Source organism: Thamnophis sirtalis, unplaced genomic scaffold (genome assembly GCF_051295495.1).
Source record: "Thamnophis sirtalis isolate CommonGarterSnake01/CBP01778 unplaced genomic scaffold, rThaSir2_p1.2 scaffold_6, whole genome shotgun sequence".
NCBI classification, from domain to species: Eukaryota; Metazoa; Chordata; class Lepidosauria; order Squamata; family Natricidae; genus Thamnophis; species Thamnophis sirtalis.
The window spans coordinates 86,467,967-86,540,055 of NW_028261386.1; the positions used below are offsets into that span (position 1 = coordinate 86,467,967).

General features: G+C 39.1%; 1 protein-coding gene across 2 annotated transcripts; it reads left to right on the plus strand.

Annotated features, from left to right (window-relative positions):
• Positions 1 to 5,781: 5,781 nt before the first annotated feature.
• Positions 5,782 to 60,651, plus strand: HIVEP2 (HIVEP zinc finger 2). 2 transcript variants are annotated; one of them, XM_014068616.2, is made up of 9 exons: positions 5,782 to 5,878; positions 26,388 to 26,637; positions 32,007 to 32,052; positions 33,736 to 39,248; positions 40,871 to 41,025; positions 47,211 to 47,386; positions 53,675 to 53,776; positions 54,513 to 55,411; positions 58,132 to 60,651. In XM_014068616.2, the coding sequence occupies exons 4-9, from the start codon at positions 34,119 to 34,121 to the stop codon at positions 58,921 to 58,923; spliced, it is 7,254 nt and encodes a 2,417-aa protein (XP_013924091.2). In that variant the 5' UTR covers positions 5,782 to 5,878; positions 26,388 to 26,637; positions 32,007 to 32,052; positions 33,736 to 34,118; the 3' UTR covers positions 58,924 to 60,651. The 2 variants fall into 2 exon arrangements, with proteins under 2 accessions (XP_013924091.2, XP_013924092.2); XM_014068617.2 differs by lacking the exon at positions 26,388 to 26,637.
• Positions 60,652 to 72,089: the final 11,438 nt, after the last annotated feature.

Sequence of the window (72,089 nt, forward strand, 5' to 3'; positions counted from 1 at the left end):
CCTCAGAATAATTTTCTCAAAATAGATATTCAAAGAATGCTAACACTGATTATTAGCACTGATCCAACATCTCATTTGGAGATGGCATGAAAGCCAGCTGAGTGACCTTGGGCCAGTCACTCTCTCTCAGCCCAACTCATTCCACAGAGGTAGTGTTGTGCGGAAAATAGGAAGAGGGAGGCCTATTGGATATGTTCGCCACCTTGAATTATTTGTAAAAATAATAAAGACGGGATACAAACAAGCAATTAAATAAATATCCATAGCAGCTGAGAATGTGACCCTAACATTTCCAAACTAGTTACATTATTTTCAATAGTATACTTTATTTTTTTTATTCCCAAAGCACTGTAGTTATAGATATATTGGAAACTCCAACTTTCTTAGAACACATTATATTACACTGGCTTGGAATCACTATCAGTATTTCTGCATGCTTCACACCATATTTCTAATTCACAACCATTCTTCTAGAAATGTCAGAACAGAACAACAAGTTGTTGGTTTTGGGGTCATTTTAGTTTCCTTTTAAATCATGAATCTGTCTATGTAAATAAATTGAATGGAATTCAAAGTGAAAGCATTCAGCTAGTCAAGTGATCTTTTTAGCTTCCTGAGAGAATAACCTTTCTCTGATTTTGATCTTTCATCTATTTAAATAAAAACAAATCTGTGAAAAAGAAAAACCGATCAGGATTTCAGAAGACAAATGAGCTTAGTCACTTTCCTTCATCTACAGTAAAACTGGTATTGGCAAAATCAGGATCAGACATATTATTCACTCTCTTCAAATAAAAAAACCCCTTTCTTCATTCTGACAGAAACTGATGGCAACCATCAATAGCACTACTAGCTGACATATTGGCGGAACATCTTAAAACAAAATTCTAGAGCCCCTAGTTTATTCAAATAATCCTATACTTTAACTTATTAAATAAAAATTAGAATATGAAATGGATACCAAGAAATACTGAGTTTAATTATCATTATTCTTTTTGTCAGTTAATTGGCATTGCCGACTGCTTGTTCTATTGTAAAATTCCTGGATTGGAAGGAGTCATGTTCGAACATTTGGAGTTTATCCCATAGTCCAGTGTTGTTTGTTGAATCAATTGCTAATGACAGATCAACAAAACAGAAAATATGTACTTGTCTATAAACTAATTCCTGCAGTAGATGCTGCAGAATAAAGCCTTGATTTCTCACACTTCAGCTCTTTCACAAAGCAGCACTTTGTTTTAGTTCAGATTTAATGGCACTTTGAAAAAAATTAATTGGTATAAAGTAATCAAGCTGCACATATCATGTCAGAGATTAATTCATTGTATTCTTGATCTCTTCAAAGAAAAAATATTGGGTCTGAAGCACTGTTACATATTAAAACTTTATAAATTATATTTTTTTACAGTTGTAAAATATTAACATACTATTTACCTTATTTAAACTCCTGTACTTATTTATTTTTCCTAATCCTGCCTTTCTCCCACCAAACCGGCAGTTAGGCTTCTCCCCCCTCCCCCAACATTCCTAATCCTGCCTTTCTTCCACAAAGCAGACAATTAGGCTTCTTTCTTAGGGGGTGCCTGGAACCCCCACAGAGCGCATCCTGGGTGGCGGAATGGGGGGCCCTACCCAGTATAGCTTTTATGCTATAATGGTGGGTTGGAGGGAATCAAATACCTCTTGTGGACCAGCAGTCCTGGTGAATGGCAACTGGCTCATCAATATTGACTGAAGGCAGAGACCTTATTGGTCATAATGGCTTCAGAAGAACAGTACATGATGTGGTAGCAGCCACTTGAACAGCGTGTGCACAGCAGCGTAGAAAGAAAAGGAAAGACTACTACACTATATATTTTCCAGGAAAATCATGTTAATGGTGGCAAAACCTAACAATGGCCCTGTGTACCGGTGGCCCCTTAAATGGGGCCAGGGGTGTTAAGAATCTCCCTGTCCACTAGAAGCATGATTAACCCAAAACTATGAATTAGAACTGGAACCTGGAACCTGAGAAACTATATGAATTTGGGAAAACACACAACACTATCCAAGAAATGTTCAAATATAATATCTCTATACTGGGAGTGATGTAGTGCGCTGGCCTGAAAGTGGAGTCTGTAGAATAGGAGATTATACTATACACCACTCTGGTGAAAATAATCGAAATGGAGTAGCAATAATAGTAAACAATCTTGTAAATAAATGCATCAAGTCCTTTATTCCTGTATCCAATAGAGTGATGATCATCCAAATAAATAGTACTCCAGTAAATATGAACGTTATAAAAGTTTACTCTCCCACAGCTGACAGTGAGGAGGAGGATTTAGAGAAGTTCTATGAAGATATAAGCAGTGTACTGAAAACCCTAAAAAGTAATATCACAATACTCATGGGCGACTCCAATGCAAAAGTGGGAGGAGGAAGTAATGCTCCTGTAGTTGGAAATTTTGGCTTAGGAACCAGAAATGGTAGAGGTGACAGATTTGTAGACTTCTGCAAGGAGCATAGTCAATATGTGATGAATACTTTTTTCAAGTTACCAAAAGACACCTCTACACTTGGTGATCACCGGCAGATACACGAAATAATATAGTAAGGAACCAAATTGACTATTTTACAATAAACAAAAGATTTAGAAACTCAATAAAATCAGCAAAGACATACCCAGGCGCAGATGTACCAGCTGATCATAATCTACTACTTGCCGAAGTCCAGATGAACCTAAAAAAGATGAAAACCCAAATCCCCCTAAACCAAGAATTGACAGTGACTTCAGCATTAAACATGGAGGTAAGATAAAAGAAGAAATTCATTTAAGAGAAACCAACAACCTAAATAATAAAGACGTAGAAGTGAATTGGAACAAATTTAAAAATGCAATAGTAGAGGTACAAACTCAAAACAAAGAGAGAGGTATCACCAGAAACAATAGTGGATAATGGATGAAATTCTTCATCTCATGGATGAAAGACGCTCTTATAAAAATAAAGAAAAATACAATGAATTGCAGAAAATGATTAGAAGTAAAATTCAATTGGCATAAGTGGTTTGCAAAGAGATGCAAAGAAATAGAAGAGACAAAATGTATTCATGATAATTTCAACCTACACAAAAAAGTAAAAGAAGTCGCAGGTGTCTATAAAAAGAAAACCAACAATTTAGTTGACAAGGAGGGGCAAATCATCTTGGATGAGAATAAAAAACTAAAAAGATGGAAGGATTATATGGGGACACTAGGGGTGATATTGAGGACACTAGGGATGATATTGATATGGGAACTATAACAAATGGACCAAACATCATTATGCAAAAACAAGAAAAGCTACAGGACCTGATGATATCCCAGTAGAAATTTTAAAATTGCTGGAAGACAATGGGAAGAAATTTTTACTGCAGCTCTTCAATAGAATATATGAAACAGGAAATATACCAACTGATTGGCTAAAGTCAACATTTGTGACAATCCCCCAAAAATAAATGCAAAGAAATGTACCAAATACAGAACAATAAGCTTAATGAATCATGCCCTGAAAATATTCCTGAGAATAATTCACACAAGATTATACAACAAAATTGAGGAGTGTCTTAAGTAACACACAGTTTGGTTTCAGACACAATCTTGGTACACAAGATGCCCTATTCAGCATTCAGGTTCTTGTACAGCGCTGTAGAGATGTCAATCACAGTGTTTACATCAGTGGTGGGTTTCAAAAATTTTTGGAACCTCTTCTGTAGGTGTGGCCTGCTTTCTGGGTCCACTGGTGGAACCTCTTCTAACCGGTTCGGTAGATTTGACAAACCGGTTCTACCGAATAGGTGCGAACTGGTAGGAACCCACCTCTGGTTTACATGTGCTTCATAGATTTTGAAAAAGCATTTGATAAAGTAAGCCACAGCAAACTTACAAATCCTGAAACAAGTGGGACTAGATGACATTCAAATCATAAACAATCTATATTGGCATCTGGTAACAAATGTGGGACTAGGCCAAAAATACTCAGATGGTGCAGAAATACAAACGGGTCAGACAGTGCTGTATTTTGTCTCTTCTGTTGTTTAATATTTACTCTGAGTCTAAGCACTGGAAAACATTGATGCTGGCCTCAAAGTAAACGGTGTTCAGATCAACAATTTAAGATATGCTGATGATACAGTTTTGCTTGCCAGTAAGAATGAAGACCTTCAGCTCCTAATCAACAGAGTCTCAGAAATATCTGAAAAATAAGGCTTGAAGCCTAACACCTAAAAAAACCAAGATCATGATAGTCAGCAAACAACCCATTAACTGATAAATTCAGAAGGAATACCATTAGAAAAAGTTGAAAGGATCACGTACCTTGATTTTAATTTACATGAAAGCTGGGACATGATCAGTGAAGTAAAGACAAGGATAGAGAAAGCTTGAACAGCATTTTTTTAAGTGAAAAAGGTCTTCTGCAGTCACAACATAAGCCTAAGACTGAAAATCAGGCTTGTCAGATGTTACATCTTTTCTATCCTGCTCTACGGAGTAGAGAGTGGTCTCTGTCAAAAAACTATTTGAAGAAACCAGAAGCATTTGAAATGTGGATTTACAGACGGCTATTGCATATAAGCTGGGTTGACAAAATCACAAATGAGGAGGTGATAAGCCGCCTGGGAAAGCAAAGGGAAATCATCAAAGCCATTAAAAAGCGAAAGAATATTTTGGACATTTGATGCGACACCCCGAAAAAAACAGCATCCTTCACTTAATCCTTCAGGGAAAGATCAAAGGCAAAAATGGTCAAGGCAGAAGAAGAACATCATGGCTTCAAAACCTAAGGGACTGGTTTGGACAAAACTCAGCAGCACTTTTTTATGCAGCTGTTGACAAAAATAGAATTGCCAGCATGATTGCCAACGTCCATTGATGGATATGGTACAAGTATTAATTACTTGTGCATTTTTCTTCAGTAAAGGTACATGCATTCCTCCTAATAATTTTCTGGATATATCTTCCCTAATGTACACAATTTTATACATGTTTTAATTCTAAAAATAGAACTACAAATCTGGACAAATATAAATATCTAAATATGAAGTGTAAAGCAATAGCAGTTAGACTTATATACCGCTTCATAGGGCTTTCAGCCCTCTCTAAGCGGTTTACAGAGTCAGCATATCACCCCCACAGTCTGGGTCCTCATTTCACCCACCTCGGAAGGATGGAAGGCTGAGTCAACCTTGAGCCGGTGAGATTAGAACCGCTGAACTGCAGATAACAGTCAGCTGAAGTGGCCTGCAGTACTGCACCCTAACCACTGCGCCACCTCGGCTCAGTATGCAAAACTTTTTTTTCATATTTGACCAGGAATTGTTAATTAGTGATACAGTAGAACTGACTCAATCCTTCCTACACATTCTTGTCATGAAAGATTTTTTTTTAATCACCATATAATTGTAAATTTGCAATGTGGCAGCATATCTTTTGGGAATTCAATATATAGTCAAAAATATGTATGTACTTTAAGAGCAAGTGAGTATAGATTTTTGCCAGTTAGCAATCATGCAAGCTTAGGAAAAAGATTGATATTGTACCATAATGTAATACTTTGTAGATATGCACAATAAATTATTAGGTTTATATATTGTAAAGCTATTGGTAATTTACATCATAAATGAAATCTGCCGAGGGAATTATACTTTATAAATAAATTTTCCTTTTAAAATCAACATAGGGATTCAACAATAAAGCCTGTGACACCTTTCTTGTTACTGTATTTACTGATAACTTTTCAAATATTTTGTTCCCTAAATTAGGTGCAGAAGATTATAAAGAGCCATTTTGAACTGGATTTATGAACCAAATAGTTTTACTTAGGACCATTATTCACTTGCATCTCAGATACCAACAGAGGTAAGAAAGTTACACTGTCCATTTATTACTTTTTCTTATTAATCTACATAGTGAGCAAAGTTTTCCTTTAAATAGGCTTTCTGATTATGAATTTCTTTCATGCTTTTTACTCATGTTAAAAATAAAACTGCTTATATCTGTATGTACAGTACAGTAATTATTACTGTTAATGAATCTATTCAGGAAACACACTTTCTCTGATCTTTTTCAGTTGCAGCAGAAACCTATTACAAAACTAGCTTGCTACATTAAAATTTGGACATTCTTATTTTTTTCTTTTGGTGTTCAATGCTTATGTGTATATAAACTTGTACAATTTTTAGAATTTTGAAGGAACAGAAAAAGCCTCCCTTGCCCTCTACTCCCCAGGCTTTTAACTCATGAGGTGGAGATGAAAAACTTGAACTGTGAAGTAAGAACTGGGAAAAACGTGGTTTCTTTAGTGGCTGGTTAAGTCACATAGAGTATGCCAGAATCACGAGTTGATGATTCAGATTGTATCTTTCTGAAAATAATGAAACCTAAACAAATTTGTAATTTCCACAGAGCATTATGAAAATTGAGGTCAGCTTAAGGTTAGAATTAAGTGTTCTTTATAACCTTTTCCAGTATAGAAATAAAGTTTGCGAGAGTTTATGGCTCATCAAACATTAATAGGTTGGGACACCAGGGTTTTCTGTAATGTCTGAAACAGGCTAAAGCATCTTTACTGCTGCCATTCTGCTTAAATGATTAATTTCTCTCTATTTAAAGTCATCTTTATTTTGGTTTGGTTATAAGAAGTAAAGTAGCATGTGATACCCAGAATGTATGCCAACCTTGAAGAGAGAAGTGTTACCTCATTTAAGATCAAAAGTGTGCGGCTCAAACATCTTTGTAGGGTTGAATTGGAGATGGTTCCAATTCAACCAGCATAGCCTGCAGGCACGGGATTTAGCCCTGAATTTGGCAGAACATAATGTTATAGTTTTGCAGATTTATCTTATCACAGATTAAATACCAAAAGTGGGAGTGCGCTGTTTTAAAAATGTAGTGGTATACTTTGCATTATCAGGAAATATTTTTTATCTAAAAAAATGAAGATGTTCTTAATGAGAACATCTTCAGAACTATTTGTAATTTTATTTAGCACAGCTAAATAAAACCTATGAGATCTTATTTTTCTCTTTCTATATTGCTCGTTGCCTCCAGATTTCACAAGAAAACACTGTAGTCAACATCTGTTAGACTGACAGAAACATGCCACTATGATTTGAAAAGTCTGGGCTTGCATTCACACATGTATGCATCCCCCTCCCCATTAAACACAGAAAGGATTCAAATACATTTTCTTTTTTTCTCTGAATTGCTTCCTCGTAGATGAGAATGTATTAAAAAAAGTAATGATTTGTTTTCAAATTTGGAATCGTAATTTTAATGTCTGGCATTAGATTTTAGCCTGAAGTAGGTAGCACAAACAAGTGGCCCATAGTTTTCTGTAAAGCCTAAAATTTGTGTGATTGCTTACTCCTGCCTGGCCTCAGATGTCTAATAAACTTGATGTTTCAGGTTCACTCACCCACAACAGTGTGAGTATATGCTGAAGGGAAAGAATGGAAAACACATTAACATCCTATCTAGGAATTACATCCTGCCCTGGGTTGCTGTAGTGATTGTCTGAAAAAGATAACAGAGCTGATGTTACCCCTCCCAGTTCTTCTGAGAGTGCACATTGTTCTTAGGGAATGGATATTTAAATTCATGCAGTAACAGCGAGTGAGTACTATTTGAAAAAAAATGTAAACAAACAAACACACAAGGCTATTATTTTGAGGAATGTTATCCAGCCCCTGTCATGTTTAAACTTCCTGAAATGGCACAGGCTGAAAAATCAGTGGAGTTAATGATAATGTGCAAGACTAGGGACAAATGCGAGGCTGACTGGGCTGGGCTGGCAGAGCCATTATTGTGGAGCAATATATGAAAGGGGTTTGAACAACATATTTCTGCTTTCATTAGTGTTTGAGTTGTGGTCTTTCTGTGAATTGAGCCTCATAGAGATGGAACTATTATATCTTTAGAAAACTCTGAATGATAATGAGTGGTCCACTAATGGCATGTATTATAACCCATCCAAGAGGCAAGCATATGCATGCATTTTATAGGGCTAATTTAGATTCTCGAGGTAGCGCTGATATAATGGATACTACTGTGCTTTGGAAAACATGGTTTAATTTCCATGAGGCAGTTATGGTTATATAATCTTTTCCAGTAAGAAAAAATTAGTATGTTCAAAAAGGTTAGTCTTGGTGCCTGATACAGGCACTGCTGATAAAGAGAACGCATCTTCTTGTGTGATTTATTTATTAATATCTAGTGAGTAAAATATATGAAAGAACATAAGAAATGACCTTTTCCTAAGTCAGACTTTTGCCTAGCTTGATAGACACCTCAGTTTTACAGAGAAGTTTCTGCCACCTTATGTGAAAACTCAAGGAGTTAAACTGAAATTTTTGGCATGCAGCAGAGATGCTTTGCTGATGAATTTCAGTTATTTATTCACTTTATTTACATTTTTTCAGTTCGTATTGAGAAAAAATCACTTATTGAAAATGAATAAGTGCTTTTTTTCTCTATACGAACTGAGAAAATGTAAATAAATGTAAATATAAAGTAAAAAGCATCTTGCATTTAAAATGGGATTATCATGTGCATTCCAGTGACTGCTAGGCCACTTGGTGGGAGTTAAGAAATGGAATCCTTCACAACCACTCTTAGTCTCTCAAGACTTTTAGCATTGCGTATCCTGATAGGTTACAGAACTCTGATTCAAAATGATCTGGGTATATATCGATTCTCTTGAGTATTTTGCTTTGCTTTTTTTTGGTAGAAAGTCAGGTTAAAAATATTTTAAGTAAATAAATTTAAATAAATATGTTTCTGACTGAGTTGATTAGTTCTGTCTGATCTGTCAATGTGCTTTTGTTAACTGCATAAAGCATGGGCAACGAAAACATTCTTCTATTCTGATGATATTTGATGGAATTATGTTATCACATATGGAATATGTGTAGGTAAATGTTTAGAATCTAGTCAATACATTATTAATCTTTTATTCAAACTGGTTTGTACTTATTTTGAGAGTTTTTATGATAGTATTTTCTTCAATTTATCTATGCATACCAAATAAGAGTTTGTAAAACATTTTTGTGTTATTAGAACTGCCTGTAATAATTTCTGTGGAACTATTCTTAAAGTATGAAGTAGTCTTGAAAGTATGAAGAATTGCATCATGTGCATTTTTTATCCAAGTCTTAAAATCTGCCTAAACAAATTTTATGAACAATAATTGGCTATGGTTGAATATATTTTAATCTTCAGTGGAAAATGTAAAGTACATGCAAGTAGTATTCCTCTGAAGACAATTATATTGTGCTCTTTGATCTCCAGCTAAAACACAGATTGTCAAGGACAGATTGAAGAAGAGTTATATATTATATTATATTATATTATATTATATTATATTATATTATATTATATTATATTATATTATATTATATTATACTATACTATACTATACTATACTATACTATACTATACTATACTATACTATACTATACTATACTATACTATACTATACTATACTATACTATACTAATATATATTTATGCTGATAAATAAATTCTGTCTGGATGGTCTCTTGTGACGAGCCGAAGACAGAGAGTGGAAGTGTGACCTTCCTCCCATATTTGGGCATACCAGGGGTTGTGACTTTAAATATATACCTCTCACCCTGGCTGGCTGATAAGGAGTCGAGCTCTGTAGCTCAATGGTTAACACATCTGCCTAAGAGGCAATAGAGCACAGGTTCGATTCCCAACAAAGGGTGTGGCTAGCTGATGAGAGCTAAATAGCTTGAAATAGATCTATACTAGTCTCCCTTTATTTATTTATCAGCATAAATATAACATATATATATATATATATATATATGTGTGTGTGTGTGTGTGTGTGTGTGTGTGTGTGTGTGTGTGTGTTTTATTTGTGCTGATAAATAATATATATATAGTTCATACTTCATTTCATGGTTTCATTATACAAAATAAAGCATTAAAATGCATTACTCTGTGATTTCCAATAGTGTATAAATATATAGTGGTGACTAGATATGGGAAATTAAAGAAGAAAAATTTCTTGAAGTTAGAACCATATTTACCTGAAAGATAAATAAATTGATATTAGTGGAATCTAATTCCATGTTTTAATATTTCAGTTTCATACTTGTTCCTGAAAGTAATTCTGTAATTGGAATTCTGTAATTTGAGTGGTATTATATGAACTAAAAATCAAACCTTAACAGGACCATTCAGTTCATTAATGATTAGTAGAATTTTGAATTATAACAACAGTGCTATACATTGGCATATATTGGAAAAAGAATGTGTTAGCTTTTAATGTGATGAAAATGAAATAATTAAAAATTGTAGGAAAGACATTCAGTAAGGAGGTGTAAACCTCTCCATTTTTCAGTGTCATGTATGCATGGATAAAAATGAATTGCTAGCAAAATTATTTAATGCAGAGGTGATCTCTGAAACATCATGTCTAAATGACACATCAGTTTAGGGAAATAATGAATTTGAATTTTTCCATTCATTTATATCAGTTTTTCATTATGTAACTACATCTAAGAAAAAAGTATGTCTTTCACATCTCTTACATATGTATGTATTTATGTGCATATGTATGTATGATGGTTTAGTGGTTAAGATGCTGGATTTGTCAACTGGAAAGCCAGCAGCTCAGGCTTAGGTTTGATGCGTCATGAAATGGGGTGAGCCCCAGCTCCTTGCCCCAGCTCTGCCAAGCTAACAGTTCGAAAGCATACAAATGCAAGTAGTAACAGTGCTCCACGTGTCATGCTGACCACATGTAGTGCAGAAATGTCTTCTGGAAGTACTGGCTCAATGGCTTTGAGTGCCATCTCCTATAGTCGGCAATGATTAGTGCAGTAAAATCTGCAAGGTAAAATCTTTACCTTACTTTTTACTTTTGTCTGTCTGTCTGTCTGTCTGTCTATCTATCTATCTATCTATCTATCTATCTATCTATCTATCTATCTATTTATCTATCTATCTATCTATCTATCTATATCAGTCTGTCTGTCTATCATCTGTCTGTCTGTCTATCTATCTATCTATCTATCTATCTATCTATCTATCTATCTATCTATCTATCTATCTATCTATCTATCTAATCAGTCTGTCTGTCTATCATCTATCTGTCTGTACATACATACATACATACATACATACATACCAGGGGTGGGTTTCTCGCCCCGTTCCAACCGGTTCAGTTGGAACGGGGCCGGCGGCGTCCTCGTGAATGCGCGCAGTGCACACATGCGTACTAGCGTCTGTGCGATGCTCCAGCTGCTCCTGGAGGATCGCGCAAGCGCTGTATGTGTCCTGCACATGCGTGGAAGCGCAGAACTCGTCAAAACTGGGTAAGGAGGGCGAGCGGGTGGGCCCTTCGCCGTTCCCGGAAGTTACTTACTTCCGGGTTCGCTGACCAACCGGTTCGCGGGGACCGCCGCGAACCGCTTGAAACCCACCCCTGATACATACATACATACATACATACATACATACATACATACATACATACATATATATATATATATATATATCAGTCTGCCTCTGTCTATCTATCGTCTGTCTCTCTGTCTATCTATCTATCTATCTATCTCTATCTATCTATAAGTCAGTCTGTCTGTCTATCATCTGTCTGTCTGTCTATCTATCTATCTAACTATCTATCTTTCTATCTAATCAGTCTGTCTGTCTATCTATCATCCGTCTGTCTGTCTATCCATCCATCCATCCATCCATCTATCTATATCAGTCTGTTTGTCTGTCTGTCTATCATCCGTCCGTCCGTCCATCTGTCTGTCTGTCTATCTTAATCAGTCTGTCTGTCCGCTTGCGTCACGTCTATCAGTTTGCTGGCTTCTCTCTCTCTCTCTCTCTCCCCCTCCCTCTCTCTCTCTTTTAGTGACTTTCTTCTTTAAAGAGGATTATGGATTATTTCTCTGAAAACATTCTTACTGAAAGTAATAATCCTTTGTGTATAATCAAATATCATGCAAACATATTTTTTCAAACAATGAGAGAAAGGTAAGTACAGTAGGCAAAATGATGGTACTTCTTTTTCCACTATAAATTTCCCCTTTCAATTCCTGAAAAGCATTTTCCAAAAGGGGAAGTAGAGGAAAACCAATAAACAGCCTCTCAATATGTATGCAGGTGATTGCATGTGAAAGAGAAAGTTGAAATGATAATATCTTGTCAATTTCAGTCCTATTTGCTTCTCCGAATGATTGAGAGGGAGATGCAAATGGCTTGTTCTTAATTCCACTTAGAGGATCTATGAAAGATCAGAAGTCAGAAAAGGATGAAGCAAATATTGAGGAACAAATCAGAGTCTGCTGAGTGAGATCCAGAAAAATGGAGCTAGCCCAGCATTGGCACGGAAATTTTATATGAAAATACCTTGACAATTCCTTTCATAAAAAACAAAAACACAGGAATCTTGTATATTGTGATTCCTTCCAAATATGATGCTGGCTACACCTTTATTTCTGAATCAAATTTGGTAATCTTTTTAATTTCCTTTACTACCATTCTTAGTTGTCTCTGCCTACTAAAGGATTTAGGTCTTTTCAGAAGATAACGTTCAGTGCAGTGCTGTCTGCACTCAAATGTTTTATAAGTAGAATAACCAAAATTTAGATTTTTTTCTTCTCTGAGGTTTGAACATTTATAGGAGATACTTAATCATTCCCATTTTTAATCCCTTTGCTTTGATGCCGATTGCCTTGATAGCAATGTCTTCTACTACAGCTAATGCAATAATTGTTCCCAGCCTCCTCCATACAAACTTTGGAGAAAGAATGGAGGACTTCCTGAAGTGCATATGGGTATAACCATGGAGCAGCAGCCTTGCCAGATAGAATTAGTAGCATAGATAGGAGCTAAGAAGTGGAGTCATCATGGTCAGAACAGATTTCCTTTCTGTTGGGCAGCACTGGTGCTCTTTAAATGATATATCCACTGATATTTTTGAATGCCTTCTGTTGTGTTACTTTCATACCCTGCAATTACAATAGGAAGCTGGCTGTGTTATGCCTATCCCTAGTAACTTCAGTCCATTGCAATTCGGAAGCTGAATATGTTCCAAGATGGCAAGGAATCTTTGGTCCATGTTAGTAGATTTCATCAGATGGATATATGCTATTTTGAATTGAATACTAGTGAAACAAGTATACATGGACTACTTGCTTTTGCCAGAATGCACACACACATATTGCATTCTGTGGCTATTTGGCCACATGGTTTAGATAAAGAAAAGTGAGACAGAGTTATTTGGAAGATAAATAAGATGGCAGCTTTCTTTTTTCTGCCCTATGTGCATTCACCCTTTACTGGTAAAACAGAAAATGCAATTTAATGGCAAATCATGAACTTCACCGAATTTGATCCAGAAAAAGACACAGCTAAGCAATGAAGAGGAAGCAGAATTTTCCTAGAAATGTGCAATTATATACTGTATAAGGTCCTGGACGTTTTGTAAACATGCAGTATGTTTGCTGTCAATCCGGACTCTTGGGTCCTTTCAAAAAAAGATTCTGAATTAAGCAGTCTTGGATTTCTGAATTAAAAATGCACTCATTGTGCCAGAAAGCACAATGGGCACTCACTTGCAGCTGTTACTAAATTTTTTGCAAAGTATGGACAAATTTGAGAATGTTGGTTCAGTAATGTTCCATGCTTGACTAGTGGAAAATATGACGGTTTCACTGAGCAGTTAAGAACAAGGGAGCTCTTTTATTTCTGCAGGGAGGTGGCATAGACAGGAAATTGTCAACGGCAACCTGTGAGCAGCTGTATGATGACTGTATGTAGGAGGAAAGAGTTCAAAGCTTTCCTGTCCTCATATTTTTGACAGCTATAACTTCTTTATTCTTAAGATTGGCTGTAACATGGCATTATATAGAAATAGTGAACTACAACATGTTGCAAGTCTAAAGTAGTAGTCGTTGTGCTGAAACAGAATGCTAGAATACATGACATTCTTGATATTATATTCTTTGACAATCAGTATTTAAGCTAAACTGGAACCAGAGTCTCCCCAGATTGAAGTCCACCCTCTTCTATAGAATTTCATCAGATGAGTTTTGGGCTAAGTTATTGTCAACCTGGTTTGCCTCACAGAGATACTGTTGTGGCCCAGAAGTTGGAGAGAGTGCTCATCTTGAGCACCTGAAGGAAAGGTGAGGTATAAATTTAGCAATAATACTTAGATTAAAATTGCAAGGTTTGTCAGCAACCACCATCAATTGATTACAGGTTTTCTTTTTGCAATATATCGTTCTCTGTTAATTTAATTTATGGTTGACAAATTTTGACAGTACACTCCACCATCACTTTAATACACTGAAAAAGGACAATGTGTTAACTATTTTATGCAACCTTTCATATGGTTGCTTCTCATGCCATTCTCTTACCATGTCAGACAGAATGAATCTACCACTGTTCTGCAAAATTGGAAATGTTCTTTTTTCAGCACATTTTAAATTTGATTCCTGTTTCTATTCTCATAATGACACTTTAGTTGCATAGATGTCTTTACTAGCTCGTAGAATTCTGCACCAGATCCTACAGTTTGAGAAAATTTGCTAGCCAAATCAATGCATTACTGGCTCTGCTGCCATATATTTGAAAGCTAATAAATGTGGAGATTTTATTTTTACTTTTCTAAATCCTTTTCTAAATACATATTAAATGGGGAGAGGGCATTTGCCTTTCTCCACCTCCCAGCTTCTCCCCTGATTTACACAGATCTCCCTTTCCTCATCTCCCCATAGTGCTGCAGCATGGAATTTATTTGGGGGAACAGTTGCTTGGCAAGATGCTTGGTAACCACATCATCCCTTAACAACCAATATATTGTCAATTTCACTCTTCCTTATTTCATTTAGGCAACTTGGGCCTATGAAACAGTGCAGGGGTTGTCCCAAAACTTAAAATATGTATCATTTGTGTAGCCTCAACACCCAAAAATTGTGGTTCAAACTATTGTGCAAAGCACTTGCTTGTAAAAATGCAACATACTGTACTTTCAGGTTCATATTTACACTGGCTTTTAAACAGAATCAGAAGGGTTGCAGTTGGGCATGCTTGCTTTGTAGCGGAATTGATCATTTTTTAAAGCAATAATGTAACTTATTGTACACTGAAAAGGTGAAAGATTTCACTATAGACCAAATGACTTCAGGAGGTCAGAATCCCTATTTGTGTCCTTCCAGCCCTCAACACTGGGCAAGAAGGTCACCTCATCTACAGAGAGTTGGTGGATCAGGGCATGTATCACCAAAGCCTATGAACTTCAGGCCCTTCCTTTGCCTCGGCAGGTGACAGCCCATTCCACCAGGTGCACAGCCATGACAGCGGTGTGGGCAACACATGCCTCTATAGAAGAGGTCTGTCAAACAGCTACGTGGTCCTCTCCCTCCCCCTTTTAGACATTATAAACTGGATGCCTTAGGTTTGGCCGAAGCGATGTTTGGCAGGCAAGTCCTCCAGAGGATTCATACAGAAGCAGGGACCAAGGACTAGTCTACAGCCCACCCATAGGATAAGCCAGCTTTGGTATGTTCCATTCCTAGATTCTTTCTCCACCACAATGGAGAAGGAGTGTTGGTCTTACCTGATATACTCCTTCTCATTTCCCTATAGACCAAATGTGTTGTAGCACTGAATAGCAATTCCAGGACCCAGAAGTGGACAGTTTGAGTTATCAAAGTCTCATACTTCCCCCCCAAAAAAGCCTCTTGGATGTAGTCCCCAGATCTTCTACAAAAGCTATTTGTAAGCATGCCAGAGTCGCCTCTAGGTGAAATGGGTGGCAAAGAAGTCGAATGAATGAATGAAAGAAAGAAAGCTTTCAGGGTTTAAGTATTTGATATGATCAATAGGTAAATCATCCAATAAATGGAAAATGATATTATGAACTGCATATAAGTCCAATGAAAATTAGTGTTGGTCTGCTCCCACAACTTTTCACAGAAAGCAATGGTCTCTCTAAAGAGGCGAGAAAATGTCAAGAGGAAGGAGTTAGATTACAGAATTTTGCAAACTTTAGCCCTTGTTTGTTAGTGTGTTCTTTCTCTTCTCTTCTCTTCTCTTCTCTTCTCTTCTCTTCTCTTCTCTTCTCTTCTCTTCTCTTCTCTTCTCTTCTCTTCTCACAGACCGAGACCTAGCTTAAGAGATAATGTTGCAATGTCTATCTGGTCCTCATCTGCCAGGTTTTTTTTTCAGATTTCAAGAATCTCTTTACAAATGGCCTGCCTATTCCCTTAGACTGCCATAAATACTGCTTTAGTGTACTTATGTTGTGTATCCTCCTCATATTCATAGATCCCTAATGAGCAATCCACTTTTGTGTAGGCTTCTGCAAGTGAATCAGGGTTTCCCCCCTCCAAATGGGGTGTTTCTACTGCTGGACTGAAACCTGAAAAATCAGTTGAGCTGAGGGTTTTGAAGCGTGGTTTCCCAACAGTCCATGAAACTTATATATTCAATAGGGAAAGATAAATAAAAAGATCAGATAAATGGAAAATGGGCAAATGTATAGGAAGACATTTATATGGAAAGGTGTAATGTGTAACTGTAAGTCAGTTTTTCATAAAGCAAAGGAAGAGCTTAAGTACTGAAATGTTTTTATTTAATGGAAATGTTTACTCATTGTCATCATGGCATGGAATGCATGGCATTCTGAACAGGAGTAGAAAAATCTTTTTTCCAGAAGAGGGGGAGGGAATGGTCACACGTGGGTTGTTGTCAAAGCCTGATTGGTCCAAGACTGAGAGAAAACGCTTAAATACTGGTGCCTTCCATTCCTATCCCAGTTTCCTCTCAGTCTTTTCTGGTCCAAGAACTGTTGAGAATTACTGGTAGGATTACTTTATTCAATTTGGTCTTATTTGGTTTAATTGGGCTTTAAAAGATTTCTAAATTACTAAATTCAGCAGCTGCGGCCCCAAGGGACAGTTTACTGCCCCGGGCGGTGGGGGAGGGCCCAGTGGGGCATGCTGCCTCCCCCCCGCAGGCCCAGAGTCTCAGCCCGTCCCCGGGTGCGGGGGTGCCAGATCTCCTTTCAGCTGCTGGAGAGGCTGCCTTCTCCTTTAAATAGCCAGGAGAGGCAAGAGAATCGGCTCGGACTGCTACGAGCATTCCTGGGGGAGGGGGAGCGTGCCTGGGAGCCGCGTGGCCTCCCCCGTCCTTGCCTGCCTCAGCACGGCCTTTCAATGGGCCATCGGAGCCGCAGATCGAAAATGAAAGTTCCGGCGGCCATGTTGGCTCGGTCGCCACGTGTGCGAGGACCGGGCCTCGACCCAGGTCCATTGGCTGGTGCGGTCTCTTCCTTGGCATGGCAGGCAGCAGAGAAAGCAGGCCCAGGTCCCGGTGGGGCCTACAGTGGCTTGGAATCCTCCATTCCTTCCGGCTGGACGCGTAAGTGGGGAAATGGAGGGGGGGCTTGGAGTTTCCCCAGGGCCAGGTGGCAGACCTGGCGGCAGGTGAGAAAGCCCTTGCAGGGGGAGGGGGAGGGTGTTCCCCCCCCCCATGTCTTCCTCTGCCCTGAAGTCCTTCTCGTGGGAGGAGGTCAGGGGCTGCATTGTGCAGGAACAGTATTGTGGCTCGGAGGTTTCACATTGCACTTAACAGTAAGGTCTAAATAGCTTGAAATGGACCTATACTAGTCTCCCTTTATTTAAGGCTAGCTGATGAGAGCTAAATGGATTGTATTAGACTATACGAGTCTCCCTTATTTGTTTATCAGCTCAAATACAAATATATATATATACATATATGTACAAACGCACTTCACAACTGTGCTTAATTCGATGCCAGTAAGGGATGACTAGCAGATGAGAACTTAAGGGCTTGCAATATTAGTCTTCCTTTGCTACTGGTGCCCGGGGATTCTACCCGGGCCTACTCTGGGTTGGCTCTGCCTTCCTCCTTCAGAGGTTAGCCATTTGGGAACTGTTGTTCTTTGGGGCCCAACAGAGGGCCGTGCACATTTCTGGGGACTTGCATCAGATCTACATGTATGAGCCTTTGACCTTATCCCAGGGTCTGGGGTTGGTCCCGCCTCAGGCCTTTTTCCCCCCAAATCACTCCTAGGGGTTGGTTTTCCTGCCCTGGGGTTCCCAGGCAGGTTTCCCCTTCCTTCCAGGTAGAGTGGGGTCCCTCTCTCCCTCCCCCACTCAGGGGGTCCAGGGGGTGGTGGTGAGTCGAGGGTCTTAACCCGTGTGCAGGTAGGCTCTCCCGGGGCCTGGTTTTGCCTATGGTGGTACGGAGGATTAGATGGTTCTCCGCTCCTTCTAGACATGGAGGTCTGGGCCGCGCCCATCGTTGGGCTATGTTCCCCCCTACTTGATCCGCGGTCAATGATGAAATTGGAAATTTGCTAGGAAAATAAAGTGGACTAAAAGTTAATGAATAAATAAATAAATAAGTAAATAATAATAATGATAATTTTTTTTTAAAAAAAAACCATTTCTATTGAGGCCAGGGGTTCTTCCTGGCCTGCTTAGATCTGTAGCATTCCCTTTTGGAGATTGAGTTCCAAGATGCCAGGTGGTGAGTTTCTGTTGCAGGCTAATCCGATCTTTGTTATGTAGAGTAGACCGGCTCAGGCGTTTTAATCGCAGCTGTGGCCCTGGATGGGCCCATCTCTGGGCGTCTTGGCTCAGACTGTTTGCTGTGCCTGGGGCAGGCTCGGTGCATGGCCAACTGGTGGGGGGGACCTTGATGCCTCCACCCACTGATCCTGGCAGGACCACGTTCTGCCACGGCCATGGTCTGGAAAGAGATCTCGACTCCTCCCTTGGCACGGAGGCGCTGACCATTCAGTGGACGCATTCCTCCGACTTGTCTGGGGGCCTGGGCCATTGGCTCTAGAGTAACTGGGCCCTTGCCTGGGCGATTCAGTTGCAGTCCGTCACCTTCTAGTGGCTGCCCTGGTTTCATCGGGCGCGCTGAGCTTCTAAGATGTCCTCCCGTTGCCGCTGCGGGGGTCGCCCTCTGCGGTCTCAACTCCCGGTAGTTTCGTCAGGCCTCGGTCAGTGACTGGGGCAGCGCCGGGAGCGCTTTCACGTCCCAGGGAGCCTCGCCGCCTGGGTCTCTTCTGACTCAGGGCAGCCCGCCCTTCCTCCCTGGGGCGACTGGGGCTCGCTCAAGTTTGCGTCCAGGATGCTGACCACTTCGGTCACGTCGTCCGGGCTTCATTGCCGGCGTCACTGACTGAGGACCGGCTCAGCCCGCTGTCTCTGGATGACCATGCCTTCGAGAGGCCTGACCCCTTGGGGGGGGGCTCTTCCCGGTCCGAGGATGGAGACACGGGACAGTTCGCCCACTTGTGACGGCTGAGCCGGATCTAAATCTTCTTTGTCATGTGCCAGCATGGCAGCCCTGGAGGGGGTGGGGATTCTCCCTCTCTCAGGTCCCCCTGATCGAGCTTCTCGGTAGGGGGCGGCTTCTGGGTTTCCCTCGGTCCGCGGGTTCCCCGTGTGTTCTTCCCCCTTGTGATCAGGGGGGGCTTCTTCGAATCTCTTCGGTATGCTCGTTGGCTGGCTCCCTTGTGGCGGTTGTCTCCGCCCGGGTACGTGGAGTTGGGCACCCTGCTCTGAGGTCGTTCCCGTCGCCTCTAAGGGGCGGGGCGAGGCTTCGCCTTGCTCGTGCCTTCTTCCCGTAGGTGGCCACTTCCTTCGCTAAGCTCTGGCATTGGTTGGGTGCGCACCGCGCCCTGCGGCTCCATCGCCAGCGGACCGAGGGGTCCGTAGGTCGAGCCCTTGTGGACTGATCCTCCAGCCGGGGGTCGCTGGGGTCGAGCGTGTCTTCAGCCACCGTTGGCGTTGGCTGCGCTGGGCCATTGCGGAAGCCCTCGGGGTTTCGAGTCGACGGGCCAGTCCCGTCAGAGTTCACGGCCCAGCCTATTAGGAGCGACACGAGCGTGGCCTCGGGGGCCGCAGGGGGCCAGTTGAGGCCGTCTGTCGCGCGGCCTCTGGATTCCCCGGCTTCTTCCTCCGGCGCTATGGTCTGGGAGCTTTGCAGATGCGTGTGTGTCCTTGGTGGCAGGACCCTCTGGGGGTGGCGGTTGAGGCTCCCCTTGGGTCCTGGTGATTCTCGTTCTCCCTCCCTGGGACGGTAGCTTGGGTATGTCCCACGTGTGACCATTCCCTCCCCCTCTTCTGGAAAAAGGACGTTGGTCTTACCTGAACGTCTGTTTTCAGAAGGGGGAGGGAATGGTCACAACCCGCCCTGAGACCTTTCCGTCGGGGCCAAGGGGAGGGCCCGGGTGGTTCCCGGGGGTTTTGTTGTGTGTTGTTTTTTGTCTTTTCAGTTCTACCGTTCGCCTTCGAGGAAACTGGGATAGGAATGGAAGGCACCAGTATTTAAGTGTTTTCTCTCAGTCTTGGACCAATCAGGCTTTGACAACAACCCACGTGTGACCATTCCCTCCCCCTTCTGAAAACAGACGTTCAGGTAAGACCAACGTCCTTTCTCCAAGGAGTTTACAATCTGAAATTTGGTTGTACAGATAGAACAGGTATGAATAATAAATAATTTAAATAATTTCAACAACAACAACAATTTTAAACAAATTACAATAAAGTACTTGTATTTTAGAAGGACATGATAGTCAATCAGAAAGGTCGGCAGTTCGGTGGTTCGAATCCCTAGCACCGCGTAATGGAGTGAGCTCCCGTCATTTGTACCAGCTTCTGTCAACCTAGCAGTTCGAAAACATGCAAAAATGCAAGTAGAAAAATAGAAACCACCTTTGATGGGAAGGTAACAGTGCTCCGTGAGCCTTTGGTGTTTAGTCATGCTGGCCACATGACCCCAGGGATGTCTTCAGTCAGCGCTGGCTCTTTGGCTTTAAAACAGAGATGAGCACCGCCCCGTAGAGTCGGGAACCACTAGCATATATGTGTGAGGGGAACCTTTACCTTACTTGTACTTTATTCCTAGCAGGGGTGCTGATATTTTAATAATCTCTGTATGATTATTTGAATTCATTTGCTACAAAACTGTATGTTAAGGGTGTCTTTTTAAAGACTTTCTAATATTTACTGTAGTTTTACTGTGTGGTATTATACTTAGCAGTTACTAGGTATAACAGGCACTAACAGGCATTGCACTGCAATGTTGAAGCACAGAGATGGCATCCTTAATTCAGGTTTGAGCATTAGGTTAACTTGTGGAAACATGAGTGCTATTAATGATGAAACTGGAGCTTTGTTAATAATGCATTGTAATCATTGCTTCAGTCAAGCAATATCTCATATTCTTCCTATTTTAACTTCAGAATTCTAATTAAGCTGATTTTGTTCAATATAACAATATTCAATATAATTCTTGGTTTTCTAATATATGTAGAAGTAGAAACTGGGTGTCCTTGTTTTCAAGGGTAACATGCCTTCACAATGTAAGTACACTTGAGCAGCTTTATGTATTGCATAGGCAGGGAATAGCCTACGCAATGAATACATGAAGGAACAGAATTGTAATTATACAAGACACCTGATTAGCCCTGCCCTTTCCTCAAACAATGAAGATGTACGTCATCCTTCAGGACAAGCAGTGCTTTTGGCACTGTATTTGCCCACGTTAAAAAAACCAAACAAACATTTCTGTGTAAAAGGGAAAGGAAACATCTAATTGTACCAGCAATAAAGCTTGTAGATCTCAAATGATTGTCAATATGTACTATTCATATATTTGTTAAAAGATAGATTGTCTTTTCTCTTTTAGAAATTGATTACAATATATAGCGGACCCTAGTTATTAAAGTTCCTGGATTCAGTTTCGGTCACTTGCATTTAAAAGGTGGTAGGAAAACTTTTCTGAGATGTCGGAAACACTTAGTAGTTGGAAAACACTGGATCAGGTGGACAAATCAATTTTTAAAATGTGTTGTCACTGGTAGATTTTGATTTAACATTGGTTGAAATCTGATGAATTTGATGGTTAAGATTTCATAGAAGTTTGGAAAGTACATAGAAAACTTGTTTTTGGTAAGATGACACAACTCATAGGGAGGAAAAGATGACAATTTATTTTTGTGCGAACTTGTTAAGAATTAACCAGTTTTTCTTCTGATCTTACAACCGAAGCGAAAGGTATGTGCACATTTATTTATTTAGTGTATGGCAAATACATGGACTTATAGTGGTTCAAATGTTAATGTTCAGTCCACCCAGCCATTCAAAGACAAGGTGGTCTATGTTGAAAACATCAGACATTGGGCCGGTGTAAGCTCTTGATGGACATTTGGACACAATATGATGGATATTTTGTCAAGGAGCACCACAATCACACTGAGGGGTAGAGATAAGACACCCCCACTTAAACAATGAGTCCTGGCAGACACCTTGTTGGGGTATGGATCCTATTCAAAGTTGACCAATGCTAAGTGTGTGCACAAATAATACATCTATAAATGAAAAGAGGTATAACCAGAACAAAGTAGTAAATGGTGGCCCAGATAGCTTACCCTAAGATCATTTTCACAAAAGTGATATTTGAAGCCAAATGTGCACAGAAATGACAATATGGGTAGTTTAAATGTCTACAGCAGGCTGAGCTGAACTTGATCCAGTAAAACCAAAAGGATACCAGATTTGCTACTTTCTTTTCCCAGTCCTGCCAGGGGAGGAAGGAAAAAAGGATGAAAAAAGGGCCATCCTTTCCTCAGACAATTAATTACCCTGTTTCCCTGAAAATAAGACCTCTCCAGATAATAAGCCCAATCGGGCTTTTGAGCACATGCACTAAAATAAGCCCTCTCCCCACAATAAGTCCTTCCCGAAAATATTGCAACACAGCAGCAGCCATGATGTGCCCATGCTTGCCGCCTCCTGCACCTCAAAAATAATAAGACCTCCTGTCAGCACTCCTTCATTCAAAAATTAGGAAAGAAGACCACAGGACTCCATTGATAGAAATCAAGTGTACTTTTACTCATTATAAATGATCAGAAGCGAAGCAAAGCGAAGTCTGATTATTTAGGCGCGAAAGCGAATAATATATTGTATAATTCATTCCCCTCCCCTTGGCATCCCATGTACAGTCCAATCATAATTCTCCCAAGTGTCAGGTGTGAGATAACTTCGAAAGGCATCACTAGGATGGAATGCTGGTGCCGTTGGCCTTGGCGGGAAACACTCCTCCTCCACATGCGCAGTAAGGTGGACAGTTCAAATTCCAGAATCTTCCTCCAGCACAAGAATCAGTCCCCTCCCAAATACCATGCCCCCCTCCCCGTTTCAATGGCAGCCGAAGCAGCAGCAAAGCAGAGGCTGACACCTCCCTGAAAATAAGGCCAAGCGCTTTTTTGGGGGGGGGAATAAGACCCTGTCTTATTTTGGAGGAAAGATGATATTAAGATTCAGATGTTCTTTCTTTGTTTTCATTGATATTGTAAATTACTGTGGTGCATAAAATGGAAGAATTGCAGATACTCACATTGTACAGGCTGACAGCAAAATGCGGGTGGGTGTGCTGAATAGAGTCAAAGAGAAAGCTAAAAATATTCTTGAATGATCCAGTCTCCTTCAAAATTGCTGAATAGACATCAGTAAAATGAGTAAAAGACCATTCTATAATCATTTAATGTATTTTATGTATTATAAAATAGCTAACGCAGAATAGGTAATGTATATGTCTGGGTTCTAGGATGCAACCATGTCAAGCAAGAAAGCAAAATTTGATAACATTATTTGTTTACATTACTTCCTTGCATTATATTACATTTTGTGCATTATGTCAGCTAATTAACAATTTGCAGAACTTCAGCCCCCTCCCTATAATTCATAATTTCTGCAAGAAAAGTTTAGTTTCTTATAGATGATTAATAGCTCTGCCATGCTTGCCTGCCTACAGTAACATATAGGCAAACATTTAATGAAGAGAATTATTTCAGCAGATGTATGTTCATCATCTTCTCTTGGGCTTTATAAACTCAGAGAAATAGTAAAATAGCAACAGAAATAAGAACTGGTGTTGAGGGATAAGAATCAACTCTGAGGTAAGCCATGATCACCCTCTGTAAAAATTAGCTGACTTCTCTGCAAGATCATATTTGTAGATTGTGATAAAGTGGCAAAAGTCTGTAATACTTGAAATGAAGATGTGAAGAGATAGGCAATGTCTTTGCCTATAAAGTAAAACAGGAAGAATGCTAATATTTCTGAAGACTTTTCTCTCAGAAAGAAACTGGTTGTGAGCTCAACCTGTTTCAGAGGGGAAAAAACTTGACAAATAGCAAGAGAAGATGCTATCTGCTGTTGGTAGGAAGAGACATAGGATCACTTTTTTGGGGAACATAAATATTTCTGTGTGACATTTTTCAGTAGGAAACAAAATCCACTTCTGTTAGGTGACAGATGTTTAAATTTAGAATGAAATTATTTTGGATTTACATGGAGATGTACGAAACATAGTATGACAAATCAGTGTCTTCTGTAATTTTTTCCATTAGTGTTGTTTTGTAAATGTTGAACAAGTTGCCATCTAAGTCGTCACCCATAGATAGAGGTGAATGCCATTTCCTATATTGAGTGGAAATTTATTCATTTATTCTTTTTCCTCCTTCCATAGTATGCAGTACACTTTGGCTCACCTTATTACATTTTTTATATTATATCTTACTTGGAAATCTAGAAAGCTGTGTGGTAAAATGGTATTCACAGAAAAGATCTTTTCCTTCTTCCGAATAGGCCCAGACTAAACTAGTTTCCAGAATGGAAATCAGTCAAAATCATTCTGACCACACAAATGGAATAAACATTACTCAACACTTCTGTCTCCTGATAGCAGATTTAATCTTGATAATACTTTACAGTATTTATTTCCTGGGTATGAAAGTTCCTTTGTCAGTTCAGGCAATTGGATTACTCAGGGCAGAAATGAGTATTTGAGTTTGTTCAAGATTTTTTTCTATTCCTTTTTCTATATATTGGCTTCTTTGGCTTATTTCATATCACGTTTTTACCTGAAGTGTTAAAACTAATAGCAGTTTATGAATTGTTCAATGGCATTCAAGAACAAAATTCCTAGTTATACTTCTATAAACTTTTTAGATTTTAATTTAAAAGAATGAGCAGTGAACAGTAACAAGTGTAGGTTATTTTGCTGGCTTTGAACAATTACAAGTTATACAGAGTGCTTTCTACAGTGATAAAAAAAATCACTGTTGAAATATTGTTGTGTATCAAATGGAGCATAGCCAATAATATATTTAAAAGCAGAAAGCTGGTGTGTCTTTTGGAAAATTTAAAACAAGAAAGAAAATTTAAAAGAATCGTGTTAGACCTGCTAAATATATGCAAACAATCCTATGTTGTAGGTAGTCCTGCTATATTTAGATTTATGCTTGCCTTTGTCTTTCCTGATTCCTCCACTGTACCTTTAATTCCCAGTGAACCGCTGCTTCCTGGGTCAGAAGGAAACATGTGATTAAAAGAGGATTGAATCTTGTCAGATGTAATTTATCAGTGTGTTGATAATGGCTGATTTCTGAGCAGGAGGAAAAGAGCTTAATATAACAGCCCTGTGTGATTAAAAAAGACAACTACTCTTCTTAACAGTTTGCTCTTTGAAACCATTCAACCTTATCTGATCATTCATGCTCATCTGGATGCTGACGCCACAAAGAGTTCATTTGCATGATCTATTTTTATAACTATTGTCTGTCTATTGGGAAAACAAGCAAGAGGGTTGGCTTGTAGTGATTTTATTTTCAGACTGAAAAGAGTATCCTAAAATGTGGAAAGGAAAATTAATATATCTGTATTAATCTATCTCAAATATTTGACTTGAGAAGCAGTCCAGTGATAGCCAAGTGCCAGAGTTGTTGCATAGATTATACTGTATGTGAATGAGTAATGTAACAGGTGTAATCAAGCCTGTAGGGAGCTTGCAAGCTGTTTGCTTTGGAAGAATAGTATGCAGAAGGGATTGCTCATATCTGAGAACCTGGGTAAGTGGGATTGTGTATGTAAGTATGTGCAATATGAATCACAGCTGACTAACAAATCAATAGTGGGCTTTAAAGCTTGATTGGGAAATGGAAGCTGGATGTATATGGGAATGGATGCTGGTGTCATATAACTGTAATGTTAGGCCAAGGGGGATAAGATGAGGAGCACCATGTGGGATGTTACGAGGAAGAGAAATTATCAACCTTGTAGCACTCTTGATTTCTAACCTGGTTGCTCTATTCTGGGTGACAGATGTTAGGCCTCTTGGCCTTGTGATGCTGATGATTGGTGCTAGATGTGCCTGCAATAAGGCTACAGTTTATCTACCACTCGTGGAGTCATGTTGCTTATCTGTCAAACTCATGGCGTCATGTTGCTGTCACGTGACATTTTGTGTTGTTTTTTCCCTTCACGGAGCTGGGGTAGGTGTGGACGGCTTGTGACACATCTGGCCTGCAGGCCACCAGTATGACACCCCTGATGTACAATATAATAGTAGATGAAGCAGCAGATCTGACATGTATTACCAAAACCTGAGTGGGTGAGAACAGCGGTCATTTGCTGGAAAATTGTCCAACAGTTTTCATTGTTAAGATTGGAGACCCGGGGATGGATCAGTTATTAGACACATCTTCAATCAAAGACTCTGCTCCTGAGATACCAGAATGTGAGTACATAACATGTATGTTGTTAGGATATAGAGATAAGTGTGGGATCCAGCCATCTAGCAGCCAGCAAGATCCCTTCCTCATCTGCTTTCAAGGTTAATGATAGAGAATCACAGAGTCTTATAGTGTTGGCAATCTTAGCTCCTATATCTGAGGTCTAGCTCTGATAAGACCCAGGAACCTAAGGGATCTAGGTGGTTCCAGACGTTATTTGGGGAATTTTCCAGTTCTTTGGGCCAATTGCTTTAGGGCTTGATGAATTATTGGCAATGGGAGGCATGATTGTCCCTGAAAAGTCTCTTTGAAGGGGCCAATCCTGGTTGGCTTCTTGATTTAATCTCTAAGAGATGAAGTGCCAAAAAACAATTCCTGGAATACTGGTAGAGAAAGACAAAAATATAATTCAAACTGGCACAGGTAGGTGTCAATTGTTCAGGCCTAGATAATAGCAATAAGGAGGGGAAAGCATCTTCATTTCTCTCCTAGTGTGTCACCAGGCTGTTTTCCAGAAACTAGTTTAGAGTGACTAATTTCCTTTCAAGGAGGAGTTAACATTATGATCTCCCTTCTGACCACAGTGAGTAATTTGCACAGCTGATAATTCACTCAGATTCACTGCAGCATTAACTCCTTATGGACCACAGCTATGTTGCCATGTTATCTGCAACTCCTGAACTGAGAATTCTGGGGATTGAGTCTCTCTAGGTCTGCCACCTGTGGCTTGGACCTCTGCTTGTCCTGACTCTTGTGAAGAATGTGTATGTGATTATGTGGACTTTGGAGATGCTTGATAATTTTTACAGGAGTGGTGTTGCCCACAGACTGAAGAGCCTGTCACTGGATCTGGTGATCACTTGTCTTCAGCCTCCCTTTTTGAGGAAAGGTTATTGAGAAGTGGTGGAGGATCAGCTACAGTAGTGAATCAGGGAAGAGTTTGCCTGAGTCTCTTTTGAATACTACAATACAATACAATAGCAGAGTTGGAAGGGACCTTGGAGGTCTTTTAGTCCAACCCCCTGCCTAGGCAGGAAACCCTATACCGTTTCAGACAAATGGCTATCCAACATCTTCTTAAAGACTTCCAGTGTTGGGGCATTCACAACTTCTAGAGGCAAGCTGTTCCACTGATTGATTGTTCTAACTGTCAGGAAATTTCTCCTCAGTTCTAAGTGGCTTCTCTCCTTGATTAGTTTCCACCCATTGCTTCTTGTTCTACCCTCAGGTGCCTTGGAGAATAGTTTGACTCCCTACCTCCACTCAGGAAATCTTCACATATGTGTCCACTGCTACAAATTTCTCTTTTCCTCAACAGCTATCTCTCCTTTCATAGGTACATGTTGTCAGAACATTTTAAAGTACAGTGGTACCTTGATACTAAACTGCTTTAAAACTCATATAATATAGTACTCAACGCATTATCAAACAAAAATTTTGTCCTGGTATTTAACAAAGAAGCTAGAACTTCTCAGTGTTGGTCTGATTCGCTACATTATTCCTTATGGGAAAAATCTGTTTGGTACTCATCGTTCCTCCTGAAACCAATTAACGGCGAATACCATGGTACCATTGTACATATATGAACAAATATAGAAAGGACACCCATTTCATTTTTGAACAGAAATAAATAACAGAAGCTGTATAGATGTAGTCCTCAATTTATAATTATAATTGACTATAATCTATAATCAAAATTACAGTTTTAAGTCATGCCAGTTGTTAAGCAGGTCGTCATATGACCAGTCAGATTTTACAATTTTTGCAGCAGTTAAGGTTGTTAAGTAAACCCTATGATCATTAAGCAAACCAATTGTCTACGATGGACAGGTGTCTGCCAGAAACCAGAAGTAAACACAGGTTTGGGGGAGGGGGATATGTAGTAAATTGCAGTCTTGTGATGCTGAAAATAGCCATAAATGCAGGCTGGTTTCCAAGCATCACAAATGTGATCACATGACTTCAAGCTTGGGGTGGGCAATCAAATTTTTGAAACTATGTTATTTAAAGGTGCATGTCCAAGCGTTATCAAAATTACTTTTGTGCTATTGCTGTACTTTTGTGGTGGCCATTTTTGCTAAGAAGCCATTTCTATAGGTGGCATGCCAATGTATCTGAATGTTTGGACAATACAGCCAAAATCACTCAATAATTGACACTACGTATTCATAATAGCACCCTTCTTTTTTCATTAAGGAATAATTATAACCAAAGGGGTCATGTTTTTTGACTCACATAATTGTTTTATTGGATTTATTATAAATTACTTTGGGAGTTTATACTCCTAAGTAAGATGCACCTGTAGCTAGTTTTCCACTTTAATATTATCATATTCTACGGGTTCATTCTAAAGCTTCTCTTTCATTGCCATGAAGAGGGGAAAAGTAAAACTCTAAAAGTAAACTTATTTCTTGAAAAGTTATTCGGGCCATGGCATTCTGCAAAATAATATTAAATGGTTGTTTGGTTGTTTATTTTTAAAAAAAGAAGATTAAAAATAATATAAATTAATATAAAGTGGAGGGAGAAAAAGTCAGAAAGCTAAAAATGCAAGAAAGAAAGAAAAAAGATACAAAGAAATAGATTCCAATCTTTTTTACAACAGTTATAGGCAGGACTATAAATTTACTTCTCTCTATAAAGTTACAGCATGACTCTCTTTTTTCTATAATCTATCCTGTCTAGTCATCAAAACCATAAATTTTAAGTTCATCTTTTTCTGTTTTATGCAAAAATTCCATAGGGGGTTTCCAGGCAGCAATAAATGTATTTTCCTTTTTGAATCAAAATCAATTTGGCCATCTCAGCAAGTTCCATCTCCTTCACTAACCATTCCTCCACTGTAGGTATTGCTAACTCTTTCCATTTTTATGCATACAAGTATCTTATTGCCATTATCATATAGAAAAATAACATTCCATGATGCTTTTTCCAACTGTTCTCCATCAGTTCCAAGGGAAAGATTTCCGGTCTCAGTTGCATATTAATTTTTAATATCCTCTGAATCAGTGTATATATTTGAATCCAAAATTTTCTTTCACCAAGCGTGGGTACCTCCCCATGGTAGCTGACATGGACGTTTGGTAAATGGGAAATATGTTATTTTAAATATTTATGTAATAGCATACTTATTTTACTTGTGACCATCTGGCTTTCTTTTGAATCAGTTTTTCTAGCTTACAAGCAATTGTATTTTTTTTAATGGATGCTTAGCTGATCATTTAATTAGCTTATTAACTAATTAACTAGCAGCACTTAGCCAAACTGGTCTGATCTGAAATAGTTTTAAAAGGTTTAGGACAGGTTGATATTAGCATAGGAGATAATCAGGAAATCCTGGGGATGTGGGCTAGACTGAGAAGTGGAAAAAACACCCCAGGCAAACTGTTTGCATATTACTACAAAGGATATGACAAGGATATGCCCATGATATCACCAGCAGTTGTGCCGTTATTGTGCTTCATCCCATTATTATATATTGGCATAATCACATTAGTTGTTTGCTTTTGTCTATGTTTTAATAAACAATTGTATTCGGAGATATTGTGCAATAATTTCAAAATTTAAAAAGAATTCAGTAATGTAAAATAATTTTTAAATACTTGGATATGTGATTTTTTTTAAATGTAGGATATTTTTTAATGTGGGATATTTTTTAATGTAACATAATTGAGCAACTTCAGGGAGTGTATCCCTTGTGGACATTGGGTATTTTATCATAGCCGTATATAACATTGAGCTCAGAATACGATCAGTTTTGTTCTCCAATTTTGCACCTGCATTATCACTTCAGAACAAACCTCAGCATACTGTATACAACAAAGACCCTAGTAGTGAGGTCATCTTCACACTTGGCATTGCATGGGTACCAATTTTCATACCTGATTGGGAGCAGGTTCAAGTTTACGAGGTGTTGATGTTTTCCATGGATGCCAATTTGTTTGCTCATAAGTGTTGAAAGCCATTCTAAATGCAGATGTGTGTGTGTAGGCCTGCTTTAATAAGATACTGCAGCCATTATGTCATGAGACTTATCTCTGCTGATCTTATGACAAAGACACTGCTTATTTGAAAGATATATACACATGCATACATACATCATATCATATCAGCTTCGCATCAGTGGCTGAGGTCACCTTAAAATGTGATGTTAATATGTTGAATCCTGGACAGTTTTGAAACTTGCTTGTCTGAAATGTTGTGTATATTGACACTGATCTATCCAAGATTTAAAGATTGATCTCAAAAGCTCTGTTTTCAGACCCAATATAAATCTGATTTGATTGTGGGTTTCAGGATAACCTTATCAGCAGTGGCCCTGCCCATGTGGATTTCTTCTGCTGAGAACTGTATTTGTCGTGACTTTCTATTTTAGAGTATTACAATATTTAGAGCTTGGAATACTATTATGCTTTACCAATACATGTTTGATTTACAATTGTTTTTATACACCTGCCTTGCACGTGCCTTAAACCTTAATGCTTGGCAGTTATATCAAGCAAGCAAGTTCAGATTTTCTGTTTTTTTTAACGTTATTAACAATGTGACATTAGTAGCTGATAATGAAGACAGAGAGGTTATGCTTTGGTAGCTTAATCAAAAGCCACTCCTGTATGTAGGTAGCCTGAAACCTGATTGTTTGACCCAAATAGTCATTTGCATCATTGAATTGTAGCAATACTAAGGAAGGAGCTGTGAAACCTTCAATCTTTTCGGTGGCACACCTAGCATCTTTCACATCCAGAGTAGATCAGATAGCTGAGCAGCAGCCATAGGATCCAGGCAGGCCTAACACCACCGCTATGAGCCTGCCCTGTAGTATTGCAGTTGCGCAATGCATTGCAGTCAATTGCTAAACTGTTGATTGGCACATAGGAGCACTTTGTATAGCCTCCTCAGACACTGCACCCCTTTATTGCCTTGATAGGTTACTGGATCCTTTCCTGTTAATCCTCAAAATGATCTTCAGATGCCAGAAATCAAGGCTCAAGCCTTCATCGGGCTCTACCAAACTTTTGAACAGATTACAGTGGTTTCAGCATAGTCATTTTGCTGTCCTTCATCGGTCTCGGTTTTGGTTCAGAAGGATGGACTTACTGGCAACATTAGGTTCTGTTTTATCTGGAATTGCTAGTGAGGGCAGCCTCTGAAATGTCAGTGATGCTAACTTGAAAGTTGAATTGGCTTCTACAAAGATTTGAAAATGCTTATTCTTGAAAACCTATTTTATCCACTCCCCTAAATTCTTTGAAGTAGACTTTATCATTTCTTGTACATGAATAATAATTGCAGCATTTCAAAATATCTATTTTATGGAATCCCTGTAGATTTCAAACTTTTCCCTAATTGCTTCTTTATTTCTCTTCGTCTCTAGGAACCTTCAAGATTTATCATGTATAATAGATGCCAACAAGATGAAGGTATTTAAAAAAAAATCAAAAGATAAGCAAACAGTAACTCCTTAAACCCATAACCTTTGCTCTGGACTAATTCTTGCTCGTTCATACCATAGCCCTGATGTTTTATTTCTTAAAAAAAATATAACAAGAACTATCAATACATTTACTGCATGCCCTATTTTCTAACTCAGTGCCAATGCTGATATTCAGTCATTACCTTAGACATATGATAAGACTTTTGCTTCTGAAGGGGAGCTGTTCACTGCTCACAAATCAGAAAATAGACTTTATTAACTGAAGAAGAAATTAGAGATCAACACAATTTATTCTTCATGTACGAATTGATTCAGGACAATGTATGTTTCCAAAGCATAGCTACCTTAAATACATAAGTATAGTGCCTGTGATCTTTGTACTTTGACTTCTAAACTAATGATGTAGAATTTACTTTTTACTTAAACCATAGCAGCTATAAAGCACTTTCTAAAAGTGTATAAAGCCTTTATACACTTTTATATAAAGTAATATACACCTACTTTTATATAAAGCTGGACTAGAAAACCTCCAAGGTATCCCTTCCAGCTCTATTCTGATTCTAAATTCTAAGAGATTTATCAAGGAAACAAGCTTCTAATTTGGCGCCCTCTGCTGCTGCTTTTCAGCAAAACACTTAAAATGCCAATAGATCCCATCTACAGGTAGTCCTCAACTTGCAACCATTCGTTTAGTGACTGTTCGAAGTTACAGTGGTATTCGAAAATGTGATTTATGACTATGTTTCACACTTATGACCATTGCAGCACCCTCATGGTCATGTGACCATAATTCAGATGCTTGGCAACTGTCATGTATTTATGTTGTAGTGTTCTGGGTCATTTTTCGCAACCTTCTGATAAGCAAAGTCAGTGGGGAAGCCAGATTCACTTAACAACCCTGTTACTAACTTAACAACTGCAGTGATTCATTTACGAATTGCAAGAAAAAAATGTAAAATGGGCCAAAATTCACTTAACAACTATCTTGCTTAACAGCAGAAATTTGGGGATCAATTGTAGTCGTAAGTTGAGGACTACCTGTATATAGTAGATGTTAAGAGTTCTAGTCGAGAGCATTAAGTATAATTCAGATTTGAATATGAGTTCACGTGCAGAAAATTCAGGAACATACCCACATAGACTGTGAATGGCCCTGCATGTGTTTTCCAGGAAGCTGTTTATAAGAAAACTGAAGGGTGACCATTGAATTTTGATTTCAAAGGAACCTGTTTATAAACATTTATTCAGTTAATGAAACTGAAAAGTGACTTCTCAGACTAAAGTTACCTATAAAGTAGTTAAAATTAGAAACCCTACAACACTACACTCCTATCTTTTGCCCAAAGAATTTATAAAAAATCAATGAATAGCAAAAAAATATCAAGGATCCATAAAAGCACCTAACGAAACAAACCCTGTTATGGCGTGAGATAATTATGTTGTCATTTTCTCCGCTCTTGCTACTGGCAGCCATGAAAAGGAAGCAAGCTTGAGAAAATGTTATAGCATAGTAATATCAGATTCCACTTTTGTTATTGTTACAAAACACACTAGGGGGGTTTCCTTTAACATCTGTCTCCAGAATTATACAAACTTGCAAACAAGTCTTCACATACCCTGACATCCGTCCTTGTCTTTTGAACTCTTTTTTTTTTTTTTTTTTTTGCAGGCAGCTGGATCTTCTGGAAGAGGTTGTGTGGAACTCTGCTTTAGTAGATGAGCAAATAGACCTCTGTGGTTCATTCTTCATCTGAACCTTTGTTAACCATGAATAACCTTCCCCACCATGCCTTGACAGATGTAAATTAAACTGTTCAGAGACATTTCCTGCCATGAACAGAACTGCTTGACAATTACCTTTTAGCATAGAACTACAAGAGATCTGCTGCCTGCAGTACGACTATGTGGAAAGTTTTCACAGAGGAAAAGACGTCTGTGAAGTTAGAACAGCTGTGGAAAAATGGGAGCACCTGAACTTTAAAAAGCACAGCACTGGATACACTTCATGTACAGCTTTCAAGTGAACTAGTACCTAAGATCTTTGGTGACAAAATGGACTCTGGAGATATAGCTATAGGGCAAAACGCTACCTCAAGAACTGGAGAAGCAGCAAAAGTATCAAGCAGATGGAGGCAGGAGCATTCGGCTAATGTGAAGATGGGCAGCCTGGAAGGTCAGGCACAAATTGATCCAGAACACATGGGAAGCCCTGTGTCGTCTCAGCTCTTTAGTTCTGCGAAAGGGGTATCACCGAGCAATGCAACCCAACAAATCACAGACAAGCAATACCCTCAGCAGCTTCCAAGTCCATACTCCTGTCCACACTCGCTTTCATTTCCACAGCCATCGTTGCCACAAGGTTTCTTGCACAATCTGAAGCCGCGACAGAGCCTAGAAGGCCACAAATGGCAATTTTCTGGCCCCCTTCAGCCAGTTGCCTCCGAGGACCTGTTTCCTTTTCATGTGCATGGCCATAGTGGAAGTTTCTCCAGAAAGAAAGTGTCCAATCTTAACCCTGCTTATAGTCAGTACTCTCAGAAATGTATAGAGCAATCCTCAGAAGACGGTTATAAGAAAGAACATAAATCCAAAAAGCCTGGCAAATACATTTGCCCTTACTGTAGCAGGGCTTGTGCCAAACCTAGTGTACTTAAAAAACATATAAGGTCCCATACGGGGGAACGACCCTACCCTTGTGTCCCTTGCGGTTTTTCATTTAAGACAAAAAGCAATTTATACAAGCACAGGAAATCCCATGCCCATGCAATTAAAGCAGGACTAGTACCTTTCACAGAATCTGCTGTATCTAAGTTGGACCTAGACAGCAGTTTCATTGATGTGGAAGCAGAGATACATTCGGATGGGGAGCAGAGTACAGATACAGATGAAGAGGCGTCGCTACTTGTTGAAAGTTCTGAAAAACTGAGCCCAGTTCCGCAGATTCCATTGGACATTGCAAGCAGAAGCGGCTTTCATGCATCCCTAGAAGAATCCTTGGGAAGTCCAATGAAAGTCCCTATTTTAATTATTCCCAGAAGCGGGGTGCCCTTGCCATGTGAAAGCTCCCTGCATGTTGGGACCGATAATCTGCAGAATCCATTAAATACGAAGTCTGATGACTCTCACACAGTTAAGCAACGCCTTGCCTTGAGGCTGTCTGAGAAGAAAGGACAAGATTCTGACCAGTCATTAAATCTACTGAGCCCGCATAGCAAAGGAAGCACTGACTCTGGTTATTTTTCACGCTCGGAAAGTGCAGAGCAACAGATAAGTCCACCAAATACCAATGTGAAATCTTACGAAGAAATCATCTTTGGGAAATTCTATAGGATCAATCAAAGGACTGCACAACCATTAGCAACAGCCAATCAAGATTGTAATTCAGTGGGTAGAAAAGGCAAGATGGAGCCACTACCTCTTGTAAACCCTAGATTAGACATTAACTTGTCTGAAGAACGAATGTCTCCAAATAATGAAGCACTAATGGACTCTGGCAACAGGAACATTATGAAAAATAGCCAGGTCTTTGATGACTGCAGTTCAGAATCCAAACAGTTGCAAATCGTTACATCATCCATCAAAAATGAATCAAACCTTTATCCAGGAAGTCATTTGGGTGATGCGTCTCTGCTCCTGGAACCTTCAGCAGATTCAAATCCATTGATTAGAAGCAACTCCATGCCCATATCATCTGCAACTAACTTGAATGTCCCATCATCTTTAAGAGGAAGCCATTCATTTGATGAGAGAATGACGGGTTCAGATGATGTGTTTTATCCTGAAACTATAGGAATACCCCATCAGCGAATGTTAATAAGACAAGCAGCCTTTGAACTTCCTTCATTGCAGGAAGGACACTCGGATTCGGAGTATCATGGGCGAATGGGGAAGAACATTATGGTTGCTTCCATTAGATCACCCATTGGAGAAAAGGGGCCAGGCATGAGAGAAAAGAAATTGCCAGCAGGGGAGAGACATATTTATGAGGGTGACTCTTCTGGAAAGCACTATAGAAAGTGGGAAGACTATGGGATTCTGAAGCAAAGCTTCAGTGGGTCAAAACAAAGTAGAGAATTCTATACCGAATCGCCTACACAGTTACAGGCAATGTCTTCCACATACGGCATTGTATTTGAAAATCGAAAGCGTAGGATCCAAAAGAGTGTTGGAGATGAGGAAGACATGCCATCATTATGCAGTGGGGTTAGTAGCAATTCCATGACTGGTGATTTTGACCCAAAATCGCAAACCCAGGATGGACCAAGGAGTGGATATGGCATACAAAGCCACGAGAGCGCTGCTCATTGTCATTCAGAGCGGTTTGAGATGTGTAGACCCCACTTACAATCATGCAGTCCAACCACTAGTTTAGAAGAATGCTCTTCGGCTGCTGATCAAGAAAAAGCTGCAGAATCTCTTAGCAGAAAAGGAAATGTAATTTCTGTGATTCAGCATACAAATTCCTTGAGTCGGCCAAATTCATTTGAAAGATCTGAATCTACAGAGCTTGCGACTTGCCAGCAAGAGAAAAGCTATTTGACATCTGAAAGTTTTGAAAGTGAGGTTGCGGAATTCCCAATGAGCCCAGAGAGAGTCCAGCAGATAGAAAATGCCGAGGTTGCTAGCAAACAGCCTTCCTCGCTGCAGCCTTTTCAGACCTACATGCAGCCAAGGCTGGTTCGTCAGCATAATATACAGGTCCCCGAAATCCGTGTCACTGAGGAGCCAGATAAACCCGAAAAAGAGAGAGAGGTCCCCGTGAAAGAGCAAGAAAAGCCTGCAGAAGAATTCCAGTGGCCGCAAAGAAGTGAAACCTTGTCCCAGCTCCCAGCTGAAAAGCTACCGCCCAAGAAGAAACGCTTGCGTCTTGCTGACATGGAACATTCCTCTGGAGAGTCCAGCTTTGAATCCACGGGAACTAGCCTTTCTCGCAGCCCTAGCCAAGAGAGTAACCTGTCTCACAGTTCGAGTTTTTCAATGTCTTTTGAACGAGAGGACAGTATCAGGTTCATGACATCAAGCAGACAGGATGAATTGGCCAAGCAGCCTGAATTTTTGACTGTCCCAGCTGGTGCTTATTCTCTTTCTGTCCCTGGACATCACCAACAGAAAGAAATGAGGCGCTGCTCGTCAGAACAGATGCCTTGTCCTTATCCTGCTGAAATCCCTGAGATACGGAGCAAATCTTTCGATTATGGGAATCTGTCTCATGCTTCTGCAGCAGGAGCACCTCCAGTGGCTTTGTCTCCAGTGAGAGAAAGGAAGAAATGCTTTTTAGTTCGCCAGGCTTCTTTCAGCGGCTCCCCGGAGATTTCCCAGGCCGATTCAAGCATGGAACAAAATATAAAGCAAGAGCAAACAGAACATGGGCATGCTGGTCTTCGGTCTTCCCAAACTCCTTGGTCTCATTCCTCCTTTTCTCTTCCTTCAGATGACTCTAGGAAGCAAGCTACTGGTTCTTGTCCTTCACGAAGCAGTAGTTTATCACCACTTTCCCACCTCTCGGTCCCCCAAGCACCTTATATTCTAAGCAAATATCCAGCCGAACAACAGCACCTATTTGCACTGCAAGAAAAAGTTCCCTTTTTTCCTATCCACAGCACTATATTGCAGTTCCCCTACCCATCTGTCTGCATGGTTCACTTGCCATCTCAGCCCTTGTGGCCTTCAGAAATTTCACAGACCCCCTTTCCACATCACTTTGTACAGCAGCTTCAAAAATCTTATTCTAAGCAACCTTTCCCAATGGAAAGCCACCCAGGCTGCCACTTGGAATATGCTCAAGAGCATATTCGAAAGAAAGCTGATTATATATGTACTAAAGAGCAACCTTACCAGCGTTACTCAGGAACATCTGGGCAGTATTCTAAAAATGCACTTGCAATTTACCAGCCAGATTGTAGCATTAAATCAACTGATACCTCTTCTGAACAGCAGCTACAGGTGAATTTTGAAACCCAGAATATTGAACCTGTTCAGTCATTACCGGGCACCGTTGTTCCGGTTAGACTCCAGACCCATGTGCCGTCCTATGGTAGTGTCATGTACACAAGCATTTCCCAGATTCTTGCTCAAAGCAGTAGCCCTGCTATCGTCATCTGCAAAGTAGATGAGACTCTTTCTCAAAGGACATTAGCAACAAGCTCATGCATGCACGGAATAGAGTTTAACATAGCACAGATGTTAAACCAACATGGAGGGCTGGAAAAATATCCCTTGTGGAAAGTACCACAGACTCTCTCACTCAACTTAGACTCTTCTATCCCATTATGTTTGACCCCCAGTTCAGACACTGCCTCTTCTCTAGGTGGAAACAAACGTATGCTTTCACCAGCAAGTAGCTTGGAGCTCTTTATGGAGACCAAACAACAAAAGAGAGTCAAAGATGAAAAAATGTATGGACAGATCGTTGAGGAGCTAAGTGCTGTAGAACTCACTAATTCGGATATAAAGAAAAGTTTTCCCAGACCACAAAAGCCCCAGCTGGTTAGGCAGAGTTGTACCACTGAGTCAAAAGAAAGGGGGCATTCTCCTTTGCTCTGTTCCCCATTATCGTCATCATCTCAAGACTTGCCAGTTAGCAAACCATCTCCCGCTGAGTCTTCTCCATTAAACAAGGAGAAGCTTCCCAGTTTTGATTCTGCTTCACTTGGGCAAAAGTCTAGTGGCACCTCTGAAGGCAGGGAATCCCCAGAAGAACTGGATGTGGACGAAACATCCTCAGATATGTGCCTAAGCCCACAGAGATCTTTGGTTTCTTCGGGAGAAAGTCAGATGGAAGACCAATCCAAGCCACAAAAATTGCCATTTGGTATGCTGGTACAAATGGCATCTCAGCCAAGTGGGAAAGCAGTGACCTCAACAATTCTCCTGACAGATCTTGCTGACATCCAGCACATTTTGAAATTCCCTAGTTTGAGGACTACCACAACTGTGAGCTGGTGTTTCCTAAACTACACAAAACCCAGTTTTATTCAACAAGCAACCCTAAAATCATCTGTTTATGCTTCATGGTGCATTAGTTCTTGTAATCCAAACCCATCGGGACTGAGTACAAAGATTACCCTTGCACTCCTACGTTCCAAGCAGAAAAGCAGCACAGAAATCTATACACTGTCTCCAATGCATAGGCCTGGAATGGGAAAGCTGACATCGTCAAGTACATGGAAAGAGTTTGCTCAGGTAATCTGCCAATTCTTAAAGATCTATGGGTGTTAGTTAGCTTTTCTATTATATAGACAAGCACAGTGCATGAGAGGCATTTCAGCGTAATGTTTCTGGAATAGTTTTCCAACATATTAATGAGTTTGTTGGTTCATTCTAAGAAGGTTTTTTTCAAATCTATGAGTAAGAGTTAGTTGGAAAGTGGCATCATGATTATGGATTCTTTCTGAAAAACCTTCTGGGGATTTAACATTTTCCAATTAGATTTTTCAAAGGAAGTGATTCCAAAGGTTCTATTTCAGAAGAAGAAATTGGCTATAAAACATAAATATAAAATGTTAATTTCAAGAGTTTCATAATGTGTCGGTTGTTGCATTAACTGATTTTCTGCATCTTTCGACACATATAAATTTTCAGAATGCAAAATGTATTGAATTATCATAAGGATAACACATTCTGAAGTCGTAAGCAGTAAGGGGTGGCCTTACTACTTTATTTTTAAGTGGGGTTTTTTTTTTGCACCTGAATACCATTAGATAAAATCAATAATTAAACTACACTGTTGGAATTATGCATTGTTGCATAACTGTGCTTTTATTTTCATTTTCTTATTGGGCCCATTGGCTAATGAAAATGGAATTAATATTGGCATGGAGATCCAGGTTCAGGGATTAAAAATTTCATTGAGTGACTTTGGATCAATCAGTCAACCTCTGCCTAATCTATCTAATGAGATAATTGTGAAATTTAAATAAGGGAAACCACAACATAAACTGTCAGGAAGAAAGGCTAGAAAGTCAATACTGTGGCTAAAGAATAAATAAAACAACCTTAAAATAAAACGACATAGAAGTTTGTCTCCAAACTTAATATGGGAAGGTGAATCTGCATAACCATGGTGTGGCAATCTAACAACGTACAGAAAGATAAGATCTTGGGAGGGGGGGTACTAGGGCATCAAGTTTTATTTCTCTTTGGTTTAAACCTGGTGGCAGTGCTGTGTGGATACTCATTCCTGCCTCCACAAAAAATGTGTGGATCCCAACATCACCTGAAGTTTTCCAACTCTCATAAAGTCTACTCTACTTTAATTGAAGTACTTGTTTCTGTCCCAGGAGATTGTGGATTTATTTATTTATTTAGCAATGAATAAATTCCTAATACATTGGGTTGGGGAGATCAAAGGTAGTTGGTCATAGTTTGTTGCCACATCACTACCTTTTGAACTATAGGCAGAGAAACTAGTGTGTCTTAACCACACCACCCCTGATGGGCTGGATGGCTTTGAGGAGATCATTATGACTTGAAATGCCAGTGGTCATCCATTGACTGATTTTGATCGTCTAGTAAGTCTTATTTATCTTTACTTTGTATGTATAACTGGCAACATAATATGTTTACAATATACTGAGGTATTTTTAAAAATTTCTTCTGCCAACCTCTTTTATTCCTTGGAAAATCAAAAGACCCAGTTAATTGGCTTCCTGGGTTTTCAGTAAGATGTAAGACCTAATTGTGACTTAAAACATTTACCTTAATGTGGCACAACACAGTTATTCTGTTTATGTATGTAAAGTGTATTCTACACTTCAAACATTTTCAACAATTAGTGACATTTTCCCCTGCCTTTCTTTTTACAGATGAAACAGGAGCCATTTTTTGTATTTGGCAGCAAGTTTGAAAAGAAAGTCGCAGGGAATGTTATCAAAGAACGAATTAAAGGAGACAGCCATGTTGATAAAGATATTGTAGTCAAACAAACTGAGCCAATGAGAATTAAAATTTTTGAAGGCGGGTAAGAACAGAAAAGTGGAATTGTTGTTTCTTCTGTGTTACTTTTAAAGACAAGAGCTAAAGTATTGCTCTGGGTGCTCAGGTTTTTGTGATGAAATCTCAGAGTATAATCAATTATGCAAATTGATACCAAAATTGATTAGAAGTTAAACAGAGCCCCAATTTGAACGTCATGAAAACTCTATACAGACTATTTTGAAATCATGAACAAAAAAAGAACAAGGAATATATAATCCACGGAACTTCTGCCATGTCCCATTTTTTGAAGGAAAAAATGTTTACTTAATATCATATGACCTTAAACACTTCATAAAACCTCATAGTACATTGGAAACTTGTGAAGTATCTTCAGGGTTTGTCTTTGGTATTTATAAGATGGGTATTCTGAAAGAATGACGCGAAAGTCCCCTTGGGATCATGCAACTAATGATGGAGCTCTTTGCAATATAAGGGTTTTTTACAGCTGTTTTTATTCAGCTATTTTTATTCCGTTTTTACAGCTATTACTATTCATTTAGTTGGGACATGGTAGCTCAGTGGCTAAGACGCTGAGCTTGTCAATCAGAAAAGTCATTTGAAAGTTCGAAACACATAAAAATGCAAGTAGAAAAATAGCGTGACCCGACAAAAGGGCGAACGACAAAACCGCGCCCGACTAAACCACGTCGCTGATGTCATCAACGCAGCCACAACAGCCAGCGCGGAGAAAGAAGGGCGCTTTAAATAGCGCGTTGAAAGAAAGCCAATTTAACTTAAGGTAAGGGTTAGGTTTAGCGTTAGCTTTAGGGTTAGGTTTAGGGTTAGGTTAAGGGTTAGGGTTAGCTTTAGGGTTAGGTTAAGGGCTAGGTTTAAGGTTAGGTTTAGGGTTAGGTTAAGGGTTAGGTTTAGGGTTAGGTTAAGGGTTAGGGTTAGGGTTAGGTTTAGGATTAGGTTTAGGGTTAGATTTAGGGTTAGGGGTTAAGTTTAGGTTTAGGGTTTACAGCATGCTTCTGTCTCCGCGCTGTTGTCACCCTGTTGATGACGTCAGCGACACGGTTTAGTCGGGCACGGTTTTGTCGTTCACCCTTTTGTCGGTGAACCGAAAAAATAGGAACCACCTTTGGTGGGAAGGTAACAGCATTCCATGCACCTTCGGTGTTTAGTCATGCTGGCCACATGACCAGGGAGATGTCTTTGCACAGCACTGACTCTTTGGCTTTGAAATGGATATGAGCACCGTTCCCTAGAGTTGGGAACGACTAGCACATATGTGCGAGGAGAACCTTTACCTTTACCTTTACCTTATACATTCAGTGGTGCTTTCTACTGAATTTGTCCAAGATGGTCATTGACATATCTCTGAAGAAAGAACAAAGTCCTCTGAACACCACTGATAGGTAGTAATGTCATAATTTAACTTCTTGTGCCAGATGAATAGAAAGGACAATGTAAAAGGACATGGGTAACTGACTGAACTTGTCCAAAGAAGTCCTGGGCAGGGGAAGGGATAGACTTGAATTAAATCTTTCTTCCTTGGGCCAGTCACTGTCTTTCATCTTAGAAAGAAGACAGTGGCAAAAAAAATCACTTCTGAAAAATGTGGTCAGGAAAACAGGATGGATTTATCCATGCAATCACCAGGGCTCAACATTGATTTGAAGGCCCATATGAATTAATCTAAATATTAAGAAAGAAGGCAACAAATCAGAATTAGCTAATGTGCATGTTCTCCTTTGCATTTGAGAAAAGATATTGGCAAAGAAAGAGTCTGTTGAGAGAGATTTTCCAAATAATCTTGAGCCGTATAATTTGGGCTGAAATATGGATTTTTGAGTAGGTTGTAGTCTATGACCAGTGCTTCAGTACTCACAGAGTTCTTTGGAAGCCAATTTAGTTCAGATATTGCATATATTAAACCAGAGGATTTAAAGTCTGAATTTATTGCAATCATCTATAGGATCAGAGAACTTTTGAAATAATTTAAGCCAATATTTTAATCAAATGACTCGCATGCAACAGGTCTGTTGAAATCAAGGCAGATGTAGGAAACTCATCAGTTTAATAAGATTAGTAGATTATCTTCTGGATCCTGCATTATCAGGAGCAGCTCAGTGGTAGAAATAGAATAAAATAACAGAATATAGCATGTGTAAAACCAGAGGCTGAAGGATTGTAAGAGAGATGGACAATAATTGTAACAATACAAACACAGAAGGCGCAAACACCTGCCTGTTCAAAGAACTATATAGCATCAGGGTGATAGCAATATTTAATTTAGATCTTGGTCTTCCAAAAGGAAGATTGTTCACTGCCTAATTATATAACATTATATGTATGTATGTATGTATATGTGTGTGTGTGTGTATGTATGTATGTATGTGTGTGTGTATATGTATATGTATATATATATACATATATATATGTATGTATGTATATGTATATGTATATATATATATACATATATGTATGTATGTATGTATGTATGTATGTATGTATGTATGTATGTATATATATCAAACTAAACTAAGCCATAATAATTTGCAACATGACAACAGAAGAAAGATCACATTTTAGCAGTGATAAGATTAAAAAAAAGGTAACACCCCACTACAGGGACATATGATAGGGGAAAGCTTGCCTTGTAAAGAATTGTCTACTTGAAGTGTTTCAAGAGGATGTTGAATTAGACTAAATGGAGCCAACAGAGCTCTTAGCTGAAAGGCCTCTTTGGATCATGGCCAGACATGACCTGTATGTCATTTTCATCACTCTTTGTTAGTAAAATTATAATGTCTTAAGCTAAAATAGAAACATTAGCTTTGTAGAAGAATAGAAGTTCTCTGCTTTGCCAGTCCTGTTCAGTATGTGTCCGTTCTAAAATTTAGCAAATTCTACAATGTTTTCAATAATGCAGTCTTTTTTCTCTGGTTAAAGATTGTCAGGAGAATCATTCTGCTTTAAGAGAAATGGGGATGTACAAAACTGTAGTGAATGTCGTTCACATGGTTTTCCTTAATGAGATAACTGTTGGCAATGTAGACATCCTTTTAGACGTTGGATGGCTTCAGAAATGGGAGAGGCAGTGCAGGTTTTCTAGGCAGGTATAATGGACACATATACTTTTATTACCTACCAACTATCATGATTTTCCTGGGATCTCCCAAGTTTTCAGAATGTGGTCCTTTTTCAAAGGTTTGCCCTGGAAACATCACAGATCCTAAACAGGATCAGCAATAAATTTACTTGTAGCGTCTATTTTGTTTTTCTTTCCTCCTAGGGATTCTTGGCACTAACTTTATCAGTGGGTGATTTAGCATCCTCTTGATAAAAGTGTCGTCCCCCCCCCCCCAGTTGATTAAGAGCAAAGAAACTTGATGATAGCGAAAAGATGAAATCACCACCAGCAGCCATTTACGACCGGGTGTTCATTTTGGATCTGGCTTTTACTTAGATTGCTGGAAGAAAAGTGGAGGGATTTGTGGGCAAGCCTTAACTATTTTGAGGAAATAAAGGCATTCTGGTCTCCCCACCCTTCCCCAGAAGCTGCTGCTGCTGCTGCTGCAAAAAAAAATGCTATCTGGTTGTCTCTTCTCTTGTTTGATTCTGTTCCTGAAGGGTATATTCTGACCTAGGATTCACAAATCACGAAGCAGACTCCTTGTCCCGAAAAAAACTCTTTTTATTAAGCTGATGTGAATTTCTCTCATTCACATCTAGTAAAGGCCCCAGCAAACAGTCTTTTAAGGGTGAATTTACAACCACAGACCTTATCAGGCCAGAACTGCCAGGCCGATATCTTCGCAATGCTGTGCAAGAAAATAATTGGTAAGGAGTCTCTGAGAGTCACGAACAAATCTTCACATTAATGAAATGAACAAATTGTCTCCTGCAAACTCCATTCCTCTTTTGCTCCTGTTTATTCCCTATGGGAGGGGCCATTCACCGTCCACCTGTGCCTTTACTCCCAAGTCAGCCCTTGTTCCTTAGCTGTTCCCTTCTCCTGGCAGCTCTGCGCATGCGCACATCGGGAACAGGCTCCAGCTGTTCTTCTGCCCCACTGATCTCCATCTCCAAAGGCAGCAGATAATTGTCGGACGGTCTTGGCCCCATCTCTGCCTCTGATGCAGAGCACTCATCAGAGCCTTCCCCAGACTCCAGGACTGGCCCATGTTCCTCCCCAAACTCCTCACTGTCTGAGTCTGCCACCAGCTTCACTGACGGCTGGCGGGCCACAACAGGGTGCAAGCTTACTACTCTCTTATATGGGAATAAGTCTCATTGGAATCAGCTGAACTCACATTCTGCATAGGAATGTATAGGATTGCATTGTGCAGTTGGGAATGTGTACACAGCAACTTATGCAAGCCTTCTTTATGCAAAACGTATGCTGCTGTAAATGGTTTTATGGTATATTGGACAGAAAGGGAAAATGCCAAGTAGGATAAATTTTTCCATGGCAAAGTTATTCTTTGCTTCTCTTTAAGAAGACTGACAGGTGTCTGGAACTGGCATATAGAGGTGTGATGTATTCTATTGATGTCCTTGCTGATTTTGGAAATGTCTTCTTATCTACTATGTCTTTATTTACTCTTACCTTTGGCCCAGTCGGAGTTAGCCTATGATCTTCAAAATCTTTCTCAGAACTGGGTATGAAAGGTTCTCTTTCCCTGAGATAAATATGGAGTAAACATAAAGAAATCATTGTTTGAATATCTTATTTTGCTGATCTGTAGGAAAATGATCCCTTTGGAATTTTAAGAGGGAGGATATATGTGATTGAGAGGGGTCTTGTGCAGGGGTGGGTTCTGGCAGTCACTACTGCCGGTTTGCTTGTGGGCACGCCACGTATCCTTGATGCATGCTGTGCGTGTATGCACGGTGCAATAAAAATTGCTATGCGCAGAAGCAAAAAACAAGATGGTGGTGCCTATGGTGCTGCCTGGAGAACCGGTTCGGGGGCATGGCAGGCCTGGGTCGTGCTGGTTCCAGCGACCCAGGCCAACAAACCATTACCAATTTGGCTGAACCAGTCTGAACCGGTAGGAACCCACCATTGGATTTGTGCTGTATGAGGGTATGTTAAAATAGCTGTGACTCACAGCATTTGGGAATGCTGGAAGTTTTAAATTTCTTGTCTTTAAATATGCATTGAAAAAACAAAACAATTTCATTTAGGCAGTTCACATTTGCACACATCTGTACATTTTGTATTTGTGCAACAGTTCTGGCTCAGCAATCAAAAAGAGTCATTGGGCAAAGGTCTATCTCTGTAAGAAGATGCATATAATGAACATTTGTCAAATATGTGCTCCTAATCAACACAATACTAACATATGAAATAATTCCCTTGGTTTTGTGTGTATGGGGAGGGAAGATAGCCTTCAGTGGACCGAATGATCTCTTTTTTTGCAAGGAACAGTGCTGTGTGTTACATTAAATGCTTCTGAATAAAAACCATGAATGCATCACAGATTTCCTCATAGTCCTCCTCTGCAAATGCACAAATACATAGAAACCATCCAGAACATGGGTGTCAAACTTTCTGCGACACGTTGCTGTCACATGATGTTTCATGGTGTTTTCCCCTTTACGGAGCTGGAGTGGGCGTGGCCTGCACATGATGCATCCGGCCCGCCGGCCGCCAGTTTGATACCCCTGGTCTAGAATTTCCTATGGAAAAAATAATTTTATAGTAGGACCTAAGCCTAAAGATATTGACAAGATTGCTAGCTTTTAAGACTTAAAAAAAAAAAGTAGGACAGAAGTAAATTCATTGACCGCCTTCCTTTAAATAGGTATTCCGGTTCAGACATAACTCTCTATGCTTGTGTATGCATATTTTTGAGTCATTGTTAACTCCTGGCAACTTCCTGGATTAATTCCTGCAGGTTTCTTCACATTATTTATGGAAGTGATTGCCATTGTCTTCTTCCTAGGGCTAAGACAGAGTATCTGGCCCAAAATCACCTCAACCTCAGAAAGAACTAGATCTCATAATCACCTCATTTCTAGCCTGCTGCCCTAACCATTACACGAGAAAACTCTTTTTTCTTATTTGAAGGAGTGCCTTAACCTTTGTAGTAAGTTGTTAAGCCATGTTTTTGCCTTGAAAACTAACATTTTGTAATACTTCAACGAAATACAATCTCTGTGAATAAAAATGGCCGCGTAGGTGTTTCCTATTTCATTCTGACTTTCTTTTTACAGATATAAATCAAATGAGGATTACGTGTATGTCAGGGGACGTGGACGGGGAAAGTATATTTGTGAAGAATGTGGAATCCGTTGCAAGAAACCCAGCATGCTGAAAAAGCATATCCGGACTCACACTGATGTACGGCCTTATATATGCAAGCTGTGCAATTTTGCCTTCAAAACAAAAGGTACCTGATCAGTTTCATTTTATTTATTTATTTATTTGCTGGGCTGATGACACAATCTCCTCCTGTTAGTCTGCGTTCCATCCTTCGAAGTGTAAGAGAGGTTTTGTTAAACCAAGGGAGCACTTATTTCTCTCAAGGGCTCAGCCAGATTCCTCCGTGCCAGCCAGGCTGATCTCAGGAGCCCAGCAAAAGTTGTCATCTTTTATTTCTGAAAACGAGGCTTCATGAAATGCACCGCTCCTATTTGAATAAGAGATCCGAGGTTTGATGTGTTTGTCAGGGAGAAAGCCACTCTACGTAACTACATTAAGAAATGTGGACTTCGACCCAGTCTATCTGTCTGCAGAGGAAATGTAGTGGGCATAAAATTACCTTGGCAATTATTACTTTTCTGCTGAAAATGTTGTGGTGCAAATATCAGTTGCATAGAGGGGGTTGTACATTTTCAGCAGCACATTGCAGAAATGGAACATTAGCTGTGGAGAATTCCTAAGCTGCCTTTATGATGGGTCAGTTTCACAATTATTAATAATGCACCATTCCACAGACTCCGTGTGGGCTCCTCCCTCCAAGCTGACATGAATTATGGATGGAGATCTACTAGCACATGTACATAGGTACTCATTGTCACAGGGGAGGAGAAGCAGCTTCCGTTTAGCATCACTGCAAAAATCTATCAAGTGATGGACGCAGTTGCCAGAATTGTGTCTTTAATCAATCTCTCCCTTTTTAAAGGAAATAATGCCAATTGCCTAATTTATAATGCTGGAGCCATTGGGGGTTTACTCCTACTCCTAATGACAGTGGGGAAATATATATTCTGTATAAAGCAGTATCACTTAGACTTATGTACCGCTTTACAGTGCTTTACAGCCCTCTCTAAGCGGTTTTACAGAGTCAGAATATTGCCCCCAACTCATTTTACCCACCTCGGAAGGAGGGAAAGCTGAATCAACCTTGAGCCTGGTGAGATTTGAACTGCCAAATTGCAGGCAGCCAGCAGTCAACAGAAGTAGTCTGCAGTACTGCACTCTTAACCACTGCGCCACTGTGGCTCATGTACAGAGGAGGAGACATCTGCTTAATTTTTCAGTATTAATACACAGTTCAACCTCTCAGCAGCATTTAATATTATAGATCAACCTTTCCAGGGTTGGTATATAGACATCTGGTATATCTCAGATGTGCTGAAATACTGGGGAATTGTAATCCAACACATCTAGAGGTCATCAGGCTGCAAAAATCTGTAAAAGCTGATACTTTCGCATATTTAAAGTGTTACATTGAGACTAAATAGCGTGAGGAATCAGCAAATATCTGTAGGGAGGATAACACAATTAACAGAATTATTTATGAACTCATTTTTTTTCAAATGTAGCTGATAGTTAATTATATTTCCATAAAAACTTGCAGCCTGTTGTAAAAGTTAGTCTAGTTGCACCTCAAGAACTTGCAAATTTATTCTGGAGTAAGTTTTCATGTATTTGTGTGTAAGAAAGTAGAACTGAATTTCTCTAAAATCCTCCACATCCCCACTGGCTTGTCCCATAGTGATTCATCATTGAACCTGCTCTTGGATTATCCCAGTTCTATGGAATTAATTCCTTGCTTCATTCAGGAGCATAACCTCTTTGGTAGGCCCTACAAATACCCTTTTTAAAATAGGCTTTTTGGCTGCTGGATTTTCTTGAGCCATATAGTTATCACCCTTAAAGCCTTATAGGTCTTGAGGCCAGGCTATTTGAAGAACTGCCCTATTACATCTATCCAGATTAAGAGACCTATTTGGTGGAACCACAAAATAAAGGACTTTTCAGTAAATAGTCCTTCTTTATGGAACTTTATTTTCCTGAGGTAAGGTTGACTCTCATCTCTTGCTCTTCCAAAAGGCCCCAAAAATGTGGTTTGGTCAGCAGGCCTGGGAAACTCAAAAGGAGATTGAGACAACCAAACTGATTTAAACGTGTTGTTGCTGCCCTGAGGATGGGGATGAAGGGTGATTTTTTTTTTCTTAAGGGTTTTTATTATATGGTGGATGTTTTAACGTTGCAAGCTGCCCAGAGTCAGCTATGGGTAAGTTGGGCAAATATATAAATTTGTTTAATAAATAGATAATAAATAAATACATCTGGTTTTAATATGTCTAACTATAAACCTTGAGGGACTTTTGATAAACTTAATAAATAAAGTAATTCACAAGATTAGACAATAATACCTGTGTTAGCCTCAAAGATGCCAAACAATTCTGGCTATAGTTTGGAAGTATTTCTTTATTTATTATTCAGTTTGTATAGCTGCCCGTCTCACTTTTGGGTGGCTTAAAAATTAAGTAATATCAGAGGCTTGCAAATGGGAAAACACCTTGTGAAGTTTCTGCCAAGTATTTATGTCCTCCTTGTTCAATGCATTCCCGGTCAGAGGTCACAGCAACATCTGTTTCTTTTTTTCTCCTTTGACTAATTATTTTATAGTACAGTCATTTCTTTCTAAAAAATAGTCTCCTACAAAGGTTATAACAGTTATAGTTATAACAGTGATGGGAGTGCTGTACATTCCTGACAATTTTAGGGAGAGGCGATGCTGGTGTAAACTTCAGTTGTGGGAATCTGGAGTATCCTTTGAAGCCACATTTAATACTTCCCTTCTTCTCCCCTAACTGTTGATATAGAGATAATGGAGAAGCAAATGTGCAAGAGGCTTTCCTTGCCTTGATGAGGAGCTGTGGTGGCAGAACTCTTTTTTCACCCATTAAATATACTACCTGAGACCACATTATATGATAATCCAAGCATGCACACCTGGTCAGCACTGTTCCCTCTAAGGTGCACGGCTGCGCGGCCACGCACATGGCAAGAAAACACTGCGCAGCACTTTTCAACTGCCGCGCAGTGATTTCTACTGCCACAGGCTCCGAAAGCTGGGGAGGAGGTCCTTTGCAGGCAGCTAGAACTGGCCCTGAACTTGTTTGGATGAGCACGGGGCGACTGATGGTAGTTGTGAAGCCCCAAAGCCCCCGCCACCACCGGACTAACTGCTGCTGCCGCCTCCTCCTCTAACAGCACGGCCGGATTTGCTGCCTGGCGCTGTGGCTGAGGTGAAGCTGCCAAAGCTCCCACCGGTGCCCCCGCCGTGCTTTTGAGGAGCCTTGAGGCCACGGGAGCCAGTAGAAAGGCGGTGGAGGGGCGGGAGCAGGAAAAAAAGGCCCGATGGCTCCTCAAAAGCATGGCGGAGGAGGAGAGGGCAGGGGTAACGCGGTGCCCAGCTCAGGTGCTCCGAGCAGAGGGGGAGCCGCCGCTGCTGCCACGGGCGGGGGCGCCAGCGGGAGCTTTGGCAGCTTCACCTCAGCCGCAGCACTGGGCAGCAAATGTGGTGGTGCTGTTGGAGGAGGAGGAGATGGCAGCAGTTATTATAGTTATTGCAATGAGCAATACTCATTGCTTCCATTATTGTAATCTTCATACCTGAAAGATGACCTTTCCATTTTAAAAGTAAATTATTTATGGAAAAAAGCCCAGTATCCATTTCAGGTTATGTAAGTAAAGTTAGATAGCTATAGAAAGTACAGACTAATATCTGTTTATATTTTGGGCTGTCTAAGGTCTTATTGCAGAATATTCCTAAAAAAATGACAAGAGCTTCCCTTATGTCTCGTATCATTATTATTATAATTTCCAAAATGCCAGAAGAGTAGTTGAGTGCAAAGAATTGCAGAGAAAGTCATCCAGCCTTGATTGGAAGGAAAAATTGAACATAACTCTATACAATGAAATGCCAGTAGTGCTTAAGCTTGTTCATGTTCCAGCAGAGTGGCTTGCTAAAGTGACGGTTTCATGTCAATTGAACTGAAGTTGTCCATTTAAAGTTGCATGTGGCAATCTAAGCATAGTGTCTTACATTCTCTTACAGCCCATATCAAATATTTATCCCCATCCAAGATGGATGATGGTCCTCTAGGAATAATGTATAAAATCTGGAGGAGTTGAGAGTATTATCTTAAGATGCCATCCTTTGTTTGATCTATATTGGGACTTTTAGGGTTGACAGGTTTCTACTTGATGATTAGACCCATCATTCCAACTTTGTAAGAGATGCTGGTGTTTATTATGAATGGCTTTAGGAGGTTGTTCTTGTTTTGTGGAATTTGTACCCTAACCTGCAGATCTTTAGCAATTCAAACTATTTTCTAAAAGCAGCCTTACTTGATCATATTTGTACATTGTTGTTGGCTGGTTTCAAAGAAAATACAGGAAATCATCAATTAGATGTTATTTGGTTGAATACAAGGATTCCTGATTAATACTCCAACTTCAGACAGGACTGTTTTAACTGTAACATAAGGCAATGGATTTCTGAAACACTGCTACAGTATGGGATTCCTTAGGAAGGTAACAGGAGGAAATTATGTTACAGAGAGATTGGTATTAATATGCTCCATGATTTATTACAAAAAAAAATGTTGACCTGCAAATTTGTATCCAATTCTGCCCAGCTGAAGGAAGAGCTATCCCACAAAGAGCAAAGTCATAACAGAGAATTGGAAGGAATGAGGCTTGAGGTTACCCAACTGTTGTGACTCAGCAGTTCTTCTGAGAGTCTTTTCGGGATCAAGATTCATTAGGCAGCTGGGAGTGGTTAGAAGCAAGTTGGGAGATAAAAGGAGGGATGCTGCCACGCCCCAGTGACTGGAGTCAACGTTCCTTCGTGTGTTCTGTGTCTGGTACAATATTGCTTGCTTATTACTCGTGATTATGCCTGTTACATTTGGATAAATGCTTTGGTGTTTTCATGTAAATCTGATCCGTGGAGACGGTGGAAGAAGGGCTGCGTTTGTAAGAGCTTTTGTTTTGAATTCTTATCGGAGAGTGATGTTTATGTTATTTTCTGGGCTCGAAGCCAGTTTGAACTGAAAACTGATAAAGAAAAGTCCTTTTAAGTTTAATTGTCTGCGTTTGTTAACGAGCCATCAAGGGGGCGTCAGAACACCCAACTAACACGGGAACTGCATCAATGTGAAATGACAATTGCTTCTTCTTTGGGTTCTACTTTAAGCTTAGAGCAACAACTAAAAATAGAGAATGAAAAAGTGGAGCAAAAGACAATAGAGCACACAAGTCTTAAAGCTGTCAAGTTTGAACACCTCTGGGTTTTTTTTTTCTAAAGGGTTAGAGGTGCAAGGATCTTGTAACCTGACAGCTTTAAGACTTGCGCACTTCAATGCCAGAGTTCCTGAGCCAACATTTTGGTTGCTAAGCATGAGGGTTGTTAAGTGATACTGATATTATATAACACTTTTAATTAAGCAGGTACTTTGAATAAACATAACTTTGAGTTTCAAATAATACTGATTTTATTGTTGTCTTAGGTGACATCTGTGAAAAAAATTCAGGTGCTCAGGCATGAATATATGCCGCTCAAACACCATACTTTTCTGCTCACACTGAAAAAAAATTAGAGGGAACATTGCTGGTCAGTCCTAGATTAATCATTTGTTTCCTCCTCTTTTCAAGGTGGGAGGAAGAATAGTTATATCAGATGGTAGAATTGGCCTGACATCTTCCATTTTTTTCCTTTCAGTGACAGCCTTAATTAGCTTCACTGTTCCATTCAGACAATTGAAATGCCTATCCTTTTCCAGCATTTGGTGGCATTATTAACAATAAAAATAGGGGAATAAAAATAAAATTCAGATTAAGTAGTCCTGAATATAATAGGGATGCAGTGGCTCAGTGGCTAAGACGCTGAGCTTGTCGATCAGAAAGTTCGGCAGTTTGGTGGTTCGAATCCCTAGCGCTGTGTAATGGAGTGAGCTCCCATTACTTGTCCCAGCTTCTGCCAAGCTAGTAATTAGAAAGCATGTAAAAATGCAAGTAGAAAAATAGGAACCACCTTTGGTGGGAAGGTAATAGCGTTCCGTGTGCCTTTGGCATGCTGGCCACATGACCATGGAATCATCTTCGTACAGTGCTGGCTCTTCGGCTTTGAAACGGAGTTGAGCACCGCCCCCTAGAGTTGGGAACAACTAGCACATATGTGTAAGGGGAACCTTTACGTTTTACTCCTGAATATTACAACTTGGCTGTTAAGAAAGAAGAGATGAAGAAACACACACACTTCTATGAAAACATTCTTGCTGAAATGATATTTATATAAATTGAATATGTTTTATATCTCTCTGTCCAGTTCACTAATTCTATTTCTAGGAAAAGATGGGAAACCTCTCTTCATAAGAGTCAGTATGAATTCTAAACTGATGCCAACTTGTCTGGCTTATCTTTGTGTTTTCCACAGGGAATCTGACAAAGCATATGAAGTCAAAAGCGCACATGAAAAAATGCCTGGAACTGGGGGTATCAATGACATCAGTGGATGATACAGAAACTGAAGAAGCAGGTATATGATTGTTAAGAACTTTAAGTTTTCCTCTTATCAGCATTAAAGCATTGAAAATAATGTTGGCTTATTGGTTTGAAGCTTATAGAACTTAAAGGTTATCTTTCTGTCTTCTCTCATCTCACTCTTATCTCAACCCACTCAGGTCTACAACTTTTCTAGCACACAATATTCTTGGAGGCTGACATATTTCAAAATGGTGTGAATTTTTTTGGCACGGCACATTGCTATTAAAGTTTGCCTAACTTTACTTAAGTTATCTGAGCATCTCAGCTCTTGAGTTTCTTTAGCGGGAGAAAAATATTAGCTTAGGCGTAACTTAGTGTTATAATACACTTTTTAAATGCATATTACTGGATAGCTACACTAGTACAACTCTGCATAGATATAATTGGGGAATCAACTTAAACCCTTGAAGCGGGTATATAGTTATTAATCACGTATTTGAGGATCATATAAATGATCAAATGTAATGATTGGTTGTACTCTGCATTTATACAATTTTGCAAATAGTTTCAGAGAGGCATAGAAATTAAAAAGGGTTATGCATTTGATGGTGCAGAAAAACATCCAACGTAGACTTTTTACCCATGTATTACTGAAAAGCATCTCTTTGTATCATATTGTAATGGGAGCTTTAGGCACAATCAATATCTTTATAAGCAAAAAAGATCTGCAGTCAGATTCAGTTTTGTGTCCCTGCATATGACGCATTGATTTGTTACATTTATTTCAGAAAATATGGAAGATAACCCCCAAGAAATTGAGAAGAACATGACTGGCACATCAGCTCAGCATCAGTTCTCGGATGCCGAGGAGTCTGATGGAGAAGATGGAGAAGACAATGATGAGGATGATGAAGATGAGGATGATTTTGATGATGCTCTCGGAGACTCCACACCCAAGACAAGATCTCGAAGCACTAGTCCCCAGCCGCCCCGATTTTCATCATTATCTGTGAATACTTCTACCACATCTTATGGGGGCTCTCCTGAGAGTGCTGTAGGACATTCCTCCTTGATAAGTTATTTAGTCACTTTACCTAGCATTCAGGTTACTCACCTCTTATCAACAAGTGATTCTTGTGATGATTCACCAATGACAGAATATCAAAGGTTTTTCCAGAATAAAAGTACAGATTCAGAACCTGACAAAGACAGACTTGATATACCTAGCTGCATGGATGAAGATTATATGATTTCCTTGGAGTCCAACTCATCTCCTAGAGATCTTTCATCATCCAGCCAACAGTCATCTCCTGGGTATGATTCCTCACCATACAGAGATAACTCACCAAAGAGATATTTAATACCCAAAGGAGATCTGTCACCTAGAAGGCATCTATCACCAAGAAGAGAGATTTCACCCATCAGACATATTTCACCAAGAAAGGAAGCTGTCCTAAGAAGAGAATTATCACCACGCAGAGATGCCTCCCCAAGAAGGCATCTGTCACCACGGAGGCCGGTGTCTCCTGGAAAGGATGCATCTTCTCGAAGAGAAATGTCTCCACGAAGAGAAAGGCGATATATGGCCTCAATTAGAGCAGCATCACCCCGAAGAGGCTTATACCATAACCCATCGTTGCCCTTGGGACAGTATATGCAATCTGAATCACTATCTCTGGGACATTCGGTAAGTTGAAAATAATGTGGAAACAGGCCACCTAAAATAGTTATCTATAAAATAAAATAATAATTAAAAAAAACATTTTAACATTCTTTCTTCTGTTATGTCAGTTGGATTCTGAGTTAATGGAAACTGGACTCTGAGGATTGGCTTAATTGCTAGGATATTGGTTTTGGTCAACAGACAAATCCTTGTATCTTGATGTTAATCAGAGAGACGTGGCCCATAAACAGTAATTTTTGCCCAGGTTGTTTGTTTTTTATTTGCTTCTTCCCTGTTGCTGCAGTTTCCTATCCCATGTCCCAGATTCTTCCTTATCTGCTAGTTCCTGTACGGCTTTTTGGAAGCTTTGATGGAAAGTTTTATTTACACTGCTGTCTTTTCATTCATGTACAGTTGGATCTTATTGTTCTATTTGTTTAAATGAAGAACTTTCTTCTTTACATGGATGAAAACTGTAGAATAGAAGTGAAGCAACCTGGGACCCCAAATGTGTCGTGTAATTAATCTTATTGTGGAAGCCTATGACAAGAACCACAGAGAGTTAGTGAGTATCAATAACATGGGGAGACAATAGAGCCCCAAGGAACCCCGTAAAGCAAGAGAAATAAGCTGGAATTCCGCCCTCCGATATCAACTATAGCAAACCCATAGAGAGCGAACAGAACTATTTCAACTTCGTGCTCCTCTCTCCCAACCTCAGTTAGCCCAGAAACATGGCATCAAAAAATGCTGAGAGTTTAAGGAGGACCAGAATAGATGCACCAACTCTATTCTGATCCCACCAAAAATAATCAGCAAGTGATATAGGTGCAGTCCTAATACTCAAGTCTAAAACCCAACAGAAAAGGGTCTATATCAGGGCTGTCAAACTCGCGGCCTACGGGCCGGATGCGTCACACACTGGCCATGCCCATGCCTGTTTTAGCAAAGTCACAATATGTCACATGACGCCATCATGACGATGCAAGTTTGAAAACCTGGTCTAGATAATATGTTTCCTCCAGTCCCTCCGGAGGTGCAAACCAATCTCCTTTTCAACAACCTTCCCTAAAAAGAAAGAAATGTATACAGATCTGGTGATGGTTTCTTGAAGAGGTGATAAACCACCCCTTCCTTAAGAGCAGGATCATTTATTTTCTGAAAGATGAAATTAACCGCTGCTTGGATCCAATCACATGTCCCCTAGGATGCTTTGACTGGCCTGAAGAGATTTGGATCTAATATAGAGATGCAATACATATGGAAATAATATCTTTATATGGCCAGTTGAAGATTTAGAAAATAGTGTGTAGGTTTTCAAATATGCTTCTTGAGGATAATTTACACATTGTGTCAGAGGTAAATCTAGTGGTCTCTGATCCACACACTCTCCATTTTTGCTTGGTGCCACCTATTATATATCAGAGATATTTCATTTCATTAATGTCTTCTCTGTAGCAATTCTCCAAATGTTATAACAACAGTGATTAACTGTCTGGAAATTAGGATGTATTAGATAGAAACAGTAAGTTCAAATACTGACATGAATAATTGTATTACATTTTAAAAACTATCTGAAATCAGCTGAGTTTTTTAGATAAAAATGATGAATAATTGCTCTGTGCGGTTTCATGCCAGTCAGCATGTATTTTTAGCACAAGCATCCTTAGTTTTTAAAAAGTATTCATAAAAGGTAAAGGTTCCCCTTGCACATGTGTGCTAGTTGTTCCCAACTTTGGGGTGTGCGTGCTCATCTCCATTTCAAAGCCAAAGAGCCAGCGCTGTCCGAAGATGTCTCCGTGGTCATGTGGCCGGCATGACTAAATGCCGAAGGTGCACAGAATGCTGTTGCCTTCCCACCAAAGATGCGCCCTATTTTTCTACTTGCATTGTTACGTGCTTTCAAACTGCTAGGTTGGCAGAAGCTGGGACAAGTAACGGGAGCTCACTCAGTTACACGGCACTAGGGATTCGAACCACTGAACTGCCGACCTTTCTGATCGACAAGCTCAGCATCTTAGCCACTAAGTACCTAGAAAATTATTTATATCTAAACCTAAATTCAAAAGTACCTTCCCCCACAAAAGTGGACAGGAAATAAATTAAAAAGGACAAAAATTATGCGAATGCACTGCTTGTTATATTTGGGTTGCCAGCTATAGCTGCAAACAATCCTGCCACCTCCCCAAAATGTGTGCTGTGAGACCCGTAACAAACATTTGTGTACATACTTGTTCAAAGATACTTTCCCGAACCCTCCTTCCCCCAGAAGCATTCAAAAAGAAAGAGAAAGTAGCTAGGATGGAAATGGGGTAAGAGATAAAGTAGAATAGCATTGGAAAGGGTGGGAGGAATTAGTAGATGGAAGGGTAAATAGAGGAGAAAGAAAGGAGAGAAAGAGAGACTCCCTATTAGACATAAGAAAAAGGGTTATAGTTTAACATGACCACGGAGACGTCTTTGGACAGCGCTGGTTCTTTGGCTTGGAAACGGAGATGAGTACTGCCCCCTAGAGTCGGGAACGACTAACACATATGTGCAAGGGGAACATTTACCTTTATAGTTGGTTACGGTAATCAAAGTGCTGTAGGGAATAAGTGTTTTGCCAAGCTATGAACACAAAGGGGGCACTTCCCCTCTCCAAACCCAGAAGCGGAGTCCTTCGGGATTGGGCGGCATATAAATTTTGATAATTAAATTAAATTAAAAAGCTGTTCCTGATCTTTTTTTTTGTCTGTTTGCAGAATTCAAGAGCAGGAATGTTGGAGCCACCATATTTCAACTTGCCTGGAGAAAAAGGCATTCTGGAGCATCACATCCCTAACCTGTTTCCTGAGGGTCCTACTGACTATGTCTTCAGTCATCTTCCACTACACTCCCAGCAGCAACTTCGTGCGCCTATCCCTATGATGCCCATCGGGGGCATCCAAATTGTCCATTCGCTACCTGCTGCCCTGTCTGGTTTACACACTCCGTCTATCTGGTCCCTCTCCAAAGAAAGTTTTGAGGAGAAGCAGTGGGAATCTTGCACTCCTCCAAAGCATCTGGAGAACTGTGCCCGCCCTCCCTCTTTGCATATGATGGCTCAAGACAGCACATCGACTTCCGAGTTACTGTTAATGAAAAAGAGCACTTTGGAGGAAGGGGGGGTCATGGAGAGGGAGCAAGAAGAAAATATACAAACTTGTACAAAAGCCATAGCCTCTCTCCGCATTGCAACAGAGGAAATTCTTCATGGGACGGAGCAAACAGAAAGGGATTCCAAGCCCTTCCGGAAACCCTTGGAAAGTGCACATTTTAGCATGGAACACTTTAGTGGCTCTGAGCCAGGCCAGATCTGTGCCTCAGCCACCAGCCCTGACTTGCACAGCGGTGAAAAGGACCTTTTTGGTACATCACAGCAGACTGTAGTATCTCATTCCCCCTTTTACAGCAAAAGCAGTGTGGAGGTCAGACCATCAGTCTACCCGAGTAGGAAAGATTCAAGCACACAGGAAAGCAGAGAGCCGCCCTCTGAAAAAAGCAAACCACAGTAATCTCCGAGGTGTGAAAAATTGTTGACTTCCCATGCCCCTTCCCCAATGATAGAAGGAAGTATTTGAATTTATAGCATGCCGGTTCTAAGTTACAGTAGTTTGCTATTATATATACTTTTGTTGTATCAAAAGAATTGAGTAAAACTACAAGTCATCATGAGCCTGACCAAAATGAAATTTCAAAATTCTTATTGGGTCTGGTACTTTTAACCTGTACAGGTGTTTGTGCCTTTTCTTTACTTTTGCTTATATTCTTATAAGCATTTTTTAGCAGTAATTTGTACATATTTTAGAATTTGTGTATCTGCTTTGTAATAAATGTAATTTCTTTCCTTTTTGGGACACTTTGACCTAAACGATGTAAAGCAAAAAACAAAAAAAGCATCAATATATATGTGAGGTTGCACTAAAATATTTTTATATGATTAAAAACTGAACAGCTTTTATGTACAGCTCTGATTCTGTAATACTAATATTTATTTACTTTGTTTCATAAATTGTACATTTTTCTTAATGTTGCGGGTTGCTTTTCTATGTGAAGCATGGGATTTACTGTTGCATTATTAGAACAAAAATGTATATTGTAAACAAGATATTTAAACTAGAGTATCTTATCTTATTCTGCACTTATGCATTAGTTTAAAAAAAATAAGATAAAAGGATGTATCAGTCCATTCTTTACTCTTGTAAAAAAAAATTTGTCTCTTGTTTGCTGGATCAACTATAACTTAAAAGTGCTGATTGTGATTTTAAAGAGATAGTACCGTAAAGCATTAAAGTAAAACCATGTGCTATTGTGAGTTTTTTCAAAGCTTTATAAAAACAGTTATAAATATATTAAAAGTATTTGGTCTTATGTGAACATGTTGCTATATGCTCCTTTAAAAAGAATATGGGAAAACATTCCACCCTGTGTAAATATATGCAACTTCAAAAACTGGTGCAATTTCATATCTATTGTGTGAATGTTTAAAGGGTTCTTCCCATTTCTAGTGAGGGTCAGTGAACAGTGGGATCTTGACTAGAAGAGAAGCAAGATCGGGTGACAGGATATCACATATCAGTATTGAAGTGTCTTTAAAACAAGAGCAAGGAAATCTGGCATCCTTAGCCTTGATTACAGAGGAATCAAACTCCTACTCCAGATGAGAAAGCACAGGTTGGTCTGCACAGAACTTAGATAATCGGCTGGCCCGACAGCTTTTTACTCAGTGCTGGGCACTGCAGGCAGGAGACAGAGCCATGAAAGTCACAGAGCTGCGGGGGGGGTTCCATACTAGTTGAGAGCAAGGAATAAGAGTCATGTTGGCAAGTTATCTCGCTTCGGAGAGGTAGGTTGGGTTATGGAAAGGGAACGGTGAGTTATAGTTTGCAGCTATTTGGGGATAGACGTTCTTCCTTGTTGGGGAAAAAAAGTGTCTTTCGTATTGACAGATCTATCTAAGAGGAAAGATCAGCGGGGAAAATCAAGATTTAGGGCATTTATAGCATTCAGTTGTCTTGGGAGAAGTTTGGGAGGAACCATTCCTTACATGTTTAAAGGTGTGATGGTGTGATGGATGCCCCCAGATATACACGCATCTACCCAAGTCAACAACAACAAAAGAGCTGGGTTATTTTCTGTGCTATTTAGTGGATTATAATTCTGTGAAAACACATTTGTATATTGAATTGCAATACATTTAAGGAGTGTTGTTTAAAAAGAAATAAATATACAGTTACATTACAGATCTAGTGTCTAGTTTTCCTGTGGTGTTTTGATTTGCTCCCCAAGTGGAAGCTCTGACTTTCTGCCCGGATTTGTCATTTTATTTATCAAGGAATACCACCTGGAATTCAGTGGAATTATCTCCAATTAAAGAATGGGCAGTGTGTTGCCTAGAGGTGTGTAAACTGATGTTACACTTTGTGAGCACGAAAGTATATGTAATATATTTAATTTTGCATATAGCAACAAACAATTGATATTGCATATCAATTTTGCATATAGCAATCAACAATTGATAAACTATTACAAAGTTATTGCTGGTATATTTAATACTTATTGCATTTTTTAAAGAAAAAAATTACCTTAATTCATTTGCTCAGTTCATCCAAACCTTCTGAATGTTATTTAGTTAGCTAGTTAGTTAACTTTATTGTTACTGCACCCCGTACAACGAAATTAAATGCAATCCTCAGTGTACATTATAACTATAAAAATAAATCACAAACACACATCCTTCACATTCTATACAATTGAATTGAAAGCACCTGATATTGCATTAATATTGCACTATACAGTAGAATTCAATATAGTTACTGCTCTGGGATAGAAGCTGTTTTTCAGTCTATTTGTCCTTGTTTTTATTACCTTGTACCGTCTCCCAGATGATAATAATTCAAAAAAAGGGTATGCCATTTGACTAAAAGATCTTTCCAAGAGATAACTCTGAAATAGCTATTAATAGCCAACAAATCAACTTAGTTGCAGTAATTAATACCTACCGGAGTTGTAGAATTAACAGTCTTCCATATTGCTGAATTAAAACTTTTCCTATCCCCAATAAAATTGGCCTGATTTAAGGAATGGTTAGAATGCATTTCAGCAATAATACAGCATATATATAGAAAATAAGAACAATTCTGTGTGGAAAAACAACTCAAACTTCACACAAATTTCGATGTCAACATTGCAAGCCCTTTTCGCTTCATTGCAGTTTTAGCACATACATGGCCAAAGCAAGCTAAATTAAGACGTGCAATTCAGAGCCTTTTGAAATTCCAGTGCACACTTCAGTGTACAATTGAGCACAAGATATTTGATTTTTTAGAGCATATTTAGGCCAGCAAAGTAAGTAAGCAGAGACTATCCCAAAGGTGCTTTTTCAGGAGGCAATTGGACTTTCTTGTTTTTTCTTTTGAAGACGTTTCATTTCTCATCCAAGAAGCTTCTTCAGCTCTGACAGGATAGTGGGGAATGGAAGGACTAATAAGCAGAGACTATTTTTTGTGATAGAAATGATGACGTAACCCACACTTAGTAAATTTCCACTTAACCAGGGATGATTCCATTACATTTCAGGTGACACCTGGAGATTAGATAACACATACATTTTTGCCTCCTGGCAAAAAATTATCTATAAAATTTATTTGCTGATGATATAATTATAATCATCTCTAATGCAACAGCAGTTCATTAGAAATACCTTCAGGAATTCAACTCTCTGGCTTAATAGTCACTTTTTAAAAATGCAATAATTGCATGTATACTCTATTTATAAGCATACATATCTGCAATATTTTAGAAATTACCCTTGAACATAGCACCTTTAAATGTCTGGGAATTATTATATTGATAAATTTAAATAAACCTTTCATAACTACAATTATCCTGGAATCTGGAATGAAAAAAAAAGAACAAGAATTAATTTGTTATTTTAGGCATACTGTATAGCAGCAATTAAAATTATGTTATTTCCAATGTTTCATTGATAAAATTCTTACTGTTTAGCAAAAAAATGTTTTTATTACTTTGCTTTAAATCAACATACATTTTATGTTTACCTTAAAAGAAGAGAATGGTCATAATTTAAGAATATGTCATTAAACAGTCAGCACAGATTATTCCTTTTATAATGAAAGATCCAACAAAGCTACAGATCAAGATGGAAAATATTCAGTTCTCAGGCAAGTATTTGAGCTGTGGTGACACAGTGGTTAGAATACAGTACTACAGGCTACCTCTGGCTATTGCCTGCCTGCCTGCCTGCAATTGGCAGTTTGAATATCACCAGGCTCAAGGTTGACTCAGCTTTCCATCCTTCTGAGGTGGGTAAAATGAGGACCCAGATTATTGGGGGCAATATACTTATTCTGTAAACCACTTAGAGAGGGCTGTGAAGCATTGTAAAGCAGTACATAAGTCTAAGTGCTATTGTTATTTAAATTGACTCCCTTTTCAAGTATTAGAGCAAGGGGAACATATATCAGCTCAAGATAGCCAAGAATCGTTGGGCTGATTCAATCCCCAAGCATCTTTTCCTGGTAGCTGAAGAAGTTGGAGTTGTTGCTTTGAGCTGTGTTCCAATGCCATCATTTGACTGGTTTTGTCTCCACCTCTTTTTAAATGAATTCTAGATGGATTGTAGGATACGCAACATTCTAAATAAACAACAAAATTCAATAATTTGTACCTTACATTGTTGAACTCAACTCATGTATCTATTCCATGCATATCCTAATATGGTGTTATCCATTCCTAAGTGATTTTGAAATACAAACCAGGGACCAGATACAATAGGTTTGAGGCTACCCATTTCTGTTTTGTATGTTATGCTTATACTAGTAAATTATCCCTGAATTCCAAAGAAAAGCCAATAAGAAGGCTTCAATGTTGTAAAAAGAAATCATTTTTTGAACTTTTAAACTAAGTAACTAATGTTGATGATTTGTAGTCACATGGCACTTTAATTTAGTTACAGTGCAGAGACAATAAGTAAATCTAGAGGTATTGTTTTTGTCTTTTCTCAAATATGCTCATTATTTATAAAAAACAACAGCCCTTTCTAATATTTGCATTCTCAAATGCAACATTCTAGCATTCCTTTCTCTCCCCCCCCAAAAAACACCCCAACTATATGTTCAACTTAAAATACTTAAATTAAACTCTAAAATATACACATATGTAAATATATGTAAAATATATACATATAAAATGTAAATGTTAAAATAAAAAATAATATATATAAAATGTAAATGTTACATATATAAATATGTAAATGTTATCAAACGTGATAAGATATCACCATATCATCTCAATAGATGCCATTTGTCCAGCTTCCAGTTTGGACCAAGCATGAATAGTTTTATCCATGAAATGCTTGACCAGACTATTGGAACTTGCACCATTTGGTACTCCTGGCCCATCTTTTCTTATAATTTTTAGGGAAGCTTATAAGCTTCCAAGATATCACACTGAAAGCGACAAAATAATTGCTGCTGGAGTCTATTCATTTGAATCAAAAGGATTACATTGGGTCACTATAGATTATGTAAGTTCTGATAATGTTCAGTTATTTGAATCTTGCTAACCCTGTAGAAATCCGGTCTGAAATAGGCACACAATTATTGGAAGAACAAGCAGCAATCTAAAGAAGCAAAACACTTTTAGCAGCTTTTCTTTCATGAAATAAATGATGCATCTGATTTTGGGCAGAACAAATGACTGCATAGAAAAATGACAACAATTTCAGCACATTACATAGGGGCTTAGAGGAGAAGGACTAGAGTCTGCCTTACTGGATACACAATTCTCTTCTTGGTTGAGAGGGGAGGTGAAGACACAGACATCCAGAGAAAAATTAGACTAAAGAAATTGAGACATTAAGAATAAAAAGGCTGTGAGGCTAAAGGGAGAATAGTAGGTCTGGCACATAACTATCCAAAAGACAAATCCAGGCAAAGGAGAACAGAGTGGTGTTCACTTTTCATAGTATACTAGCTGATAACATGGTGTTGCCCAGGTATTTATTTATAGGGGGAAAATGTCTGGACCAAACATAATTTCTAATTTTGGATTTTCTTCCTTACCAGAGGGAGCCCCCTTGTGGAGTACTGTGAAGCCATTACCATGGCAACTCCACTATGCTGTACAGTAGAAACCAGTACGGCACTACGACACAACAAGCTGTATCTTAACAGAACACACACACCGAGGGGAGTTTGGGGTGTCTTATCCCCACAGTATTTTTCTCCAGAGAGTAAGTCATCTGTGTACCAAATTAGGTTGAAATTGCTTGAGGTGCTCCAGAATTATGCTGGAACATATATACATACATATAGCCTTTTTATTTTATCTTATTTTACATTATTATTATCACAACATAATTGTATTACAGCAGCCAGTTGTTTTCGCTGGATTTGGCATTGATTACTAGTCGGGCTCCACCCAGGGGCCTAGGACGTCGTAACGTATTTTCGTAATACGTTACGTATAATACGTAATAGGTGCGGATCCAAGCAGTGCGGCTTTTTGCATTTGACTGATGGTGATTTTGTCAATTTTTAACTGTTTTAAATGTGCTTCCAGTGCTTTTGGAATAGCACCCAGTGTGCCGATTACCACTGGAATTACCACTGCTGGTTTGTGCCATAATCGTTGAATTTCGATTTTTAAGTCCTGGTATTTCGTGATTTTTTCATGTTCCTTCTCATCGACCCTGCTATCACCTGGTATTGCGATGTCTATGATTGTAACCTTATTTTTCTCAACCAGTGTGATGTCTGGTGTATTTTGCACCAGTATTTTGTCCGTTTGTATATGAAAATCCCACAAGATCTTGACCATCTGATTTTCGGTGACTTTTTCAGGCTTATGTTCCCACCAGTTTGTTGTTGTTTTAATATTATAATTTTTTTCACAAATTCCAGTGGATCATTTGTGCTACTGAATTGTGCCGCAATTTATAATCAGTCTGCGCGATTTTTTTACAGCAGCTGAGTATGTGATCAACAGTTTCATCAACTTCTTTGCAAAGTCTGCATATGGCATCATCAGAGGATTTTTCGATTTTGGCCTTAATGGCATTTGTGCGGATAGCTTGTTCTTGTGCAGCCAGGATTAGTGACTCTGTTTTTTTCTTTAATGTACATGTTATTAACCATACCCAAGTTTGTTCATTGTCCACTTTATCTTTTATTTTTTCCAGAAATTGGCCATGCAATGCTTTGTTCTGCCAACTCTCCATTCTTGATTTTATCACATCTTTTCTGTATTCTTGTTTCATCTGTTGGACTTTCAGTAGATTTTTGTTCTTTACTTCGATTAATAGATGTTCTTGACTTTCTTTTAAATAATCAGCCAGTGCATGTTTTTCTTCTTCAACTATTTGCTTCAATTGTAATAATCCTCTGCCACCTGATTTTCAGGGCAGGTAGAGTCTATCAATGTCACCACGTGGATGTAAACTGTAGTGCATTGTCATTAGTTTCCCCACATGTAGTGATTTTGCCCCTTTTTACGGATACAGTGGCACATTTTTCCATGCCAAACTGCATTGAAATATCAGTGCTGAATATTTGGCCAGTGTCAATGATTGGATTTCTATTTCTGACTTTCCATAGAGTTTATATCTCTGACGTTACCTTAACAGTTCCTAGGTCCTTGGTTAGGACTCGAGCAGTATCCAGGTCCTCAATGGAAAGCAGGTTGGCAGTAATTGTTTTTTTATGCAGTTCTAATTATCCTCTGAATAGGTTCTTGACATTAAAACTGTTTGCACTAGTCATCCCTTGGGATTTGTCTTTTCCACATCTCAGTCTGGTCTACCGTGCTGGCATACTTCTTCCCAAAGGACTAAGCAAGTTTACCTTAGCTTAGCTTTTCTTAAGATCAACCAAGATCACTAGTTGTGCCACTATCTATGAGAAATTATGATAACACATTTGTTATGGTGTGTTGTTTAAAATGTCCATTTATCACATTCCTAACATGCAATGATATTTATAAAATGCAGTTACAAAATGCAAAATCTAGACTCAAACATTTTCATCCCAGTTTTAACTTAGCTACCAACCAATCAAGAAGAGCATCATATCTATGCCCCAGGTCAGCTGGCAGAGTCAGGTTTTAAGGCCTTTACAGAAGGCGGGGGGGGGGGGGAATCTCATTTTGTGTGATATGATGTTCCAGAGGGGCAGACACTAGAGCAGAAAAGGCTCTTCTCTTGAACCCCATCAGCCAAAATTCTTGCAGTATGCTCTTTCTGCTGATTGAGTGGGATGCCATGCCTACTGGGGGTAGTGTATCCTGTTGGGTTGAGCCAGGTGTTATTTGGGGTGCTTTATGTATTAGCTATGATGTACTTCATGCATTTGTGCTTGCATTTTCTCTCTTTCCAAACATCCAATGAAATGTTTCCATCTGAAACCATGTCCAATCAGCTACTGCTAAAATAAGTATGTATGTATGTATGTGTATGTGTGTGTGTGTGTGTGTATATATATATATATATATATATATATATATATATATATATATGTGTGTGTGTGTGTGTGTGTGTGTGTGTGTGTGTGTGTGTGTGTGTTGTGTGTGTGTGTGTATGTGTGTGTGTGTGTGTGTATGTGTGTGTGTTTTATTTGTGCTGATAAATAAATAAAGGGAGACTAGTATAGATCTATTTCAAGCTATTTAGCTCTCATCAGCTAGCCATACCCTTACTGGGATTCGAACTTGTGCTGTATTGCATCTTAGGCAAACGTCTTAGCCATTAAGCCACAGGTCTCCTCCTTATCAGCTGAAGCCATGGAAGAAGGTATATATTTAGTGTCACAACCCCTGGTAAGCCCCAATTATGGGAGGAAGCTAACTGCTTATATATATATATATATATATATATATATATATATATATATATATATATATATATATATATATATATATATATATATATGTCATTCAGGAAATAACTTGCTCCCCACCTCCTATGTCTATGCTCCTACACTTTTCCTCTTCAGATTACAGGTCTGTTTCTGCCACCCATATCCAAAGCATTTATTTTTACATCAAATCCATGACATCTAATTCTCTTGACAGGCACCTGTTCCAGAAACCTTATTATTGTCAGCTCCATCCTGGAAGTGTTAAAATTCCTCAGCATTACTATATTTCTAAACAGGTGATGCAAAGAAGGCAAAACCCTCCAAAATGATGTTCAGAGCCCAGGGCAGAATTGTCTTATATTCAGCTCCTGTATGCTGCTGCCTTTTTAGCCACGGCACATGAAATTGTTCCATTATCACAACTATTATCACATCTAAAACCCAACAATGGCATCTGAAAGTCAAAATCAAGTTACAGCTGAAGACAAATGTGCTATTTTCTTTTTAAATTATTTGCAGATTGCTGATTAAACCCATTGCAAACAGGATTTCATTTTTGTTTTTGATGGAGAAAATGGTTTTAGTATATTTATATGGCTGGTGGCCAAGAATACACTATGAATCAAGTAAAGCTAACGACTTTCTGCCACAGCATATGGATGCTGGGAATAATCGAGTCATAAATGGAAGCAGATGAAACCAATTGTCAAGGGATAAAATATACAGGCAGAGGCTCTGTTGCGACCATCTTTCGGTTGATCTCTATATTTCTGTTGCTATCCTCCATGTTCTTCTGGAGGATGGCGGGAGGAAGACTAAAATTACATTCCTGCCTCACACATGAGATGGTTTGTTGAGAACATGGGCTCTGCCTTGCTGTTTTTCTTTAAAATATTTAAAATTGTCATGCAAAAACTGTTACTGTGATACGTATATTTAAAGATGACCCAGAGCACATTTCAACATACCGCATTTTTCAGAGTATAAGACACACTTTCCCCCCTAAAAAGAGTGGAAGTTTGGGTATGACTTATACACCAAATGTAGCTCCACCCATCCACCCATCATCCCGCACCTCCGTGTGTCACGTTTTAGACCTGTTCCCGGCTGCAGGGCTTGCCACAGACCATCCGTGGCTTGCATTTTCAGCCTCTGACTGCTCCATTTGAGATCCGTTCAAAGCTGCGGGGATTGCCAGAGTACATCACTGCCGATCGCGCTCACAACTAGCGAACCAAGTTCATCTCTGGGAACAGCTGATTGTTGGTATTCTGGGAGGCTGATCCACCCACAGATCAGCTGCTCGTGCTCAATCAGGCTAATGTGCTGAAGCTGACCAGGCTGTTTGCTAAGGACATTAGCCAGATGAATGGATGCTGGTAGGCAGAGGCAGAATTGTTTTTCTTATTTTCCTCCCCCAAAACTAAGGTGCGTCTTATACTCCGGAGCATCTTATACCGTGAAAAATACAGCACATTTTGCTAAGGATGGCTTAGAATTTGGTTTGGGTTCTATGAAGAGAGGGGAGGGGGCAGTTAACCAATTCAATTTTTGTCATAACAGAAGAGAAAACTGTGATCTGGGAAGAGGGTGTGTGGAAGGGGAGACTTGTCATGGACTCCTCTTTTGACATGATTACTTGCTTTATCCTTTCCAGGTAGGACTAATCTGCATTATCATACACAAAAACTATGGAGAAAAAGACCATACCAAGTCAGTCTACCAACTTTTAAATGTTTATGAGAATATGGCTGCTAGAAAGACATTTTCTCTCCCTTAAATGCTATGCGTCTTGGTACCTTGTTGGTTTACAAGAAAACGTTGGTCAGTAAGATAAGCAAAAGAACAGCACAGCAATTTCTTGCTTTCCAAATTACTGGTTTCTAAATTTCTATGCATATGGGAACAGATTGCCTTGGCTTTATGATTATTTTTCTAGCAACTAGGTTTTTGTCCGTGTAAAAATGTTGGCCTTCCCAATCTGAGTCTGAGAAGATGTGCTGTTGTTGAGAATTTTGAAAATATTCATGAACAATTTGGGGTTAGCGTTTTACAAAAAAACTTTTTTTTAGCAACAAGAGAACCCTGGACCACTTCCAGGTTCTCACATTCTAACTATTAATATGAATTATTTTTTTCTGAGGCTGACATGCAGATCAAATGGTTCTCCTTTCCCCTTCATATTATCTACACCCACTTTAAGTAATGAAATAAACACTCCAATTTATTAATTTGCTCTAAGGGGGAACTATCGAATTGGAATGCACCAAGCATGGTAAATTCGAAATATTTTGAGCTCACAAAATTCTGTTTTGCACTTGAAACAGTTGTTTCAAGATGAACCTGGATTGTTCCAATCCTTATGAAAGCGAAAGTAATAAATGACTGCCATATTTGTTTCAAAATGTAAGCAGTTCCAGAATGCTCAGCTTAACTCATTTTAAATATGAAACAATTCTTCTGAAGTGGAGTGTTTTTTTTTGTTTTTTTTATTTTCAAAAGTTTTATTTTCTTTTAAAACAAACATTTCATCATTCCTCAATCAGTGAGACATCGGAGTACAATTTTTTTGTGTGTCAAAATAGTTCTAGTTTACCACCAAATTCTTGTCTAGCCTAATGTATACCCCTCCCTCCCTCCACCCTCCCCCCCAACCCCCCTCCTCCTTCCCCCCCCCAACTTCCCAGAACCCGTACACGGTATGGATTTTTAACAAACACAGTCTAAAATCTAATGAGAAAAAAGAAATAAAGAAATTAATAACATCTCTACATTGACCTTAGCTTCTTCTTGCTGAGCTAACTTTAAACAATTTAAATCATTTCTGATCTTAAGCATAGGCTAACTGGAATTTCTTGGTCCCGTATTTATTTTGTATATAGTCAATCCATTTTTTCCAGTCTCGTTTATATCTCTCATTTGAGTGATCTTTAAGATATGCCGATATTTTAGCCATCTCGGCCAAGTTTGTAACTTTCAATGTCCATTCTTGAATTGTAGGCAAGTCCGCCTTCTTCCAGTATTGCGCCACCAACAGTCTTGCTGCCGTTATTAGGTGCAGAATCAAGTTAGTCTCTACCACTGTAAAGTCAATACTAATACCTAGTAAAAATAACTGAGGAGTAAACTTTATCCTTCTTTTAAAGATATTTTGCATAATCCACCATATTTTTATCCAAAATGCCTTAACCTTTTGGCAGGTCCACCATATATGAAAATATGTAGCATCGAGAGAGCCACATCTCCAACATTTAGGCTGTAAATTCGGATACATAGAAGCCAGCTTTTTAGGATCTAAATGCCATCTATAGAACATCTTATAAAAATTTTCTCTCAGGTTTTGAGCTTGTGTAAATTTCACATTTCTTACCCAGATTCTTTCCCATGTATCCAGCATTATTGGTTCTTCAATGTTTTGAGCCCACTTTATCATACAATCTTTAACTAATTCTGTTTCCGAATCCATCTGTATTAATACATTATATATCCTCTTTATATGCATTAAGCTTTGATCTCTTATTTGTTTAAACAGATTATCCTCAACTTGGACAAAACCAATTTTTGATCTATTTTCCACCTAGCCTGTAATTGCCCATACTGGAACCATGTTTGAACTACCTTCTCCTCTTTTAATACCTCTAAAGATTTTAGTTGTAGTACCCCCCTTTCCAAGATAAGAAGTTGTCTGTAGGTAATTCTATCCTGTTTTTGTGCTATATTCATATTTTCAATTGCGTGTCTAGGAATTGCCCACATGGGTATCTTGTCATTTAATTTATATTGGTATTTTTTCCAGACCCGCAGTAAAGCATTTCTTAAAATATGACTTTTAAAATTCTTGTCCAATTTTTTGTTGAATAACAGGTAAGCATGCCAACCATATACCAGATCGTGTCCCTCGATATTCAGTATTCTATCATTAGTTAAATGAGTCCAATCACTAATTACAGATAGCGCCACTGCATCATAATATAGTTTTAAGTTAGGTAGTTTCAAGCCTCCTCTCTCGCATACATCTTGCATTATTTTCATCTTTACCCTCGGCTTCTTTCCTGCCCATACAAATTTGTTGATACCCTTCTGCCATTCTAAAAGATTCGCATCTTTTTTAAGTATAGGGAACATTTGGAAGAGAAATAAAAATTTTGGTAAGATGTTCATTTTCACTGCCGCTATCCTACCCAACAAAGATAAGTGCAATTTCTCCCATTTTTTCATCTCTGTCTGTATACTATGCCAAAGTGGTTCATAATTATGCTTATATAGTTTTCCATTTGAAGTTAAGATATTAACTCCAAGACATTTGACTTTTTTAACTACCTCACATCCTAGCATCACTCCTAGTTCTTCCTTTTGTTTAGTATTCATATTTATAGCGAATATTTTTGTTTTTCCTAAATTTATTTTAAAACCAGACACTTGACCATATTGATTAATCGTATTCATTAAAACCATACTGGATTCCTGCGGTTGTTCCAATATTATGACCAAATCATCCGCAAAAGCGCGCACTCTGTATTCTTGCTGCCTAATCTTGATCCCTTTTAGACCATCCAAGCCCCATATTTTATTCAACAATACTTCCAAAGTTATAATAAACAATAATGGGGACAAAGGACAGCCCTGTCTTGTACCTTTTCCAATTTGAAAAGAGTCTGTTAAACTTCCATTGACTATGATTTGTGCTGTTTGCTGTTGGTATATTGCTTTAATTGACTGTAAAAAATTATCTCCTATCTGCATTTTTTGCAATATCTTCAACAGAAATTGCCAGTTAACTCGATCAAAGACCTTCTCAGCATCCA

Bases quoted from the DNA above. Each gene is read 5' to 3' on its own strand.
- HIVEP2 (XM_014068616.2), top strand. From the start codon at position 34,119: ATGGACTCTGGAGATATAGCTATAGGGCAAAACGCTACCTCAAGAACT. The intron at 39,249-40,870 runs GTAATCTGCCAA...TTCTTTTTACAG, and splicing joins CATGGAAAGAGTTTGCTCAG to ATGAAACAGGAGCCATTTTT. The intron at 53,777-54,512 runs GTATATGATTGT...CATTTATTTCAG, and splicing joins TACAGAAACTGAAGAAGCAG to AAAATATGGAAGATAACCCC.